Genomic DNA, 60,948 nt, shown 5'->3' with positions numbered 1-60,948 from the left:
TTTTTTTTGGAAAGCTTGAATGTTACATACTGGACCTTTAAGTTTTTGTGTTGAATTGCAATGACATGGTGGCGTAGGTCTGTGTTTGAGCAGAGGCCAGAGCAGGCTTATTTCAGTCAGTTTCAAGACCCCCCCCCCCCCCTTAAAGCCACCTTCCCCCTCCTCTCCTCTCCCCTTCCCTCCACTCCCCTACCCTTCCCTCCACTGGCTGGAATGTGTTGTGATTGGCCAAGAGGAGGTCCTCAGTCACAGGTGATTGGCTCAAGAGACACAAGACTGTTTGGTGTGAACCCTGTGCACTTAGGACGTGTGACGCCATTTAAGGAATACCCCTGCTGATAGGAGGAAGTCCTTGTTGTTCTGTGCTTGTGTGAAGATCTGGATAGCAGGCATGGTCAGTAAGAATTTCATTAGAATTCACATTTAATTGATTCCTATTAACCTGGCTATATATTCATTGCTCTTGCCTTGTGGTAGAAATTGCAGTCATAGAGTTCTGATTGCATTACTGAATTAACAAATCACAGATTCGTTATTTTTTTAATAATATAATATTAATAATAATATATTTTTTAACATTACAGTTAGAAGACTGAATAAGCTTTTTTTTGCTTTTAACTTGCCATAATGTTGGTAAATTTGATTGTTTGCATGGTTACCAATGGTGAAAGGGATGAGTATTGGCAATTTTCTTTTGTATTCCAGTTGTTTTTTTACTACTTTGGTTCTTAGTGATGGATCATTTGCTATGAGTGAAAGGAATGGGTATAGATGGTGTTTATGTTGTATCATCTCTGCTGTTGATCATTAGGTCCCAGCTAACAATTTGTTGCACATTTGGATCATTGATTCAGGAGAGTCTGCTCTGTGCCGTGAATGGTTCTTTTTACAATGTGAGGGGGTCTAGAATGATATTTTGATTATTCTGTGGATTTTGTGTGTGTGTGTGTGTGTGTGTGTGTGTGTGTGTGTGTGTTTGTGCGCTTGGATGTGATTGAAGTGCCTCTACTGCCATTTAGCAGACACCTTTATCCAAAAAAACATGTTTTGTGAGTGCATTTTTGTGAATATGGTCCCAGCGGGAATCAAACCACAATTGAAACATTACTAACATCATGATATACCAACTGAGAGACACAGAACCAGACACAGATCATACAGATATGAGTGATTGTAGCATCTCTATTGAGAATGTGTGTCATTTTAAAATCAGGTTGTCTGGCAAGACTGTATCCTTCAGGGGAGCGTGACCTTGCACTCAGACGTTGGCTCTCTTAGTCCCAGCCTCTGATTGGTGGCTCTGTTAGCCACAGCCTCTGATTGGTGGCTGGAGTCCCAGCCTCCCGGTGGTTATCCCTAGCATTGTTAGGGTTAGGGTGCTCAGCTGAGTCACTGTGGGGGTAAGGGGGGGGTGGAGGCAGTGGGACGAGCACCAAAGCCAGTGCATGCTCCACAGGCCATCCATAGCAGTACAAACAGCTGTTGATGCAATAATACCGGCTGTGTAGTCTTGGCCCCACACTTTTAGGAAGTCTGCGTGCATGCCCCCCCCCCCCTCTCTATTTCTGTCTATCTCTCATTGCCTTCCCTCTCTACCACGCTCTGTTTGTCTCTCTTGTCTCCTCCCTCACAGTCTCTCTTGTTGCTTTTTCCCTCCATCCCTCCCTCTCTCTCTCCCACCCCTCGTTGACGTAGGCATGGTGGAGGGGGTGGGGAAGGGGTTTGTCGGCCTCAGGCTCCCTCTGTGATTGGCCAGGGTGAGTCCTCCCTCTGCACTTTAAAAGCGTTCCTCTCACCTGGTCTACAAAAAAGCAGCAGCTCCCGTTCCTCTCGGCTGCTCTGTTAGCGCTGTCCTCATCCCCCCTAAAATAATACTTGAACAAATCTGAATCCCTTTGTGGAGTCATTGAGCCAGTGAGTACCTCTACTTTTTGTATCTTTTTCACTCAGTTCCTGGGAAACTACACTTGGTAGTGGCACTTATTTGCTTTTGGCATTGATGGGTAGAGAAAGGGGTGTTTTGAATTTGTCTTCATGCTTTTGGTGACTGCGTTTGCTGTCTTGTTGGTTGGCGTATTCTCAGCCTAGAGGGAGAGTTGTGTTAGGGTTAGGGTAAGGGTTTGGGTCGTAAAGAGAAGCATGACATTAATGAAGTTGGGCTCGCATTCCATGAGAATGCATTCCTTAGAATGAGTTAGAGTTAGACACTCATCTTTAAGCTAATGTTGTATCTTTCCATTTAAAAATCAAACTCACATGTTGTGATTTTTTTCCTTCTGCACTCAAACCTGTCTGAAAGAGTGGTATCTTTGTTTATTAAAGGAGCAGGGCGTAAATTTGTTGGAAATCTGCCACCTCTGGCCAGTGCAGCGAAATTCAGTTCAGTGTTCCAAACAACAAGATCCTCCATAATAATAATATAACCCACCGAAATGGACTTGCAGTGTCGGACATTAGCTGTTGTCTTTTTGCATACCCGCACAATTCGAAGAGGCAGCTACCAGAGACACACACACACACACACACACAGTTTTTACATTCACATGATTGCTCTATTTTGGTGGATTATTGTTTTTTCATGAGCAGGTTCTACATTCTATTTAAAAGTATACACAATTAGCATTTCAATAGGGGTTTTCAGTTAATCTATTTGGATACAAAAACAAAAGCAGGGTATCTACACACTGAACAATGCATGAAAATGTGATTGAGTCCCTGACAATGTCCTTCCTTAAGTCATCCAGTGAAAATTTACCATCTCATTCTATCTGTGATTTGACGGCACTGTAAAGCCCGTATTTCATTTCAAGATTGGACTGGGCTTGGTCTCCAAAATGGCATAGCTGCAAGAGACACGCATATTTGCATGTGAATAGACATGAGAAAAGCACACATCCAAATGTAAATAGCATTGCCCCTGTGTGAATGAGCAACACTAGGTGTGAAGGCTGGTTGAGCAGGTTCCTGTTCATTTGGAATCGAAGCAAAGGGTAGCACACACACACACACAAACTCTCTCACTCCCCCCCACACACATACACACACATGGGAGACAAGAGGTACAGTTGTAGCTCAATAATGATGATACAGATAATAATAATAATGCATTTTATTTGTGTAGCACAGTTTGAAGACAGAGATCTATTAACACACACAACAAAAAAGGTGTTATGATGTAGGCCCACCATGCCTGTTCACATAGAGCCTCTCCACAGTAGAGACTGTAGAGCTATGCTATTCCCAGACAATACCTCTGACCGTCCTCAAAGCCATTGGTTTCAACTTATGTTTTCTGTGTGTCGTCAGTGGTTACAAAACTAAGGGCATAGCTGTTCAGTGGCTTGTTGACTGTAAACATGGCTGCCCTGCTTTACCAGTCATGTGAGGATGATGGAAGAACTGGCCTAATTTCTCTCTCAACCACTTCCTCTGTTGGAGGTTTGAGTGTCACATATAGATGTACATTTACAGTACTTCTGAAGAGTTTATGCTGACCATTCATGATTATGTTGTTGCTTTGCCCACATATTCTGGTTCCAGTCAAAACTGTATGCTAGAGTGTAAATATGTAGACTCAAATCAGAGTGTGGATTTGCACTTCATAGTTGTTGTACTTTATAACTTTGTCACAGTTGTGTGCTATGGTTGTTGCGTTACTGTTGTGTTTTTCCTATGGGGTGTGGTGGTTCCAGTGGGGAGTGGGGGGGGACCTTGTTGGAGAATAGCCCTGGAGAACTGTTTTGACCCAATCCCGTCAAAGAGTCCTTTGTGTGAGGGAAGAACAGCATTGTAGGTAATTGGCTGTTAAAATCATTTTAGCAGAACTCTGTGCACTGCCCATAGTGCCTCATCTTGTTGTTACGTAATTGCCTTTAATCAAATGTTCAAATCAAATAGGATGGAAATAAGGATGTATGCCCCCTGTTGGTCAACCTAAATAACATTGGTTCCTTCAATTAAATTGGGTTAAACCTGGAGTACAGAACAGCCATTGTAACTTGCTTTAACTCTCAGAGGGGAGGCAACATTGGTAGACCTGTCTCATGGTCCCACATCTTTGATCTGAATTTAGGAATGGTTTTTGACTTCAGACTTGTTGTTGGAATAATGTTGAAATGTAATAAGATTTCTTTCTTACTGTATTTTCTTTGCTCCTACCATGATTTTTTAGAGTGCTTTTAGCGCAATGTGTGAAAAGCACCTTATAAATAATGTTATGCTAATCATTGTTGCCTGAAATTTGCACACACATTAGTATCATACGGATTTACACGTGGTTGCAACAGCAGGCTTTTTAGCCTTTCAGGGAAATCAAATTTAGGCTTACAAGGTTTACAAATAGGGTGGACGGGGGACGAGATGTAAACAATATAGGATTATACTGTCTGTCAAGCAAACAATTAGCAGAATGACTATGCTGACGACAGACACTACATGAGCAAACAGTGATACAGTTGGAGGTTGATTCATTATCTCTCTGAGATATCTCTCGCACAGCAGTGTCAATAGTGTCCAAACAAATCTGCCTGGAACATTGAGATTCCAAAATGTGATGCAGAGATATTGTTTATAAGAGAAGCCATTGTTAGATAACAACTAAAATGCGTGTTCTTCCAGTATGTATCCAATAGTGTATCTAAATATAAGTTCTTAGTCTTGTGTAGAATGACACCTCTTCCTCCCTTTGAAGAAGCCTTTGCCAAGGCCATCATGTGTCCTCTAAGAATAACAGTAGCAAATTCTTTGTTCAAGCCTAGCAGATTGGTACATAGTTAAATAAGTGAATACTTGTGGCCATGACCCTTTCGTGGGACTGTAAACTTTGTAATCTTACACCAGATGTTCCTCTTGGGCACATTGTCATGAGTTTGGTCATTGGGTATTTCTGAAATCAACAACTGTCTGAAATACAGCGTAAACAGTGACAGTGGCTTTTATCTGCACTTAATTGAATAGGGACCTTAGATCCATCATAGGATCCCTCATCGCCATAGTATTAATACTGTACAGTTGATCTGATCCAGTTTTAGTTCGTTCATTGATCCATTTCAAGTGAAACATTTCAATATGTTGTATCTGTTTCAAATTGATGGCTGCCCAACACTTCAGCTCTCATTATGCTCTCTTAACGTTTGTCTAACCTAACTATGTCCTCTTCTCTTTGCTGTGATTGCAGGTAGTTGTCCCTGCTTGAGGCCAATAAAGCGCATACAACATAGTGAGGACCACTCTGCTTTGAACTGTGACCTTCGTTCCCTCCAAAGGACCACTATTAGCCAGGAGCGATGGACCGCATGGAGCTAAAGAAAGTCAGCACAGAGGCTGACGATGACAGCACAGACAGCCTGGATGATCGCTTCTCAGAACCTATAGACTCTGAAAAGGCCACCATCAACAGGTCAGACATTTAATTTCCTTTTTTATTGTATATTTGAGAGGGGCAGACGAAATGTATTCCGTGACATTGAAGTCATGAGTCGAGGCATTCCACCCTCATACAACTTACATCTGTTGAAGACCTTTGCATAATAAAGTGAATGGTATTGTATTTTACAGTATTTCTGATGGCTGGTTGTAATGAATGGATCTGGATTTTTTTTTAAAAAGGTTAACAAACACAAACTGTGCTGTAAATGAATAATAGTATCTAAACATGCATTTAAGACTATACCTTCCACCACCACAAAACTGCTGTAGGGTCACAGAATATAAAAAACTAGCCCTACACTACCTCCCTTTAAAGGGGCAATCTGGGATTCAAACAATAACAAAGCATCTCAGCCACTTTTTTTGGTAAAAAAAGATGAGATGGGGCTGGCGAAATGTAACCACTTTCAAATCCATAGACAGATCTATGGATGCAATGACTGACCGTCCATAAGACCAATATTGTAGTTTTAACCATGTTTTGAAGCTGTACAGTGTTTGTTTACAATTACGTTGTTTACAAACAATGGAATAAAACAATCTTATATTTTGGGTTTTGATGGGGTAAGACAGTTGAACTAAGCTTGTGAAGCTTTTATAAGTTATATTCTTCAAGAATCAATGGCTATATATAATTTATTTGAAAGTTAAAAAAAAATAGATGTACCAGATTGCCTCTTTAAGGAGTCTAGGACTAAATGAGTCAGTCCAAATTAGATATTGTCATATAAAATATATTAATTCTCATACATTCTGCTTTGATATATAAAATTATATGTCAAATTACTTATTCCAATACATTTAATCAGAGGTGTAGGTTTCACTAGAGATGGGGAGGACATGCCTCCCTCACATATGTGAAGTTAGCCTTTTTGATTTATTATTATTTCGCAAAAAGCTGTTGAAACTAAGTTTGAATAGTATGAATAGTATAGTATAGTATGTGAATAGTACGAATAGAAAGATTTGCGCTCACAGAAGGCCACATTTTCCTGGAAGAGGACTTCCACACCCTCCAACCAAAGTTGGATTCTGCATTTCAGCATTATTGCCTCCCCCCCACCCCCTAGATGTTTATAAGCAATCTCTCGTCTTTCCCTTCGAATACACACCTTTCCATTACACTCACAGTTCAGACAAACTCAGCGCAAGAGTGTTTCTTTGAAAAACTGTCCAAGGCTACAGCAGTGATGACACCTATGAACGTGTTTCATTTTGTAGCCAACTATGTGACATGATCCACTGGACACTGGCGAGATAGAATGGCAAAAATACTGATAGAATAGCCTATTACAAATGACTCTGGAGACTGGCGATAAGACAGCAAAATGCAGTTGGTTTACAGATTGACATTTGTGATATTTATATGTATATACTGTATATAATACATAATAATAATAATGACATCATGTCAAAACCTTGTGCTTGGAGCTTTGAATGTTTGATAATCGGGGGATCAATCTTTAGGGGAGACACATATCTAGTTGAGTTGCTACGGACATGTTTAATCCACCACTGGTTGTGTCTCTCTATATGGCGATTTTCCTCATGAGAAGACACTATAGACTCTAATACAGTACTGTATTTGTTTAATAAGCACTGTGTTGTTGTATAAGGGATTTCTTTTCGTTATCAAATTGTACTTGTATCCTTAGATGTTTTCATTTGTTAATGTACCAAGGTACTCAATGATGTAGGCTACACAACCAGGAGAATTAAATATAACCACTACCACTCACAAGTCTCACACAATGTAGCTGAAAAGAACACAGATTTCAGTTTGATGACTTTGTCCCTGCAGTCAATTCCTTGACGAGGAGGACGCAGAGAGCCAGAAGTTCCTTACTAACGGGATAATGAAGAAAAAGAAGTACGAGGAGTACCATGAAGAATATGTAAGTAAAAAAACACATGATAACTGAACGATGACACTACTGTGTGGTAGCTGTACTGTCTCTTGCCCAGAGACATATATCTGAAGTTTTACGGAAATGGTCAAGGTTGAAGTTAATGCATAGGGCTGACTTTAATAGATTTTTGCCTTCTGAGTGAAGGAAGCAATTGTGTATCTGTGTGTGTGAGGAGAGAGAAAGAGTGTGTGTTTGTGTATGTGCGCGGGCATGTGTTCATGTGCAGCTGTACTACTCTCTCTCTCTCTCTCTCTGTCTCTCGGAGCAGCACCCTGGACACACCTCCTTTGGGATGTCCGTCTTCAACCTGAGCAATGCCATCATGGGCAGCGGCATCCTGGGTTTGTCCTATGCCATGGCCAACACGGGCATCATCCTTTTTATGTAAGCGTGCTAACCATTGCCATAGAGACAATAGGGAATAGGTTCCATGTTTGGTTACAGCTACAGTCAGGTGATTGAAGTCTGCTGCCATAACAAGGTTTCGGTCTGTTGCTTCTCATATAGAAGAAGGTTTTTTATGGCCTGTAGAATAATCTTTGTGTATGCATGCTGTCATGATCTTGAGGTCCAATTCTGTGTGCACAAGGGTTCAAGTAGTATTTGAATTCATTTCAAATAATTAATCATTTCAAATTATTTTAAATACTCATCAGTGCTTGATTTTGTTTGCCTGGTGGTCCCAGAACTGCTATCCTAGGCCACCTGGCACTCAAAGTAAGCTCAAGCCAATGCTTAAAGTATTTGAAAGGATTTTAAATACTATTTGAGTCAGGTCTGATATGTACTTGCTCATTCGCCTCAAGCATTCGATTGGGGTTAGCACAAGTTTAGTCAGCTAAGTCAGGCCTGACGGTGCACCCATTGCTAAGTGGGGCTGGAAGACGCTTGCATCCATTGAATTTCACCAGTAACACAGATTCTACCCAAGAATAGAGAGGAGTGCTTCAAATGGATGCGGGATTTCAACCGGATCTAGAAATAGATAATGGAATGCACACTGCTCACCTGCCAAATGCTGGAATCAAATGCTGACTCCTTTGCCCCCAGAATCTCAATCAAGTGCAGATCCTGAGATTATTTTAAATCCATGAGGGGATGATGGCATACTTGGTGGAGAGGGGAGGCAATCTGATGGCAGCCATGTCTTATTATCCTGTAGGGCTCTATTATTGATTGGCACTCAATTAAATAAAATATGCAATGCAGTATTAAGACAGTTGTACATAAATATATCCCATTTTCCCATCATCAAATTAAATCGTACAATGGTGTTGTGGTGCAAAAATAGCAGGGTGACCCACATGTCAAAACTGATAGGCACCCCCCGCAATTTCCAATTAATTCTACTCAATAGTTAAAAAATGTAGGAGCAGACCTGGGTCAAAATTGTTTGTTTTCTTTCAATTTCTTTGAGTGCTTGATTTAGCTTGTCTGGTGCAAAGAAATGGAAGACAAACAGTATTTGTCACCTGGTCTACCACTCAATTAATTTGCATACAGGGTTTGAATGAGTAAATCATTATGCTACTCTTATGCAGCCAAGCTTTTTTCAGTGTTTGCATCATTGGTAACACGTAATTCAAACATACTTTATATTCTTACAGAGCAAAAATATTTAGGCTTTTTTCATTAACTCACTATCTGCCAAAGAATTCCGGAACACTCACCACTTATAGTGCCATGTGTTTTATGTGGTATTTACCGATCAACAATATTTTGATTGACTACAAAATGAAGCACCATAAATTATGTATTTTTGATTAATAAAGTCACACTTGGCACTCTAGAATCTTTACAATTTTGGCGACTTTATAAACCCTCTGCACTAAATGAGTTAAACTTCTCACTGCTTTCTATTGACTCCTTGAACCACATCACACACTCCCACAGCCTCCTTGTCTCCTCTACTGGATGACTAAACTATGGAGGGATTTACTGGTGAGGAAAGGAAAGGAAACTACTGTAAGAGAAAAGGTACACAGACGGTCCCATGTCCTTAGGAGCTTATAGGAAGGAAGTCTGTCTCACTATATGCTGCTCGACTTCCTCTCCATGCCATCCAGCTATTCTGGGCTCCCCTGACATTCAGGAATGTGGCATCAAATAACATCCCTTCTACTTCCCCACATTTGTCGTCAGCTGCACTTCGATTCAAGATACATGAACTGTAAATGGATGGGACCAGTATAAGCAATAATCCACAGCTGGATGAAGTATTAGTGCAGGCTTGTCCTTGAGAGCTACTGGGTGTGCAGGCATTTGTTCCAACTTCTCACTAACACACTTGTTTCAAACAATCAAAACTATAAAGCATTATCTTCACTGAGGTGTGCTAGAGTTAGGCTTGAACTAGCCGACCAGGACTGGAGATGGAGACCCCTGGGTTTGTGGCACCTTGGTGACTCCTGTGTGGTCCTGTGTGGCCCCTGGGACAGATTGCGTGCCTCTCGTATTCGTCTGATGCAGGAAATACATACACCCCCCCACCTCCCCGAAATAACTCCCACATACTGATGTCCTTGAACATGTTCTACCTCTGAGTTATAAGAGCCCTGGCATGTACTCTGGTAAACTGATGTACTGTTCCTTCCTGTATACACCATTTTGGTTTCTAGGCGGTGGCAAGCATTGGTCTCCACTTAATTTAGTCTGAGCAGGCACCCAGTAGATGATATTCTCATATGACGTGGCAATATATAGATGTTAGGACAGGCCTCTTATGAAGAGAAACATTAAGCTTCTTTTCAAAAGTCGTACATAGGTACGATTAATTCGGCTCAAGCGATGTTCATTTGTTTTGCTGTGACACAGTCAAAAGTTATGATTTTATTTCTGTACAATTTGTGTATGATTTTACAGCAAAATGTTAATATCTGACTGGTTTCTATTTTACTTCAGGATTCTTCTCCTGGGCGTGGCCATCTTGTCTCTGTATTCTGTTCACCTGCTGCTGGTGACTGCTAAAGAAGGAGGTATGTGTACTTTTAGGGCAGGACGGCCTAATCTCTGTCTTGTCTGTTATTATACTTTATTCGATGTTGTTTGTTTCACCATTGAGGACCACATTGGAAGTTTGTTTTTTTGTCATGATTTGATGTGCTGTGGACCAGGTATATCTTGCATACAGGGTTTGAATGAGTAACATTTTTTAAATAAAGTCAATCAAGTCACCAGCATCTCATAATCTCCTTCCTTCCTCTCTTTTTCAGACTGCTCTCTATCTATCCCTTTATTTCCTGTTTCTCTACCACCTTTGTCTTTCTCTCTCTCCAGCAGGGATTGCATTCTCTTTCACTGTTCTCATGACATTGTATTTTATTTTATTTTTTATTAGTATTTAAAAAGGTTGCAGGTAGAATTCATGAATTTGTCCACACTGTTGTCCACTCAATCAACTGATTCACCATCAATCATCAACGCCATCATTGATCAAACAAACTGAATAAATACATTATTTTACAACAAAAGAAAAACAGTAATTACATTGTTGTACATGTTGTACCTGCCATCCCTCAACCTGTGTCCCCTAACCCTCCCTGGCCAGCCCCCACCCAAGCCAAGTTTTCCCCCTCATCATATTGTGATTGTTTTTGCAGGCTCACTCATCTATGAGAAGTTGGGAGAGCGAGCTTTTGGTTGGCCGGGGAAAGTGGCTGCATTCGGGTCAATAACCCTTCAGAATATCGGAGGTAAGTAAAGTAACTGCAAAACAGTTACATTTTAGTCATATTGTTATTTGCATTGGCACAGAGGAGCATGACTTAAACAATAACTCTGTGTAAGTGTGTGTGTATGTTTGTATGGAGGATGTGCTCTAGTTGGTTTCAGCATGGTAACAGCTTGTTGTGTTCTGTTGTCTTTGTTTGTACACAGCGATGTCCAGCTACCTCTTCATAGTAAAGTACGAGCTGCCGGAAGTCATCCGGGCATTCATGGGGCTAGAAACGAGCAATGGGTATGTATGTGTGTGAGTGTGTGTGTGAGTGCGTGCGTGCGTGTGTATGTCCTAAATTTCTTAATATCTTAATTGATGGATGGATTGATGGGTGTATGATCTGGGAGTGACGTCTTCTCTCTGCTCTCTGTACAGTGAATGGTACCTCAACGGAAACTACCTGGTAGTGTTTGTGTCCATCGGGATCATCCTGCCCCTGTCCCTCCTCAAAAACCTGGGTATGGTGTGTGTGTGTGTGTGAGTATGAGCGTGTGTCTGTGTGTGTGTGAGTGTGTGAGTGAGTCAGTGTGCATGCATGCATGAGAAAGAGAGAGAGAGCTAGTGTGTGTGCGGGGGGGTGTTTCCTCCTCTGATCTGTACTTGTGTGTCTCTCTAGGCTATCTAGGCTACACCAGTGGGTTCTCCCTGGCCTGCATGGTGTTTTTCCTGGGAGTGGTAAGTTTAATTTGCCTCCTTTATACTAAGACTGCTCAGTTAGCATGGTGGTGTTCTCCATTTCAGCCCCTAGGGGAATACGAAATGATCCGCTGACAACAGTAGCTAAATAAAACAATAATGAAATGTACATGTAAGTCATCTTAAGTAATCACAAGTGTGTCTCAAAATACCGCACATACTTCAATATGAGATATTAATCACACATTTCTCATTAACCTACCTGGTACAATAAATTAAATTAAATTTAAAACAAAATCTGTGATGTTACATTCTGGCTGTATCATTCATTATCTAATATTAAAAAATCAATCAATCAATCAATCAATGTCTTGCTTGCTAATCTACCCCACTCCTCCCTCCCTCCCTCCCTCCCTCCCTCCCAGCTGATCTATAAGAAGACCCACCTGCCTTGCCCCCTCCCGTTCTTCTTCGACCACTCCTCCAACCTCAGTATGAATGGCTCCGAGGCGCTCGGGCCCTACTCTTTACACAACACCACCCTCATGGATTTCTCCCGCGCCGACATGTCCCCTGCGTCTGCTGGCCACACCGGCCCTCACACCACAGGAGTCCACTACGAGCCTCACCCGGACGAAGAGGAGATGTGCACGCCCAAGTACTTTGTGTTCAACTCACAGGTGGGTTTGAAGAGGTGTGTGTGTGTGTGTGTGTGTGTGTGTGTGTGTGTGTGTGTGTGTGTGTGTGTGTGTGTGTGTGTGTGTGTGTGTGTGTGTGTGTGTGTGTGTGTTTGGTTGGGTGGGTGGTTAAGGAGAGGGTGTGTGGGACTTGGGTCCAATCCCTGCTGGAAACACATGGTCGGAGTTAAAAGGTGTGTTTGTGTGCACCTGTGTGTCTTGTGTGTGCACATGTGTTTGTTTATCCATCTCTTATCCTTTTCCTCTCATTTCAGACTGCGTATACAGTTCCCATCCTGGCGTTTGCCTTTGTGTGCCATCCTGAAGTCTTACCCATTTACAGTGAGCTCAAAGAGTGAGTCAATACAACCACAATAATATCGATATAAGAAGCAACATACGCACACACAGCTACGCTTTCCTGTCTCACTGTGATTCTCATGTCTCATGTCTCTACACGTGTGTGTCTCCTCAGTCGCTCTCGGAAGAAGATGCAGAACGTGTCCAACCTGTCTATCTTGGCCATGCTGCTCATGTACTCACTCTCAGCGCTGTTTGGCTACCTCACCTTCTATAGTAAGAAAACAACATTGAAAGCATTTGAAACCAGATTGACGCAGGTTACATCTTGCAATCACAGCTCACAACCATGTAGTAGGCGAGTTCAGCGGTTTTATGTTATTACACAAGTCAAATAAGCTATCGCTGGTTTAATAACGAAACAAAAACAAATGTTCTCCTCCATTGTATAATATCACAGCACTGTTCCTAACCCTAATTTGTAAAGTACTATGTCACAACATGTTGATACAAAGTTGTTACTTGAGTAATTACAGCGTAACTACACAGGTATAGAACAACTGAATGTAAAGTGTTAGCCAGTTGGATAAAATGAAGGTGGAGGTGTGTGTGACTGAGCATGTCCTCTCTTTCTCCCACACCACAGACAACGTTGAGGCGGAGTTGCTCCACACATTCACTAAGGTGTATAAGTTTGACACCATGCTGCTGCTGGTGCGTCTGGCTGTCCTGACCGCTGTCACACTAACTGTGCCCATCGTTCTGTTCCCTGTAAGTACAACCACTCATATCAATACAAATACCCTCGAGACATGTTAAAACCAGGTTTATTGACATTAAAACAACTCCTCTCTCTCTCCATTCCTCTTACACACACGAACACTTCTGCACAATGCTCACATATGGAATGGTATCAGAATTACACATCGCCCCTTATGTCATTCTACCCAGATTAGCCAAGACTTTGTGAATAACATGAGTATGCAATAGACAGTCTGTGTTTTGTGTTTTTGCTGAGCCTGTGTCTGTGTTGATTTGGTCAAGTACACTTAGTTCTGCAGTAAAGCCACTTGACTCATTATTGGAGCTTTACTACAGTAGTGCCGTCGGTCCAAATCCCTAAGCCCCAAATAAAAACAGACCTAGGTTTTTAGCTACCCCACCCCTATCATAATCATACTGTTTAACAAACACATACACACACACAAAACCACACCACATACAGGTTCTGAACAGTTACACCTCGAAGCATTCCCCTTATGATGTCACCATCTATTGGTGGCCATATTCTGGCTCTTTAACCTGACACACACACAGCCACTACATATGAGAAGCAGTGTTAAATTAGACTGCAGTGAATAATCTCTTTTTTAGCTAGGGCGGCAAAGGATACAGTATTAAGCATTTAATTCCCCTCCACCTCTCCTGCCCTCACTTTTCCCACTCAGCTCTTCATACTGCATTCCCCTCTGTCTCTTTCCTTCTTCCCTCTTTCTCACCCATGTCCTGACCCTCTGTGGTAATTTAAGATCCCATGGCACTTTGCAAGAGTAGTCATGTTAATGCAGATGTCCTGGCTAAATACTATGATGGCCACCTCATCATCCCCAGCCTTCAGTTGGCTCATCGATCCCCTTTGCTCTCTCCTGCAACTCTTCCCCCAGGCCGTTGTCACTAACCTGGTAAAGTAAGGGTTTAATAAGCCAAGGCCTCTTAGTCACAGAGTGAGAGTGTGTCGTGGGACATCCATGGCCGTCCCCCTATATGGCCGTGCGCTATATTTAGGTTGGCCCTCTCCTGACACAGTGAGCCCATAAGCAGCCCGGGGTCGCAGGAAGTGTCATGCTCTCCTATGTATGCACTGGTTTGTGGTTGTGATTAAAAGGAACAGTGTTGATGGGCATGGGGCAGAGGTGAGAAAGGGATGTGGTTTTGTCATGCAAGAGAGAGTTTAGGGTGGATAAGGGACTGGGGTTCATGGTGAAGAGTCTCTCAAGAGTCAAGGGAAGAGAGATAGGTGAACATAGTTCCACCTCTTTTGAAGTGGGTAGCGTTGTTACACTAAACCACCAGCAGAGGGCAGCAGAGGACAGGGAAGAGCACTGTGAAATGAGAGCGAGAAAGTACTAGGGATGTGGGTCAGGGTGGGGGATGCGGATGTGTCTAAAGGCTGGTGTGGTGTGGTACTCTCACACACACACACGCACAATGCTTTGTCTGCTGGTTGGAGTGATACTCCCACACACACAGCAAGCCACGCACACACACACACACGCACATAAACACATGCACGCGCACAGACACACACACATACACACACACACACACACACACACACACACTCTCAGCCCTCACTGTGGGAGTGAGCTTTTTTTTGGTCAAGGGAATGCGAGAGAGAATCCCACACTCCCCCAGTGGAAGTTTACAGGAGATAAGCCCTGAGCAGACGGTGGAAAAACACTCACCCTGACCTCCCCTTCAGAGGGAGAGAGAGAAAGAGATAGAGATGGAGGGAGAGAGTGACAGTGCACTTCCATTGACTACTCAAGTGGGGGGGACATGAGGGGGGGCACAGTGCATCATTACCACATAATTCTGATTATTATCAATGTTAGGCAGGGATGGGGGGAGGGGGTATATGATGGAATTCCAATATGTACTGTATGTCATTTTTATGTATATTAAAGAGTGGCACAGAATTGTTACTAGACATATGCGACAACATGTCCATGTTAGTCTAACGCTAGATCAAGCACCCTCACCATTCTCATATCTAACCTTTGGTAAAAAAAAAAAGAACAGCTACTTATGCCTCCACAAAGCAACATGATGTTATTTGGATTGTATTTAGTGCTTTTCCAGTTCTCAAAACTCTTTCCATTGTGGGTTGGAAGTAACATCACACACTACCAATGTGTAGCGCTCACATGGGTGCTACCTTGACATTTACAATTAGTTGAGGTAAGGTCACATGAGCTTTGAGACAATGGTTATGGAGATATACAGTAGGAGAGGTTAGATGAAAGCAATCTGAGTCACATTGGCTTTGCCAACTGTCCCAGTCCTGAATTTATGGAGACATGACATTTGAGAAAATCTACCCTTGAGTGCTTTGCCCTTAATTTAGCAGAAATGCCAGAAACCGTCAGTACAAGATTAATGTTTGCTTTGTCTCTCAAGCCCGTTGTCCTTGGCACCAGAAGGGAGCAGCGATGTGTTTGTATGTGTGGGTGGGTGGGTGGGTGTGAGAGAGAGAGAGAGCTAGAGAGAGAAAGAAATTGTCTAAAGCATTATGGTGCATTGCATCTGACCCTTGTTAATTCAATGTGTCAATATTTTAATCTGTCCCAATCAAGTAAACATTTCAGATCAGAAGAATTGTTGTTTTGTTTAAATGGCATGTTTTGTGAATTCAGGTCCATACTGAAGGCTATCTGTCAAATATAATATAAAATAGTCTAAAATACAGACAAAAAGTGAAAGTAGTTACAAGTGGTGCTAGTCTGGTTGTGGTAGCCAGTAGCGAAAATGGTCTCCACTGTCAGAGCTTCCTCTCCAATGTGGTTGTTGTCTTGCTGCAGTTTGTTGTGTCTGCCACAAGCTCTGAGAAGGTGAATCCTGTGGCCTCTATGTACAAGGCAGGCAATTATTATTGTTATTTTTTTAGCATACAGTTCAGATGTGGTTATTTTTCTTCACCCTAGTTTACCTTTTCACTCTATCACCTTAATGATACTACAGAGCTGAACATAAATCACGCCCATCTGTCTAGCCAAAGGCATGTCTAGGCCTCCAGCACTAGCCGGTCAGTCCCAGATAGACCCAGGCAGGTCTAGGCTGATAGACCCAGACAGGTCTAGGCCTCCAGCACTAACCGGTTGGTCCCAGATAGACCCAGGTAGGTTTAGGCTGCCAGCTAGTGGAGGCACTCTGCCACATGTCTCACCCCAGTGGGAGCTGTCAGACGAGGAACGACAGGGGGGGGCAAATATCACACGGTCCCACTCCAAAGGCTACGTCCGGAGTCTCTGTTTGGCGTTGAATAGTTTGGAGCCTTGGCGGCCGGGTGGGAGAAATGTCGCGCTGAGGCGGAAGGTTTCCACCGAACCAAATTACACAATGGCCGCCAAAAGAGGAGCACAAATATTATCAGGTTGGGCAGAGTGGATAGTGGATAGTGACACTTTTTTGGCACTTTTTTTAGTAGCAGGTCTACCTCTACATCTATGTCATCTTAATCAAGGCCAACCATGGAGAAAATCTAGTCTAGCTACCTACTTTTTCACTGTCTCCAAGTTATCTGGATGCAAATCTCTTCCATCGCTTGTGCTATCTTTTTCTTAATGATTTGATTCTTTATTTAGTTCCCCAATAACTTCCACCTTGGGGTCAACATAAAAAAAAAAAAAAGACATTAACAAACAATAACAGACAATCACATTACAAAACTACAAAAGGACTACAACAACATAAAGTCAAATCAAAAAGAGCTCAGTTTAAAAGCTCTCTCAGTTGTTAAGAGGCAATGGTATCTCACCATCTAACAGAGCAAACGGTAAGATTTGAACTGCACCCCCCGGATGCCGTTGCAGTTAATCCTCCTTCCTTTTTGAATGGGTGCCTCATGCCCCTCCCTTTTTAAACCTTTCCCCTCATGGCCATCCTCCTTTTCACCTCATACTCAGCGACCTTTCACCCAGTGAGGTTTTAACTGGGTGCCTTGAGCTGGGAGAATGCTCAGCCTCTTAGCTGGTGGCCTTACTGACTGACTCTCACTGTGGTCTCACCCATTGCAGTTGACACACTTGAGTCTGCAGCCATCTGTGTGAATTAGGCTAGCTAGCAGACATGACTGACTCTATTGTTGTCGACTCTTGTTTGACCGTGCGTGCGTGCGTGATGGAGTGACAAAGTGAGTGCGTGCGCGTGAAAGAGAATTTCTATAAGGTTTATAACTGACATTGTATTGCCATAAATTCCATAAAACTTCATAGGTCACATGTAAACTATAATCCTGCTGAGGGTTAGGGTTAGTATAAACCTTTAAGAAATCCAGATTTATTTGAACAGTTTGTGTTCCAAGTTACTTTTACTCACTTTGCAAAAAATTTTTCATTTTGTTTTATGTTTTATGTACACTTTTTAATTTCTGCTCACAAATTGCCCACCGGGGTCAGTCAAGACCTTTTTGAATGTTGCTTGTGGCAAGAAGAGGTTGTGAAGAGGTTTGCGTTGTGTTTTAGATCCGTTCCTCCATCAACACGCTGATGTTCAGCGGACGAGAGTTCAGCTGGGTGCGCCACCTCCTCATCGCCGCCTTTATCCTCTTCTTTAACAACATGCTGGTCATCTTCGTCCCCACCATCCGAGACATCTTCGGCTTCATTGGTGAGTCCGCCTCATCCTCCACATGCATGCACACACACACACACACACACACACACACACACAAATGCTAGTGAGTCCCATCTTTCCACCCTTTTCTTGAAGCGTGGACTTCTGAATGTCTCCACATGGATTTAAAAGAAATGGTGTGAAAGATTTAGTGGAAACTGCTTTTTAGGTCCACTTGGGGTCATTCACAAGTGTTCACTTCACAAAATGGCTGGAGAATTAGGACGCAGCAAAAAAGAAGAGGCTTGCCCTATGGCTCAATTATGGTCGGGGGACACTTCCCCCCTGTCTTAAAGGGCCTTGGTCAAATCTAAAAAAAGAACTCATATGTAGCACGCTTCCAGAGCCACATAAGGAATAGGGTGCCATTTGATACATAACCTTAGTTAACATGCTTGTCCTCCCTCCTCCTCCTCTTCCAACAGGCTCATCTGCAGCCACCATGCTCATCTTCATCCTGCCTGCTGCCTTCTATCTAAGGCTGGTCAAGTCTGTGCCGCTTCGCTCCCCACAGAAGATCTCAGTAAGTGTGGAGAGGAACAAGGGCACGCACACACACACACACACACACACACACACCATTACTCGAACAAGCCCTGACTTGCACAGATAAAGACAATGCAACCTGTAATTTGCATAAAAACACTCTCCCACTGCCTTTTCCCTAGGAGACGACAATGTTGAAATGTAGCATTACACATCCATGTAACACATCCATATAATCCATGTTTGCCATAAAACATTATTGAAAGCATTGACAATATGTACTTAATGTCACCTCCTGTCATGTTGCTTTTTTGTCTCTGATTGTCTCCCAGGCGGCTATCTTCCTGGTGGTAGGGGTCGTGTTCATGATTGGCAGTCTGTCGCTCATCGTGCTGGACTGGATCCACAACCCCGGCTCCGGTGGTCACTAAGCCTCCCTCCAGCATAGACCCAGAGGACCGCTCCCCCCACCCCCAAACACTGACCTCCAACTCCCCAGCCATCCCCCCCCACCACCCCCAAGCTTCTGGGGTCGGGCTACTGTGCCCGAGGGGTTCCCCCACAAAAAAAGAACCCACAGACTGAGCCTATCAGTGCACCACGAGAGGACGGTCTCCGCTTCTCAAACCCCACCCCTTTCCACAAAGTATTATCTAGGGGACTCCATTCTATGAGTGAAACAGACAATTTTATTCTCATTAGTTTTCTTTTAGGGTTTTTTTGTTTTAGTTCTAAAGAATCAGCCATGCCGCGTTGGTTGTCAAACGTGGATGCAAAAAGTAGTGCAGGTTACAGGGTCAGAAACTGGAGACAAACTGGCAGAGACTGGAGGCGCATGCTGCAGTCAACCATATAACACCATCACCTGCCCTATTTTATATTAGAAAAACCATGAAAATGTACTGAGAACCCATGAACCCAAAGAGAAGAGAGAGTATCTGGGAGCTGCTGGTGACAAACATCATGGCATCATGTCAAGGGTGGATAACCCTGCGCACTTGAAGGGACGGGGTTCTCCATGGACGAAGAGCACTTCTAGCATATGTTTCAAGTTTTAATGTATTTTAACACATACGACTCATACTTTGGTCATTCAGACTATTAATTAGTGCCTCTTTGCTAACTTCCAGTGTGTCCTAGGCTGTTTTTGTACACCCATGCAGAATAGCTGTCACTTTTCTACAAATACTTGAGAAATGGGCTTGAAGAAAAGACAATGTCACTATATGTTTTCATATCAGCAGTTGAACCTGTCTGATCACAGGAAAAAATATTTTGAAAAGTAGATTTTGGTTTAATTTCTATTTTATACTCTCACAATATGGCCTGTGACATACATTGCAAGACACTCATAAGGCAACGTTCTTAGCCATACCAATCAAAAAGACTGACACTGAACATGGGACTGCATTTAGTATTATTGTCACAGAGACATGTGAATGTTAGGGAGGTTTTCTTCCTTTGCTTGCCTTCTTATTGACTTGTGTCTTGCTATAACGACTTTGATTCCAAATGTGTCACATAGAAAAAGATGCGGCCGTTCACCTCCTAGGTCTATTGCAACAAACGTTATCAACAGTTGATATCATGATTTTTGATCGGCTACATCAGATTTTTACTCCAGCCCATATCTTACAGAAATTCAAGTTCAAGTTTTAGTAAACCTGGCTGTCAAATGCAACTACAGTGATGTGGCTGTTTAAGTATTGTCTTCCTTTCATGATGGAACTACAGGTATTACAGAGGTGATCATCGACAAAATACTATATTATTTCCCATTTAACTTTGTTGCAATTGACACCGAAGTCCACCAGCACTGTTTGCTTCTTCTATTTTTTTTTACTTGGCACAGACATCTCATAATATTCCATGGGAGTGTTTTTCTTCCATCCCAATATGTGAAAGAATTTCTCAGAACACAATTTCATTTTACAAAAACAACATGTCAATTTGATAGGCAAAAGACCTCTTGGCTGTAATGTTCCTTGAACTTACTTGTTGTAAGTCGCTTTGGATGAAAGCGTCTGCTAAATGTAAAAAACAAAAAAGAGTAAAATGTAGGCCCAGATAAGTGGTGTTTGTGGTCGGTTTCAGTCATTATGTTAAACATAACATTAAACAGAAGATTCTAGAAATGAAATAGACCTACTGTTACATAGAAGGTCTGGGCCTCATTTCATCATTAGAAGCTACGTAACTGAACCATAGGTGCATCATAACAATGTTTAACAAGAGCCTCAGACCGCTAGTACAGCAGCAACGTCCATTGTAAGGTTTTATTTTGCCCTCCCGAGTCACTTTACACCCACAACATGCCAGTCAAAAATATAATTCATAGGGTTTTTTTCTTTACTTTGATGAAGTCTGCAGATGCCTTTCTGTTGTGAAACGTACATATATGGTTATGTTATGAGGATGTTTGGTTTCATGGACTTAATGAATGTGTTCATAACTTTCATAACGTGATGCCATCACATTGATCTTGTGAGCATCAAAGTAACCCAAATCTGTTTAATATTCTAATCTATAACAGGCCCGGGCGCCAGAACCAACACCTTGGGAGGGCCATTGATTTTGTATGGGTGAGTGGTGGTGGTGGCCGGCAGTGGCTATGGGCAGCGCTAAATAAAAGCGCTAAACTTTTGATTGGGTGGGCAAGACGCACGTTTGGGTGGGCTGAGCCCACCCCTGCCCATAGCCACCGCCGGCCTTGATCTATAATAATTTAGCCTATAGGCTTAACATTCAGATGGGTTCACGCAAGAATTGAGAAAGCCAACATTTGCCGCTGTTGTGTTTAGATGCCCTGCCGTTGGTGGAAATAATATCTCCCAGGCTGCTCTAGTATTGGGGATAACTCCTCATGTGAAAATAAGAACTGGAACAGAGAAAGCTGATCTGAGTGCAGCGTTTCCAGCCTATCAATGACTGATATTCATTATATGTCCCTCTGCCCTTATGATGCTCTTTAAGATGCATTTTACAAACATTTTCTCTATGAGATGTTTTTAGGGAAAAAATGTTACTTTGTCATTCTCAAGGAAAGATGAATTGTTAAAACTCTTCAAAAGCTTAAGTTCCATCGCTATGGAGAAACGAGGCCTTGGTCATCAGCTTGTTGTTATGTTTGTCAGAATCTAATTGGTGCTTAAACTGCAGGATGTGTTTATTCTTATTATTACAACCTCCCACAAAATGCAGCCTCTCTCAAAATGTCATTTTTGTAAAGATTAATAAGTTCCCTGCAAAATATTCAATTTGTGCCTTGTTGAAAGAAGTCCATTGGGTTAGCGTCGTCTTGGGCAGAGCAGATGACAACATTGATAGTTTGCATTTAGAGCCTAGAATGTTGTGCCTGTTTTTAAAAAGGTGTTCAAGCGTAACTAAGCAGATGCGTGTTAAGATGGATCCAGCCAAAGTGGACAACATTTATGTATATTATGTGCATGTTTTGGATGACAAACATGGTCTTTTTTGACAATTGTATATGCTTTGTAAATAATCTATTATATGGTACACTCACTGAATTGTTTGTGTGGGGGTTGTAAGGGATTTAACTGAAACCTTCTGCAACGGTTATTTTACTATTAAGTGTTTTAGATTTTGCTGTATGATGATATGGAAGCTTTATGGAAGCTTGTACATTTGTACAAAAATTGGGCTCTATCCCTCTTCATGTCTTTATATTGACCTATTTGGAGTACCCAGTCGGTATTGGATGAATTTATGAACAGTTTGTTTTAATGTTTGATTCATGGGCCTCCAGTCGCTGCATGGTACATGCTAGTAGTAGAACCTTAGCATTGAGGTCTTGCATGACTTAGATGTTTATTGTCTAGTACTTGATGCTTGCCATGTGGGTGGGTATGCCAATTTGAAGTCAATGAAATTCAAGCCACATGTCATATTCTACATGTGCTATACACAGAATAGGAGCGGTTTTGTGAAATTCCCTGCAGAGCCTTAAGAATGTGATGTCAAGCTACAGTGCATTGGAGAAAAGAAAACACCATTGCATGAGAAATTCTGTGGCATACTGTACACAATCTGAAAACAAACTTTTAACAGCATCTACCCTATAAAATGGCATTAGATTCAACACTTTTGATTACATTGTAATTTTTAGAAGATCTTCTGGGTGTACTGTTTTTCCAGTTTGTTTTTTGAACATTCAAAAGGACTCATTTTCCAATGAAGGACCAGAGACAGGATACAAGACATTAGGGGCTCAGACACTTTAAGGAGCAGATTTTATAACTATACCCTCAAAGCTATAACTTTATGCCCCCAGTATCTCTCAGGTACAAAGTCAGGAAAAGCTTTACCTCACCCCTGTTATAACGCTTAGTTTACATTGTCATAAGAATGACAGGCAAGACTACGGAGGTTGTGTGTCATGCTTATGACAGAGTAAAGTAGGCGTTGTGGAAGTGGGTTTAAGACATGTATTCCTTAAAAGCATCTGCCTTATTTGTGTGTAACCTCGCCCTAGAGAAGCACTGGCTCGGTGCCCTACCAAGTGTCTGTGTCCTGTGGATCAACTAATATTCAAATTGTATATTTTCCTGAACAAAGGGGATTTTTTTATCAGTGAAGAACTTTGTTTCAATATCACGTAACATGAACAATAAACATGTAAAATGAACTGCTCCTTGTATTGTTTTGTGAAGTTAGATGAAATCACATGTAAAAGTTGCCTCAACAAGCAGAAGTTCTGCTCTGCTCTCAACCTCCAAGAAAAACACACAGACACACACCACAGGGTCAGCCGAAGTGTAGCTTGCCTTGCTAACAGTGGGCACAATGGCAGGAGATGGTACTGTACTTGGGATCTGAAACTAGTGGTTAGTAGTAGCTATTGCCTGTTATTATAACTAATTGAAGAAAAATGTATATATATTCATTGACTATGGGCCCCAGTTTGCTTCCGCTAAAGAGCGCTGTACACCACTAAACCACGTGCAAAGACTGTTTTGGTAATTTGGTGTCACCGCAAAATGCATCTGTCACGACCAACACACATATTGGAAGGGGAGATGATGTAGACGAGCATACAATAGGCCTATGTAAGGCTACCCCCCATGCATGATAGCCCCAACTGATAATTGGAACTGTGCATCTTAACAGGCACTATACAATGATCCCGCGTCCTGACTTTCCTGTGTATTTCTTTTTATATTAAATAGTGTCCACTATTGCCAGGGACCTTAAGTAGGCCTACAACTCTAATAACCATACAGTCATGACAGTGTTTACAAGGAGGAAACAAAAACATAAATTAAATGATGTAATGATAATTAAATGCATGAAGGCAACTGAAGTAAGAGAAAACCAAAGTGGCAGTTTTTATGGTTGTGACTGGGGGTCGCGAGTAATACCGGAGGATATAACTGATGCAAATTATACAGTACTGTATGAGAAATGTCACAACAGGTTAATTAAACTGTTCTACAGTGCTTGGAGACTCGCAGGTTGAATTTGGCACTCACTCGGCTTGCTGTGTGATTACTGTAGATTATGATATTATAGACACTTAAATTAAATGCGTTGCCTACAACTACAACTATGGTAATTGTTGTGATAAAAACATTAATTATTATGATCCTTGATTAGAGTCATGATACGTGCGACAATGGTGAAATCCTGCTTGGTGAGGACAATGGATATCTTCATCTCATATTCAATTATACCCACCCACTCATTGCTGGAGACCTGCCCTCCGCCTCTATGTTAACTGAAACTTTGCTGAACGAAATTACCAATTTAGCAGCCGTTGCCATTAAAAACTTAGTCGCACAGTGCTCTTTAGCGGAAGCAAATTGGGGACCTATGAGTAATATGAAAGGTGTAATACCTTTATGAGAGTACAAGTGTTGTGCCTTTTCATAACCAAAGGAATCAGGACTTTTTACTTATTACCTACTTATTTACTTACTGTATTGTTAATGTTCTGTTGACATAACAGATGGTATACAGTGTCCTGCGTAAGTAATGGTACATTGAATCTTTTTTTCTTCTTGTGGCTCTATACTCCAAAACCTTTTGGATTTGAAATCAAACAATTACTATGAGGTTAAGGTATAGATTTTATTTAAGGGTATTTTAATACATGTTGGTTTCACCATTCAGAAATTACTATTTATTTATACATAGACCCCTATTTCAGGGCACCAAAAGTAATGAGACAGATTAATATAATGTCCAAATTAAACACTCATGTTTAGTATTTGGTCGACAATCCTTTGCATGCAATAACTGCCTGAAGTCTGCCACCCATTGACCTCACCAGACGCCGGGTATCTTCTCTTCCAAGCCTGTACTGCAGTCACTTTCAGTTGTTTGTTTTGAGATCTTTTTGCCTAAAATCTTATTATCAGGAAATTAAATGGGGAACACTACATTAAGGTCCCCTTTGTAAAAGGTGTATAAATGGTTTATAATTAGTTCATAAATCACTTATAACCAGTTTACTACTCAATTATAAACCATTTACAAACAGTCATAACTCATTAGTTTAGATTGTTCCATATTCACTTGGTGCTTGCCAAATAGGGAGCTTGCAATCAGGAGCCAGTTATTAATGCTTTATAAATGCACTTATAAATGCACTTATAAATGCTTCGAAAACTAACCCTGATGTGAAATCATCCAACATTATTTGTGACGTGGTTGCACAGTTGGGAAATTGTATTTGCTAGTTTTTACACTGGATTTGTGTAATTATTGGTGTAAATACTCATTAATGTATCTATCTATGCCTCTATTCTACAATTACCATCATGACTACCCTCATTGAATATGGTAGAAACTGAGACCCTCCACTTATTGATTAATTCCTGGTATGGCAAGACCTCATTGGACAACAGTGATAGCAAACCAGTTTTCTCTTCATTGCTTTTCAATAGGAGCACCACTAAGTTTGCCCAAATATGATTGCCATGAATAGGACAGTGTAGGTTCTTCAAGCCTATCTGGGTAGACTTTTATAATAATTGAAAACATTTTGAAAATGTATTAATTATTCATTCATTTCTACAGTCATATTTCATGATAATTGTCTAATACTGTAATAACTGAAAAAATATAATGGGTCCTTGAGGAACCCCACATGCTATGCTAGTGTTAGCCAAGGAGTGGTCACCAGTAGAGACAAAATAATCTCCGGACAGATAAGTCCTAAACCAATCTAAAACTGAGCCAGAGAGGCCAACACACTTCTGTAGTCTGTTAATAAGGATGTCATGATCGACTGTATCAAAATCAGCGCTTAAGTCTAAAAGTACTAATATTGAGTTTCTTGTCATCCATGTTCATTCTCAGGTAATTTACAACTTTAACTAGCGCTGTCTCAGTGCTGTGTTGAGGATGAAAGCCAAATTGAAACGTCTCAAATATACAGGTGAAATTTAGGTAATCATTTAGCTGTTTAAATACTAATTTCTCACGAATTTTACTTAAAAAAGAAAAGTTTGAAATTGTCCTGAAATTGTTTAGCACTGAAGGATCCAGGTTACTTTTCTTTAGGAGAGGTTTCACAACAGCAGTTTTCAGTGCCAGGGGGAAAATACCAGTCAGCAAGGTGTGATTTACAATCACTAGCACTTCATCCTGTAGACAATTAAACACAGTCTTAAAAAAGGTGGTGGGGTCAAATGAGCAGGTGGAGGGTTTTAATTGCATCACTTCGTTCCTGAGCATTTCATTATCAACAGCAGCAAAAACATTCATAGCAATCTTAGGCAGAGTGATAGTGTCCAAAGACAGGGGCTTACGTACATTCAGTATAACATGTTTTAGATCCAACCTGATTTTTGTTATCTTGTCTCTGATAAATGCTGCAAACTCTTCACATTTTGATGTTAAGGTGATGAAAGAGTGACTTTGTGGAGCTGGATTTATGAGGCTGTTAGTTGAGAAAAGCATTCTGGGATTATTATGATTTTTAGAAATCAGCTTTGAGAAATGAGCTTGTCTTGCATTTCTAATTGCTTTATTGAAGATAGTGAGGTGTTTTTTAAAAACGTCATAATGGACTTGCAGCTTAGTTTTTCTCCATTGATGCTCAGCTTTTCTACAGTTTTTCTTTAAGTTAATAATATCCCCAGTTCTCCATGGTGGTTTCTGTTTAGATTGAATCTTCTTAAGTTTGGCTGGTGCTGTAGTGTCAATGATAGTCTTCAGTTTATGTTGACTAAATCATCACAAGAGGAAGGGGGTATGTTATTAATATGATTTATGAAATTTTCAGCAACTTCAGAGGTAACGTTTCCTTATAACCTGCTCAGTAACAAAGCTAGGTGATGATATGAATGCAGAGAAAAAAATACAGTAATGGTCCTGAGATTGCCAAGACAATTACAGAAGATACATCAATCCTTAGACCATGAGTGATAATTAGATCCAACATATGTTGTGAGTCGGCCTATTAACATGTTGAATAAAATCCATAGAGCTCAACACATTTAGGAACTCAGCGGCTTTAGAGTCAGCGGCATTATCCACATGTAAATTCAAATCACCTATGACCATAATGTTGTCATAATTGGTACTGACAATTGACAACATTTCGGTGAAGTCATCTAAAAAGATAGGACACTGTTTGGGGGGGTCTATATATTGTTATAACAAGTACAGTGGGTTGGGATTTTAACAGTATAGCATGACGTTCAAAGGAGCAAAAATCACCAATTGGGATATTTCTACAGTTTAGGGCGTCAGCAAATATAGAGGCAGTCCCACCGCCTTTTTTACCATGCCTTGTAGAATGTTCAAAACTATAGCACGTCTCAATAGGAACAGCAAGTCCGTCACTATTTAACCAGGTTTCTGCAGTAAATTTTATGTTCAGATACGAGTTTGTTAATAACAAAAGTGTTATTGGTTAGTGATCAGACATTGAGAAGTAAAATTTTTCCCCATCCAGTCTTTCTTAGTGCAGGACGTGGAACATTTAACGTGATGAGATCAGATTACTTGCAGTTATACCACGAGTAGTACAATGTAACTGACGTTTAGGGGATCTCACATGTTGCCATTTGCGACTGTTAACTGGGATGAAATTAGACTGAAAACAGACTGCCCGACTGGGAGAGTTTAGGGAGTATTTGTTTAGTAGTCCAGGCCCCTTGTAGTGACCATGACAAACTGTAGTAACCATACAAGGTAACTGATTTAATTGACTTTGTTCTATTTGCATGGGTGATGTGTGGGGACCATGTGGGGGCATGGACTTTCTCAGTCAACTATGACAGTGTGTAGGATGGCAAAGTCCATGTTTGCAGAGACAAAATGTGCACCAGTGCGGTTGGGATGGAGTCCATCTCTATTATAGTATTCACTACAATAAGAGACTCCAGAAGAGGTCGAAATTGTCAATGAAGTGGATTCCAAGGGTTGCACACTCTACCTTGAGACAGTTGTGGAGAGAGAGAAGCCTGGTGAAGCGGCCGTAGCCACATCCAAGAGTTGGAATTGGACCAGAAATCAGGATTCTTTTACCTGTGGACAGGAGTGTAACCAGGAGATTTCTGAAATCCCCCTTTAACATATCAGACTGCTGTTTCCTGGTGTCATTCGATCCAATGAGCCTGGTGCACTCCGGGTGGTGTTGTAGTGCTGTGGGTAGCTGTTCCAGGATGTCTGACACACAGGCTCCAGGAAAACAGTAGGTGTGGCCCCCCCTCACTCTAATATCCCTCACGATGGAACTCCCGAGGACAATGGTCGATGGGGGAGGGTGGTCTGGCTGAGATGAACCAGGTGGATTGCGAGATCTGTAGGATCTGCTAGACTGAGGATGCTGGGATCTGGTTGTGTATGGGCTGGATGTAGACGCAGCTGGAGCAACAGAAACAGGGACAATAGACACCGGGGCAGGAGCAGGAACGACAGGGGCCACAGTAGTGGGGCTGGGCACTGGAGGGGCAGCTGAGGCATCAGGAAAACCAGCAGGAGATGCAGGCTGGGTGGGTTGGAATGTATGTGACCAGTGCATGGAACTTATTGCTGAGGTGAAGGACTACAGAAGTGAGCGGCAGGAGAGAGAGTGACTGTCTGCCTTTCCACTGTCCTCGTGAGGTGGTGGTCCAGGCCCCAGAGGAACGCCTTCTGCAATGTTTATTTCCCCGAGCAACAATCCAGGGCTCTGGGGCAGAGGGAGTAGTGCAGTGCAGGTTCTTTGGTTTAGCCCCCAGGCTGGGCCAGGGATCTTCCAGGGGGACTGGTGGAGCTTTCACTATATCTGGCTCTTCGATGATGGTAGTGCCAAGCCAGGGGAGAGTGATGTCATTTTCAGCCAGCCTGGATGTTGCTAAAGGCAACCATCGAGTCAATGTGCTGCTCATCTTCCTTGATCAGGTGCAGGGTTGAAATTCGCCCCTCCAGCTCAGCGATCCTCTGATTCAGGTGGAGGCAGCTGTTGCATCCGGGTGGAGAGGTGAGCGGAGGCATGGTGCAGACTTGTTTCCAAACCACGTATACGCAGCAAGCCAGAGCCCCACCACAGACTTGAAGCCCGACCACAGGCTTGTCATAAGCTTGAAACAGCTTGTCGTTTAAACAGTTAGAGGGACAAGTTAGCCACATGCTGTGTGGGGCCACTTGTGTTGCTCACTAGCTAGCTAGAACAAGCCTGTAAGTTGATGTCAATATGAAACGCACCTTTCAAACTTTTTACTTATTTATCTATTTTCATTCTGCAGCTGGCTGGTAGCCTTGCTGTAGTTTTGTTATTAGGTTATGTTTTGTTAAAAGTGAATGCCATCTCTGTCATTACTATTGTATAGACAAGCATGAATAAACAATTGATGTGAATTATTCATTTATGACTACCTATTATGAATAATAACTGTTCATAACTGCTTATGAAAGGTGAGGCTGCTTTACTTGGAGTGCCTTATTTTAGATGTTATACTGTAGGTGCACATTAATTATGTTTGGTTACAAATGTTGTTAACTCATTAATTAACAGTTAACAGTGTTACACTTTAAATTAAGGTGAAATTTCGTCAGTTACAAATATTGCTAATCCATTAATAAATATTGGTAAGTCATTCATAAATTATCATTGGTGTTACACTTTACATTAAGGTCACATTTTATCAGTTACAAATGTTGATAACTCATTAACTCATATTGTTAACTCATAACTAATTAATAACTAACAAATTAATTAACTAATTAATGGTTAACAGTGTTACAATTTACATTAAGGTCACATTTCATCATATTGGTAACCCATTAATAAATGTTGGTAACTCATTAATAAATGTGACTTGCTGCATCATTTTCAGTCGCTAGTCCCCATAAACATGTTTAGTTCTAATCTCAGCTTTCTAACCCAAGTTTGTGTCTCAAGTCCCAATATTGAGCAAGAAAGAGCCAGTTACACGATGGACTTGATTAAATGAAGAACATGTTGACAAGGACATCAAGAGAAAAAAACATGGTGACAACTATACTGTACTTTGGGAGATCTTCTCATTGTACTGTATGTAAGGATGTGTTGAATCTGTTTGGTGCCAGCTGAATCAACCCCACAAATCAGGCAAATCATAATAATATCAGAGTTAGTTTTCAGATCATTTCGAACAATCAAACAATAAAAACTTATGAGTTATAACTGTTGGTTGTTAGAAATGGTTTATAACTGAATAATAAACTGGTTATAAGTGATTTATTAACTAATTATAAACCACAAAGGGGACCTTATGTAAAGTGTTACCATTAAATGCATGTTCAATTGGAATTAAATCCAAAGATTGACTTGGCCAGTCAAGAACTTTTTGGCCAAATTAAGCAATGTTTAAATATCAACAATCTTTTGCATGCAATAACTGTCTGAAGTCTGAGACCCATTTACCCCACCAGACACTGGGTATCTTCTCTGGTGATACTCTGCTATGCCTGTTCTTCAGCCATCTTCAGTTGTTGTTTGTTTTGAGAACTTGTTGCCTCATGTCTCCCCTTCAGCAAATTAAATGCATGTTCAATAGGATTTAAATCTAGAGACTGACTTGACCAGTCAACAACTTTCCACTTTTTGGCCCTAAAAACTCCCTAGTTGCTATGGCAGTATGTTTTGGGTCATTGTCTTACTGTATGATGAAACGCCATCCAATGTTGTAATTTCTTCAATGGTGAAACCAATATCTACACTGTCCCATTACTTACGCAGGGCACGGTATATGGGCACTGCACTCATTTACCGCAAATGTATTTTTTTTCTTTGTTCAAACTCGAATATGCACTATCCGTAATGGGTCTGTCTGTCTGTCTGTGTGTGTGTGTGTGTGTGTGTGTGTGTGTGTGTGTGTGTGTGTGTGTGTGTGTGTGTGTGTGTGTGTGTGTGTGTGTACACACTGTGCGCTCACCAAATCCCCTCTTTCTCCAGCAGCCCACGGCGATTCACAGGGCATAACTCTGGATTCAAGAGCCATTTTGCTGTGAGGTCTCTCTCAAAATATACCTCAATCCCGTCTGCCTAACATCCAACACTGACATGTAACACCCACTTGTCATGTTCCAGGACATGTCACACACTAGTGCTCAGGTAGGAGTGTTACATAACCTCTCCTCTTTACCAAAAACATCTAGGGGAAATTGCTGTGTCACCTAGCATTAGGCTAGCATAGCTCCGCTTTAGAAAGCTTCAGAACACGTTCCCCAAAAACTGTCAATTGACTCATTTACGCTGCTGCTGTGAGTGAATAAAAAATGCTGTGTCAATTCAATCATATGTTTAGCTGATTCGCACAGTTGAAGTTTCTACCGTTTAGCTCTTCTTCATTTTCCTGTTGTGATTGCCTCTATGCACGTGACCGTGTGTCTGCTGCCGCCTGCAGAGTCATACATGACTCCTGACATGGTTTAAGCAAGAATACAACTCATGACTCCTAGTGGAAGAGTCATGGTTTCTAGAGTACATTGCATGTTCAGGGTAAATCACAGGTGAGGCCACAGCAGTTATGATGATGCAGCTGTCTAAACTTGTGCATTGCACGCATCTAAGCTAGCAGGCTAAGCTAGCAGGCACAGCAATAGGTCTAGACTCTTAAAGTCTTAAAAGATATATACTGTAGCTATTTGTGTGTTACCCAGAGACTTGTGGGTCCCGAGCTTGAGTGCATACTGCTCGTGGTGTTTAAGGTGCAGGATGTAACAATCAAGCATGGTTTCTAATGGTTCTAAATGACAATGTTTAATTGGTAGTGATCAGGGAATAAGATAGAAATAAAATACATATTTTATTGAAGAATGCTGTTTTGGTCCTGAAGAGCGCTTTCTAAAATCAGTGGTATGACACAGGTTTGTATACAATTCAACACAACCTCATGAATGTAACCTGCAATTCACACATATAGTCAGACCATAAATGCAGACATGCAGGTTTCAAAAACCTGCTTTAAAGGCTCTATATGCAAGGTTGCGCCCTTTTGACTGCAATGGGAATTGCAATGACAATTCAGAATAGTGTCTCCTCTCTCCTTCACCTTGCTCAATGCTGAAGTTTCAAACAAATCCCCTCATTCCCCAAACAAAACTCAGACAAGGCTGTATTGTCAAACAGGAGGTTTACTATGAAAAATCATCAGAATACATGTTTACAAACATGCACACAAGCGCACAAACGCGCACACACACACACACACACACACACACACACACACACACACACACACACACACACACACACGTAGCAGGTTACACACCCTCAGACAGTGGTAGACGTCCAGAAATGTCCCAAACGTTTTGGAAAAGTAAATTCAGGCAGAAGGGAAAGGTCTTGGCAGATGCACGCACTGTCACAGACTGCCAATTCATCTTAAGAAATGATTTAAGATGGTTATTTAGTGACATTTTCAAGAGGAAAAAGCTACCTTTAAGCACCTTTAAATATTTATGTTTTGTTGAATATTTATTTCAAAACAGATTTAAGATTTTTAATTAAATGTTTTAAAACATGTGCTTAATCTGATATATAAATTAAATGTGGTAACAAGGTTTAACTATTTATTGTTTCAAGATTTAGAAATATTTGTTCTACAGATTTAGACATCTTTTTAAGAGATATGGATGACACATTTTTACCAGGTTTAATTAATAAATGAGCAAAGTCATGGTTAATAAATATTTGTATTTAAATCTGAAATATAGGTTTTCAACTAAATATTTAGAAAAACATTGCATATTTAAATCAAATCTAAATATTTGACTCCAAAATAAATATTAACAAATTATATATTTGACTTGCGCTATCATTTTCAGCCACTTGTGCCCCTATACATATTTTGAGTTTTGATGACTGTTGAAAAGCCGAGAATTTCATCTTTCTAACCATGTCAAATGTGTGTCCCAATAATGAACGAGAAAGAGCCAGCTACAGTCGGAGTATTACTGAACATTTATTTGGAGAAATCCACTCCCGAAGTTGACTCTACTTTTAAGGTAACAGCTATTGCATTCCACTCGCGGCACCGCGGACACTCGCACCACGACTCAAATGAAGACTTTTTGTCTGACGTTAAGCAAATCACATAGCTAACCAGCTAGCTGTCTGGCTGTGATAACAGTTCAGCTCATGAGTTTGTCAGCTTGACTTGAGCTAAACTGTAATGCAAGACACCAAGTTAGCTAGCCAGTGAGTTTACAGTTGGTGCAGTTGTAAGGAGCTAGCAACACATCTCAAAGTGAAAACTCTATCCACCTTATCATTTGAGGCATGACAGTATATGCATAATGATTTCGGCTTTAAAACACAGTGAAAAGGAGAGAAAACATGTTGTTCCTGCGAAATCTGTTAAAATCCTTAAATAGCCCATGTATGGGTTGTCAAAATTGTCAATATATGGGGGTTAGGGATGGTGACATGTGACAGGAAATTATATAACACATCACATATTTAATCTAAATCTTAAATATGGATGATAGATTTAAATGTTTACCTCAAACATTTAGATTAAATCGTCAATCTGGGTTTTGAAATTAAGTAATTTAAATAATTTAATTTCAATCTAAATCTGAAAGTTACACTACTGACTTGCTATGGAACCATCAAATCTCAAAGTTAAATATTTAATTTCAAAACCCCAAGTTAAGATTTAATATACATATTTGTATTTGCGTTAAACTGGTGATTGTACTTTATATCAATCTGTTGGAGAGCCATCCCTGTCTTGTAGAAGGGCCCAACGTACCAAACCAGGTCCCAAGATTGGCTAATCCTCGAAGTTCCATGTGTTTAGTCTAGTCGTTTTAACTAGTTAAATCTGCTTTAGTTTCTGTGCCCCGAATACCTGGAATGACCTTCAAAACTTACCTGTCATCTGAGGAATGTACATGTTTTATTTGATTGGTACTATATATATATATATATATATATATATATATATATATATATATATAGATAGATAGATAGATAGATAGATAGATAGATAGATAGATAGATAGATATTCAAAAGTTTGGACACACCTTGCCAAGAGTGTGCAAAGCTGTCATCAAAGCAAAAGGTGGCTACTTTGAAGAATCTAAAATATAAAACATATTCTGGTTTGTTTAACACTTTTTTGTTTACTACATAATTCCTAACCCTAACCCCAACCCCATAAGAAAAATGCAAAGCTAGAGTTATTCAGCTGTTACCAAGTCTTTGTGTAGATAATGATGGCTGCTGCGTTCACACGTACAGTGCATTCGGAAAGTATTCAGACCCCTTCACTTTTTCCACATTTTGTTATGTTACAGCCTTATTCTCAAATGGATAAAATTCATGGAGAAATGTTTTGTAAATGCTAATTTATTAAAAATAAAAAAATATCACATTTACATAAGTATTCAGATCCCTTACCCAGTACTTTGTTGAAGCACCTTTGGCAGTGATTACAGCCTCAAGTCTTCTTGGATATGACGCTAAAAGCGTGGCACACCCGTATTTGGGGAGTTTCTCCATTTCTTCTCTGCAGATCCTCTCAAGCTCTGTCAGGTTGGATGGGGAGCGTCGGTGCACAGCTATTTTCAGGTCTCTCCAAAGATGTTCGATCGGGTTTAAGTCCAGGCTCTGGCTGGGCCACTCAAGGACATTCAGAGACTTGTCCCGAAGCCACTCCTGCTGTGTCTTGGCTGTGTGCTTAGGGTCGTTGTCCTGTTGGAAGGCGAGCCTTCGCCCCAGTGAGCAGGTTTTCATCAAGGATCTCTCTGTACTTTGCTCCGTTAATCTTTCCCTCGATCCTGACTAGTCTCCCAGTCCCTGCCACTGAAAAACATCCCCACAGCATGATGCTGCCACCACCATGCTTCCTCCAGACATGAAGCTTGGCATTCAGGCCAAAGAGTTCAATCTTGGTTTCATCAGACCAGAGAATCTTGTTTCTCATGGTCTGAGAGTCCTTTAGGTTCCTTTTGGCAAACTCCAAGCGGGCTGTCATGTGCTTTTTACTGAGGATTGGCTTCCGTCTGGCCGCTCTACCATAAAGGCCTGATTGGTGGAGTGCTGCAGAGACAGTTGTCCTTCTGGAAGGTTCTCCCATCTCCACAGAGGAACTCTGGAGCTCTGTCAGAGTGACCATTGGATTCTTGGTCACCTCCCTGACGGTGGCCCTTCTCCCCCTATTGCTCAGTTTGGCTGGGCGGCCGGCTCTAGGAAGAGTCTTGGTGGTTCCAAACTTCTTCCATTTAAGAATGATGGAGGCTACTGTGTTTTGGGGACCTTCAATACTGCAGACATTTTTTTGTACCCTTCCCCAGATCTGTGCCTCGACACAATCCTGTCTCTGGTCTATGGACAATTCCTTTGACCTCACGGCCTGGTTTTTGCTCTGACATGCACTGTCAAGTGTGGGACCTTATATAGACAGGTGTGTGTCGTTCCAAATCATGTCTAATCAATTGAATTTACCACAGGTGGTGTTACTGGAGAACGTCAGAAGAACCAGAATGACGGCACACAGAGAGGGTAGGGTTTATCCCGAAGGCTTATTTAATAGTAAATAATGGGGAGAGGGGTGGGGGAGAGAGAGAGATAATCCAAGGGAGTGTAGTCGAGGGTCGATCCAGGGTTCGGCAGGCGGGGAGTCAGACAGGCAGGGGTCGGGCAGGCAGACAGGTAGTCAGACAGGCAGGAGTCGGGCAGGCAGACGGGTAGTCAGACAGGCAGGGGTCGGGCAGGCAGGCAGGCGGGTAGTCAGACAGGCAGGGGTCGGGCAGGCAGGCGGGTAGTCAGACAGGAAAGGGCTAGGTCCATGGAAGGTAGACGAGGGGAATCCGAGGAAGACGAGGGTTCTGGAGGGGCACAGGAGAACCCGATGAAACACAAACAAACACAAGGAACACGAGAGGATATCAATGGCTCAAATCATAATGCGGATTACTGGGAAGGTTACTATGGACACAGTACGTTCTGGCACTGGAGCGAAGACTGGCCAGGGTTCTTATAGGAGGGTGATTGGGAATGGGTCGCAGGTGTGCAGATTGGAGATAGGGAACAGGTGCATTGTCGACTGGGAGGTGGACGCTCCAGCGATGATCGCCGGGGCCTCAAGGTGGTGCTAGAAGGCAATCAAGTCAAGTCGTAGAAACATCTCAAGGATGATCAATGGAAACAAGGTGCACCTGAGCTCAATTTCGAGTGTCATAGCAAAGGGTCAGCTCTAGCCATTTTGGTGCCCTAGGTGAGATGAGGATTTGGCGCCCCCCACCCGCATCACCACCACCACCACCACATTACCCCACCAATACTGCCTCATCACCACCCACTCATTCCACAGTAAAAATATGGACAACAAACATCAGACACAACAATGGTTTCAAGACAAAAAATATTTGTATAAATTAAAATTACTTCTCAAACAAACCAATCACGTATCAAAGAATGAATAAATTGTTAAATATTACCAACTACCTTTACCTGTTAGTAACATCTAAGACACTGGCACTTGGTTATGGATAGATTACACCCTTTCTCAAACCCAGGCTCTTGGGATGTTGCTAATTGGTCCCTGAGAATGTTGGCTAATCAGTTTTACTACAATGTAGTAAAACTGTTATTAACAAATATGTAAACAAAAGTACTATTAAAGTTGCATGACGTAACTTTTGCGATGAACAAGGAGGATAAGAGAAAACGGTGAGAAAAAAAAACACATTTCTTCAAACAAGACAACTTTGTGCACTGTGTGCTATGTTCAATAGTCACGAAAAATTGTGAGGAACAGGGTGCAAAGTGTATTTATTTATTTATTTATTTATTTATTTGTTCATTTGTTACCTCAAAGCAGAAAATGTTTTTTGCGATTTTTTATTTTATTTTTTCCTTTGAGGGCGACCAGCGGCCACCAGAAGGTGGCGCCCTAGGCAACCGCCTATATGGCCTATGCCTTTAGCCGGCCCTGTGTAAAAGTAATATTTCAGTTGTTTTCGCTTTGTCATTATAGGGTATTGTGTGTAGATTGATGAGGAAAAAAATGAATTGAATCCATTTTAGAATAAGGCTGTAAGATAACAAAATGTGGAAAAAGTTAAGGGGTCTGGATACTTTCCGAATGCTCTGTAACTCCACCCAGTGTGCACATATAATAACTCAGCCTGGATCAGGTTTGTTATGTTACACAGGGGTGTGACTGCCATGGTTAGCTTTGGTAAATAAAGGCTTGGCTGAGGTCAGTGTGCTCCAGCCTCTTTTCTTTCTCTTTCTCACTCTAATTTTTTCTACCTCTTCCTCCTCTATTTAACTCATTCCTCACCAATTTTCTCTCAATTACTACTTTCCCCAATCTACCAGTCCCCTACCATAGCCTTCTGTTTATGTATTTTTACGCATCTTTTCATCACATTTCCAGCTCCCTTCCTCTCCTCCACCTCTCCCCTTTAAGCTTACATATTGTTCATTTTCTTTGCCTCTACTCTCTTTTTTCCTTTCCCATTCCTTCCTTTTCCACCTCTCTCATTCCGTCCCGCACTCTGTCTCCCTCTATCATACCCCCTGCTCTCTCACTCTCAATCTTTCATGGGGATTAACTGTACTGTTCTGTACCATGGGGAGAATTCCAAGAAAACTGTCATTGTTAATAATCCACTGTCCGTGTGGAAGATGACCCAAGTCACATCACACATCTGGCACACGTCTGGTTTGAAGTAATAAAAACTGCATTTGGTCGTGTTTATGTTGCCTAAACATCTGGGAGGTATACTTTTCATATAGCTACATTCACACCCTCCTTCATTACAGTAAGTCTTGTAGTGGAATTTACACTTTTGAATGTGAGGACAGGTTCTCCAGCTGCCCTGTCACCTGACAGACAGCTGCAAGGTTGACTTAGAGTGCCCCACCTGAATCAACACTATGCTCTAATTATATATCCTTATACTTAGAGACAAGACAATTACATCCAATTGTTTCCTGCACATAGATCCGGTCATTTACTGTTGTATGCCATTTGCATTTATTACCTATAAGCACCATTTGTGGTAATACCTACGTCAAACGCTAGGTGGCGGATTCATCGGACACACACACAGGTGCTCTCACAGGAAAGGAATTCAGGTGTTGGCAAATTGGGGAAGCACACGGTTTTCGACCATGTTAGGTGGCAAACCATTCTGGTGGTAGTTGTTGGTGCTATTTGTTTGTTTGTATCGTGGAAACAAGCATCAAAGAGCTATGGTGAGCACTAGAACACCAGACCATCCCAGTCAGCCAGCCCCTCTGTGGCTTAATTTGTTGTTCGATGCAAGACATTGCAGCTGTAAAGATAGCGCCCAGAAAAAGCCCCAAAAACATAAAAGGAGAATTGGACACGATAGCCGGCGCAGACAGCAGGGGCTGTCTATTCTTAAAAAATTATTGGAATTTGTAACAATCATGATCACATATAAAAAAGGCACTGGTCCTGACAGAAATGTTTTTTCTTACATTTCATGGTTACAAACCTATAATTGATTATGTAGCATATTCTTTTCTTTAAGTATCTTTAAGGCCTATTCTATAACTGTTCTAGTTCTATGGGCCCAAGCCAACTTGCACATTACCATTGTTAAAAGCATCCTGGATTCCCATTGGCTGACATTTTCAAATCATGTGAGCAGAGCCCTCACATGCGGCTTGCGGCGATCCAGCTGAAGTTTACATATATATTAGTCTATTTTTATGTACTATGCATACAGATGAAAACAAAACAAGTTGAGTCTGACAAAAGCCTTTCTCTGGTCTGCCACCACCATGGTTAAACAGTGTTTTCACCACTGGCTATGCAAATAACATTTGATGGTCGTCCCACCCACCGCCCCAGCTTCCACCTGCAGGTTCGCTTTGTGTTTACCTACCTACGGGGGGGTTTGAAAAGTTTAATTTGGGGGTCACACTGTATGAGTAAAGGCATCAGGGTTACCGCAGATGACCCGCGTTTACAGCTGATATGTACATTTTGTCATGAAAACGTGGCTTGTGTCCGGCTTTAAATACACGTAAATGTTTCTTTTTCATACAATTAAAGACGCCCTCCAGAGGGGTGAGAAGTGTTGTTTATCATGTGGTTTACCTGGCAGAATGAGCTTTTCAGGTAACTCGACACTCTAATGAAAATGCAAGACCATCCCTGGTCAGTGGAACAATGGTGAACAGATTAGCTCCAACAACGTTGATGTAGACAGAGCAGCTCCAACAGCGTTGATGTAGACAGAGCAGCTCCAATAGCGTTGATGTAGACAGAGCAGCTCCAATAGTGTTGATGTAGACAGAGCAGCTCCAATAGCGTTGATGTAGACTCCAATTAATAAACCTTCCCTCCTTGGCTATCCTGCCTGATAGTTTTTTCTATATTTTAGCATTGTTAGAATTTTGTAATTACAAAAAGAATAGATCGCCAACTGCCAAAAAATAAAACAAGCTTGGTCAGAACCATAAATAAAAATATTTCCATCTGTGCGCACAACAAGACAGAATAGCAAGGAGTGAATGTTTGTTTTATGTGAGCCCGGCCTGGAATTGCAGTCCTACTAATGCTATTTAGGAGGACATAGGGAGATAGAGGTGTGTGTACAGTGGGCCAGTGGTTAATAGGTTCAGCCCGACATTGCTGCGGTGGTCTACCTCAATGCCGCTGCTGCATCAGACACAAGGTGTGAAGTGCTCCTGAAAGCCACCACAAGGTGGTGACAAGAGGAGAAGGATGTTTGAAAAGAGAATGGTTTGCCTTATCAGCTTGCCTTATCAGATAGATTGGCAAAATTAAGTTTATTATAGCAGCTCATGAATTACAGAGATGAAGAGTGGAAATGGTTTAAATATCAGGTTAATTTAACGAGGACCAAGCAATGGGACCAACTCCTATCTACTCTCATTGAGACGGGATAGAAAAGTAGCCTACAGTTGTTATCAGAGACATAGGAAGTATATTTCTAAAATGTTGTGAGGGGGGTGATGATGTCCTTGGATTAACCTTAATGTAGAACAAATCATGTCTTCATGAACACTTCATAAAATTATGTCAGACATGGATCTTATATAGCAGTGTGTCCGTGAAATTGCATATGAATTAACTCAGTGATGTAATGTTTGTCAGTTGATTCTGTGCATTTCAGCAGTAGGCTATATGGACAAAGCGCGCTCACAAAGCAAAGAGCGCAGTTCGTGTCATAAATTTTCCGCTCTGGCACCAACAGTTCACGTCGAATGTTATTTTACATGCCATGTGCAGTGACCAGAATAAAACAAATGATATTTTCACTGTTTTACTGCTCCTATCTAACAAGTAATTTGTAGTTGCCTACTGTCTGTATTTCACTGTTCTTTTTCACCCCTGTCCATCATATCATGTATCATAGTTGGCTACAAATGAAGTACTTTCAGACGGATGTTTCATTGTTGCTTAAATGTATTGTCTCTCCTACGACGCTGTAGCATTTTCTCTTAGTCAAAGAATAATTGGGCAACATTTTAAGATATATATATATATATATAGCACTGTTCCCCTAATCTAATTAATTTCTTGTTACCCTATTGACAATGCCATTTGACAACGTGAATGTAGTTCTTTTGATCAATGCCTTTCACAAAATCATTCAGTTGGCATCATAAAAATGTACTGTGCTGCAACAAAATCACCTTGGCTGATTGTTAAAATATGGAACAAATGAAGCAGGCTATAATATAACACATAACGGTGCCTCTGCTCTGACCTTACAGGCTCGCAACACTACAAACTTCTATTTGAGGGGGGTGTTACCTGTTACCAAAAAGGGTCTTGGGTCGGGGCAGAGAACTCATTTGGATGATGTCACGCTTGCTATGTGTCTTCAAAAGTACATATTTTGACTTTGGGTCTAAAGATAAAAAATGTTTAACAAAATTGCTATTTCGGACCGAAATGGTTGTTTATTGATATACTTATACTTAACACATGGATTTTAAGCTTAAAATGTTGGGGTTTTACTGGAGGACATCTTTAAAGAGAAATACTCACTCTAATATAGTATATTTGAGCCATTTTCTATTTCATTATGTATATTTAGCATATTCAAAAAGTCAATTTGCCACCAATGCAGCAAGCTTAGTTAAGACAAGACACTAAGTCAGTGCTGTGTCTCTCTGATTTGTCTTTTACTGAAAGGTGCTGTGTTACACTCAAGTGGTGGAAATGACGACATGGTGAGAGAAGCAGCAGCTTCTCAAAGGGAGTGCCCTTTGACCACCTCCCAGAACACCCTCCCCTCAGCATGGCCATGATCCTAACCTTCCAAGAACCTTTGGAACCCGGTTACCCGTATGATTGACAGACAGGTCAGTCACAGAGAAGCAAGCAAAGGCAGAATAAGAGGCCACCTAGGGCGTTTTCTCTCCCTTTTAAACTACGATCCATAATTCGTAGATGTTTTTAGTTACATTTATGAATGATATCCGTCGATTCTTATAGATGGCTCATAAGTTTAGTACAAGGTTCTTAACCCTTTGTAACACAAATATGAGGTTGTTTTACTTTTAATGTTCTTATTGTTGTATTTACAAACAATAAGAACATAAACAAACCATGTATAGCTTCAAATATGTTTAAAACTCACATTCTAATGTCACAGACTGTCAGTCCTTGCGTCCAGAGCTCTGTCTATGAATTTAAGATTCCAACCCCATTTCTCAGCTTTATGTGGTGGGGCTGATGTTTTATTGTTTTTCGAATTATGGATTTTACTGGACTAACCAACCTAAACACTGTTCTCTAACACTGTTGCCTACAATTGGAATTTAGTATTGTTTTACTGTGTTATACAGTAGTTAAGCAATAAGATGAATAATCATGAATAAAGTTACAGCTGCGGGGCATTGTTAGGCCCAACGGGAAGCAGACTTTATTGACAAAAAAGCATACTTAAGTGGCTTATTGCTTTTATATAACAGTTACAAAACAAAACAGAGAATTGTGACATGAAAACACTGCCTTGAGTATTTTTTAGTTGTAGACCGTGGTGGTTTCTGGCCTGTACTTAGAAATATAGTTCTCAAAATGACCACTGTTGTCAAAGTAACGTGATAAACAAATCTTCATAATTCTAGTGTTTGCGCAGGGATATTACTGCAATCTATGGTAAACAGGAAAAACGAATCATAGCTGTTACTTCATCAGGGAACGCCTCTAGGCTTGTTCTGATCAACTCAACTCATTGGATAATTGTTCATGATTTGCCAATATTTTGTAGTCCACTGGTATTGAGATAACATGTTTCTGTTACTGCAACTTTTTAGAGACATTCTAATGTCATAGATGGTCAGTCCTTGCATCCAGAGCTCTGTCTACGAATTTGAGACAGAGCCTAAAACAATGCTTACAAGCTAAATATTTAGTCAATATTTGGTCATTTAGTCGTATTTATGGGTAAAGAGCAACTTCGAGACTCTCCTAGCAATCATATTGTTTATGCCTATCCCAAAAAAATTACTACAGTTTATGACATATGGACTTTCATAGTGTATATCACCCTTTTTTGTTAAAGGATAAGTTTGGATTTTGTTTTACCAAATCTCTATTTTAGATTTCAATGGCATGTTGTAGAAGGGTACAGACACGTTTTTGTGACTTTGCTTGGTTTTGATCAATTTAACGGCACCAGCGATACCCTCATCAGTCTAAAATGAAAGAAATGGGGGCACACATGCAATTGGGAACAAAGGCTCCAAAAGCGCTCAAATACAGTGCCCTCCATACATATTGGAAGAAGGAAGCATTTTGTCTTCTTTTAGCTATGTACTCCAACAGTTTGGATTTCGAAATCAAACAATTACAGCTTTAATTCAGTGTTTTCTTTTTTCAGATCAGTTTAACCATTTAGAAATTACAATCCTTTTTATACATAGTCCCCCTGTTTCAGGTTACTGCTCCTAGGCTTTGCATTTTCCTTTGGAGTCTGCTGTTGGTGTCTGTCAACATGAGGACCAAAGAGACATCAATAAAAGTCAATTATGAGGGAAGGAAGCCATTATGAGGGTGAAATATCAACAGTTTGTCACATTGTTAAAAAAGAAAGAAATCACTGGTGAGCTCAGCAATCGCAAACGTGCTGGTAGGTCAAGGAAGACTTCTACAGTGGATGACCGTAGAATGCTCACCATAATTAAGAAAAAACCCCAAACAACTGTCCCACAGATCAGAAACACTCTCTAGGAGGTAGGCGGGAATGTGTCAGAGACTACCATATGCAAAATACGCCACTAGCCAAACTACAGTCTTCATTGCAAGGTGCAAACCACTCATTATCCTCAAAAAGGATGGTCATCTTACTGTTTGCTAAAAGCTGCAGATGTCTGGAAAACAGTCTTGTGGACAGATAAGATGAATATTATCATGTACCAGAGTTATTTCAAGAGGAAAGTTTGGAGAAAAAAGGATCTACCGAAGATTGACAGCATACCACCTCATCTGACTCAAAACGACTATGTTTGAGAATGTTGATTAGCAAGAGAGATGTCTTCACACACCTTACCACAGGATTTGGCAAGAGTGTAATTTAACAAGCCTGGCCAATAGTGTTGACAGTGCAGCTGGTGCAACTAACCATTGGCCAGTTACTGCCTCCATTTGAACCTCAAAAGTCATATGTTTAGCCAAGTTCAAATCATGATGACTGCGTTCCTCAGTAAATTCACTCCCTCCAATCCCAGAATTGAGTTTTTGTAAGACCAGGCGTGTACAGTATATACGCAGCAATACAGGGAAAGAGGTTACATGACAAATGTACATGTTCAACGTTTAAATATGCTTTGTCAACTTGAGACAACCATGTTTAGTTGTGTCAAATGTGTTGTCCTACTGTATCTGTTACTGTATATCTCATTTTTTAATTTAAGAAAAAAGGTGAAAATTATGACAACATAAATAAGTCCTTAATGTTTTGGTTAGATGGTTGTATTGATCTCATTGAGGTTTTCATCATTCATATTAATCAACATTAAGGGGTATGTACGATCATTTAGACAATTTGAAATCTTAGACTTAAGGGGCTGTCTCCTTATGAAGTTAGGTGTGCCGTGTGAAGTGAAAGGCATTGATCACTTCCTCAAGCCCTGATTCATGGACTATTTCACTAGGCAATACAGTGGATGGGTTAACACAGTCCTATTTTTTGTGGAAGACAGTTCATAGATGCAATATGACACACAGATGCACGTTTAGTCATTGTAAACCACTTAAATTATTCAACTTGTTTTCTGATGATTACAGAATGTCAAATATTTAAAACAAGGTAAAAATGCATTACAAAGAATAACTGAGACAGACAAAAGGACTGTAAATAAAAGAAAATAAGAACTGTTCTAAGCCTCAGCATAAACAACTGAGGTCAAATAGCAGAACAGAACTTAAAACCAGACCATCTGACTGAAAAGGGGTGAATCTCTTAATGGACCTGATGAGAAGATATATAAAGGATTGGCAGGATCCAGTTATCCAATCAAGGGACATTTCACAGATACACATAATTTCTTAGGTATCAAATAGCAAACATGATGATCATATATAAGTCTTAAACAATACATAACATTGACACCATTGTATTAAGTTAACATTTTAAATAACAATAATTTAGAATACATCTCCTTCTACATTATTCAAAGAGGTGTTATCATCGAACACTTCTTAGACTGGATAAAGGGTGCACTCAACTTAGGAAACTATGTAAGAAATGTCAGTCAATAAAGGTATGTTTGGGATATTTGAAACAAACACAATGCGTCTTGTCCTTACTTGTAGATTGTTTGGTGTATCGTGCAAAGTGAATGTGAATGTGCATAAAGGGGAAGAGGATATTTTAATGTGCGGCCCATAGCACGGCAGTTTTCTCAAGATCTTTTAGCATTTCCGAGTCACTGGTGTTTTTGCAGGGAAAGAACTTCGACATTCCTGAACAGCATTCTGATAAGCCATCTCGTGTTGCAGATTGCCACCACCTAAATCAATTGTTCAGTCCAAAGGTCGTTCTGTGACACTGAAAGAGATCCTTGAGCAACGAAAAAAAATCAACTCACTATTATTGTGTTCTTATTTTGTGATGTGGCAAGAACATCTTATGACAGGCTATTGTTCTGTCTCTCCTAAATGAGCCAACCATATAACATTTCAATCCAGATTATGAAAATATCTGAAATCTACACCACCTGGTTTTATAAAGTGTTGTGTGATGTGTCATCATTAATCCTCATAAAGCATCTAAATTTATCCCTGTCCCAGTCTGTAATCCCCACCTGTTTTGAGGCGAACACAATCATCCTAGCTCCCAAGAAGACCAAGGTAACCTGCCTAAATGACTTCCACGACAGCAACAGATCATGGCCATATACATTTTAATGGAGTGTTACCCGCAAGACAGACTAGTATGCATTTTAGATTGATAATTATGATTGTGACCAGATATTGAATCCTGTTCACAGTCAAGGGGGTTATGAAAAATGTTGCTCTCAATACAAGGCAGGGACTAAATAAGATGTGATAGCAACACCTTGGGTATAGACTGGGATAACATGATTAGTAGACTTAACATCAAATTGCCTATTACTGCAGTCAATGACCATTACATAGTCCAGGAAATGTGTAAATAAAGAACAGAATCAGGTGGACTGATGGAATCACTCTTAAAACAAGTCAGACAACCGAGGAACATCTAGCCTCATCAAAAACAATGGATATTGTTTATAAAGACATTGGACATTGTGTGGATACATCAGATTTAATATTCTGTTTTAAAACCGGATTCACCATTTAAGGAGATATGAAATGAACACTACTGTTGCACAACATTAAACCTCTGAAGGAGAATCCACAGCCTTAAACTTGAAGGATTTTCTTACATATTTTCTCAGATTATTTTCTGAAACTGGAGGTTTCAGAACTCAGACTACTATTTGGAGACTATGAACACTGTTCTGTTGCACAACATCCTTCAAGTGTAAAGCTGGAACATTACACTTGAAGGACTCCTAGATGACCAGAACAAACATGGATTACTAGCAAAAAGAGACAATACAAGGTTTTGGATTTGGACGGAACCAGTGAGGAAACCTTTTACACAATTAATTTCACATTTCCTTGTATCAAATTGTTATCAGTCTACCTATCTTTGTGAATACTTTGTAAATGTTTTGTTTTAGTTTTTTGCCCAATTCTGATTTACCATTCACTTTTGTTTGAGGCAGACATATTATAAGTGTAACATAAGTGTTTGATATTTTCTGTCAAAAATATATAGTATAACCATATTTTAAATGTGCTGGCTCTTGGAGCAAAAGGGAATTAACTCCAGGGAAAAATACAAATTCAGAGACAAGTAACATTTCTCTAGCAAGAGAGAGGCAACATTAAGCAGAATGTTATATTCACTAAATCTGATGTATTTCAATTAAGTGAAAAAGCATAAAAGGGTGGAATGTAACATTTAGACTGTTAGGAGACATGCTAATCAGACATGCACCATTTGGAACTATCAAACCAATTAACATACAGGTTGGTAGGACATGAATATGTTAATGCTTTGTATACTGCTGTGTGCGCAGAAATACCACATTCCAAACAGTGATTGATTGATTGGCAAATAAAACATGGTTTGTCATGGTTTGTTTGCTTCAGGCGGGGTGATAGATCAAATGGTAACACACAAGAGCTGATGGAAAACTCAGTTCTCAGCTCAGACCACAAGGCTGGACCAAGAGGACTTCCTCTGCTGCCTGATACACCAAGTAAAAGATCATTTTACATAATTAATATAATATAATTATATAAATATAATTAAATACAGAAGTTGTTACTGTAATTTATTTTCTTACAACTGTATTAACGTAAATAGGCAACATTTTAAAACTATTATTTTGAACTGTGAGATGGTCTGATGCTGACCGTCAACTGCCAATGTTTAGAAAACGTTCATTTTCAACCCATGGATATTCAATCCATGTGGAATCATATAGCAACGTTAGATGATGAGCATCAAATTACAACCTTAAAGCTAGACTCTGGGATATGACATCGTGCCAAGTCACAGCAACTTTTACCAAAGATATTTGGAGTAAGTAAAGATGTGAATAACGGTAGGCACTCATTAGACGTTGAACATGCGCACCGTCGCAACATGCTGTGAGGAATCCTCCTCACTTCTGCTGCTTCCCCCGCTGGCCACCAGAGACTCCTTTTAGTATTTTCCTTATCCATCTCTTTTAGTTAATTGACCACACCTGTGCCTTGTTATTCGTCCAGCTTATAAACCTGTTTTTTTTTGCTACACAAAAAAAGTTCAGTCTTGAATCGTTCAATGGATGTACCTGTGTTTTCCTGTGAAATTATAGTAAAGCTTACATTAGATTTTTGCAACTCTGAGTCTCTGCCTCCTCTCTGCACTTGGGTCCACTTTAAAACCACCCATTACACATGCATGCCGGAGTTGATCGTCTCCTTGTTTTCTTGATCGTCTCAGTTTTGAAATTATCTCGGGTAGTGTTGCCTCTCTCTTTTCCCATTGAGTCTACGTTGAAATCAAGATTGAAAAATAACCATCACATTGCATTGTTTAATTAATTCCAACCATTGTGACTAACCAACAACCATCAAATAACAATGTCAATCCAACATTGCAAAAGCTACAGAGCTCCAGCATTTGTATTATGGTTATAATAGTCTCACAACTGTTGTACAATGTCAGTTTGGTTAGTTTTTGACCATTGCACTGATGCTTTTCCACTGTCACTTTTAGCACCGGGGCTTGGCCCAAAGCCTCAGACTTCTGTGTGTCCACCTCCGAGGAATGGCCCAAAAAAGCCCAGGACCATGACACCAAGATCCTACCCTGAATCTGGGACCTTGGGATGATTTTTTGGTCTTCTTGAGGACTTGGGCGGTGTTTGGGGCTAAGGATGCCTCCCATTGTTTGGCTAGGCTAGTCTATGGAACTGCTACTTGATATGTTACAAAAGCATGAAAACGCAATACAAACTGTTAGTTGTTTTGGTTCGGAGTCAGGTTTTGGAAGCACTTATATGCACTATTAAGTTTGCTCAGCTGCGGGTAAGTGTTGCAAACAGGGTTTATCTAATGATGAATACTATGACAAACACAACCACAGACAGGTAGGTACAATCAAGAAGGTTTTTTATTACAATTACTGCTTAAAAGCATTAATTGGATTCTTCCTGTCTAAAAACTTTACTCAGTAGCTCTCGGGTCGAATGACGTCCAGAAATGTGACATCAGAACCCGTTTCATTTCATGGGAAATGTGACTGGCTCACCTGGCTGGCTAACTGAACAATATGCAATTTCATTGTGTACATTTCCAAACTAATTCAAATTCAACCACACAACTCCTTTGCTAGTTTCAAACTAATTTTACTAAGAAATTCACTGGAGAAAACGTGAAAATTGTGGACAGATTTATTGTTTCAGTCACGAGGGGTCATGCTGGTTTGAGGTTGAAACTCTTTGGGAAACGTATTTCTGACAACGTTGATAGTCTGCTCCTCTCTGCTCTCCCCAAGTTCTCAGAATCACCCTGGGAGGTGGAAACAGTTCAGTTAATCTCAAAGATCAGAATCTCGGACTCACTGAATCGTTCAGTGCTTCTAAATCACTAAACTGCTCCGAAAAGCAAAACAGACTAGAAAGAACAACACAACATATACTAGTAGAGTAACTTGAAGCAGGTTTTTATTGAGCAGATTTTAGTGGATATGTTATTGTAGTCTCTGCTGGGGAACCTTTCTCTCGACCCTGTTTACTTTGAGGAGGGTCTACTGGCTAGGGATGAGAACTCTCCCACCAAGCAGCCTGTAGCCAGGATCATACCGGTATGCTGATCTAAGCTTACAGAAAGGTCATTTTTAAGCCTCACTCTTATTACTAGACTGCATTAACTATACTGTACATTACATTTACAGGTCTTCATTTGAATGAAATACAGTACAATACAGTGGTTGTTGATTCTTATTGATTTAAGCAAGATATTATAGACAGCTCTACCGTAGCAACATTTGGACAACTGTTCAGTAGTTTTCTTATTAAAATGGTTGCTATCCATTTCAGAGAATGTCCTGCCTCAAGGAGGACAAGTAAAGCTTTTCAAGGGCGAGCCCTACTGCAGATCACTCTGACCTTCAAGCACTTATTAGCAGCGAAAGTAACAAAGAGCTGAAGGAGCGTGGTTGAGTGGAATTAAGTGATTCTCTGGAGGGGTGAGAAAGTAGAGCTGGGTTACCAGGTGGCAAGGGAGCCTTCAGCATTGTTATGTAAGAGACTGGCGAGGCCATGGAATCTGACAGGGACTCATGAAGACCTGGAGCTCCCTCAGTCACTCTGCTCTCATCCCTGTGTCTGTCTGTTCTGTCTGTCTGTCTGTATCTGTGCCCTCTCACCCACCTACTGAGAGACTGAGACGTAGACTGAGACTGAGAGTGTGAGACGCTGTAAAATGTTTCTAAATGATTGATAGAAAGCTTATTGCACTATCTTTGTGTAGGTGGAAGTTCTCTTTCAGACGACTCGGTTTGACACCTCACTATGGGATATGCCCTCATGCGGGTCATTTGCTGAAGCTTAAAGGGACACTTCACCCATTTGTGGGCATGTGGAAATGTGAATGGCTTCCAAATGTGTTCTGTAGATAGGTATCGCTGTTTGAGGATTTTACCCTGAGTGATGTATTTGGGGGTAATCACATGGTTTGGATAAATGTGTTGGATGTAATGTGCATTTTTCTGTTTTTGGCTCTACACTCCAAAAGTTTGGATTTGAAATCAAACAATTACTATGAGGTTAAAGTACAGATTCTCAGCTTTTATTTGATGGTATTTGTGTACATATTGGTTTCACCATTTAGTCGACCTATTTCAGGGTACCAAAACTAATGGGCCAATTGGCTTGACAGGGGTTTCTGGATAGGAAGGTGTGTTCCATCAAATCATTTGTGCAGACCTAAGAGAGCTGTCAATATCTAGTATTGATTCTAGGCTTTGCATTTGCCTTTGGAGTCTGCTATTGGTGTCTGTCAACATGAGGACCAAAGAGATATCAATGAAAGTCAGGAAAGCAGTTATGACACTGAAATATCAGAAAAAGAAACAGAGCTAAAACCTTAGACTTACCAAAAACAACAGTTTGGAACATCATTAAAAACAACACAAAAAGCACTGGTGAGCTCAGCAATCGCAAATGGCCTGGTAGGCCAAGGAAGCCTTCTACAGTGGATGACCAAATAAAGCTCACAATAATTGTAAAAAATCCCAAAACAAGTGTTGCACAGATCAGGAACACTCTGAAGGAGGTAGGTGTGACTGTGTCAGAGACTACATCCTCAGAACACATCACTAGCCGAACTACAGAGACTTCACTGCAAGGTGCAAACCACTAGTTATCTGCAAAAAGAATGGTCCGGTTACAGTTTGCTGAAAAATACAGAAAAAGCCTGCAGAGGTCTGGAAAAAGGTCTTGTGGACAGATAAGATGAATAGTATCCATGTACCAGAGTGATTGCAAGTAGAAAGTTTGGAGAAAAAAAGATCTGCCCAAGATTTACAATATACCACCTCATGTATGAAACATGGTGGAGGAGGTGTTATGGTTTGGGCATGTATAGCTGCCACAAGAACTTGCTAACTTGTCTTAATTGATGATGTAACTGCTGACTGCAGCAGCAGAATGTATTCTGAGGTGTACAGAAACATCTTGTCTGCTCGAGTATAAGCAAATGCCTCCAAATTCATCATCATTTTGTAAGACAATGACCCAAAGCATACTGCAATAGCAACTAGGAAGTTTTTCAGTGCCAAGTGGAAAGTTCTTCACTGGCAAAGTCAATCTTCAGACTTAAATCTAATTGAACATGCATTTCCTGATGGTAAGATTTTAGGCAAAAAGACCTCAAGACAAAGAACAAATGAAGATGGCTGCAGGCCAGGCAGAGCATGACCAGAGAAGATACTGTGGGGGTCAATGGGTATAGTGGGGTCAATGGGTTGCAGACTTCAGGCAGTTAATGCATGCAAAGGATTGTCAACCAAATACTAAACATGAGTGCTTAATTTGGACATTTGATAAATCTGTCCCATCACTTTTTAGTAACCTTATGCATAGGGGGACCATGCATAAAATGTGTTGTAATTTCTGAATGGTGAAACCAATATGTACACAAATATCATTGAATAAAAGCAGAAAAGATTTACTTTAATCTCATAGTAATTTTTTTATTTCAAATCCAAGTTGTGTAGAGCCAAAATAAGAAAAAATGCTTCACTGTCCCATTACGTATGCAGGGCACTGTGTTTCTTCAATGTCAAAGTGTTGCTGGGTCTCAGAGTGTCTCACTGCCTAGGACATGAGGACATTGTGTCCCAGTGCTATGCCCAGCCCGTCCTGATTACCACAAGTGGGTGTGTCTGTCTGTCTGTCTGCCGATCCCTCTCCTGTCTGTCTATCTGCCCCTTTCCTGTCTGTCTGTCTATCTGATCTCTCTCCTGTCTGTCTGTCTGGCTGTCTGTCTGGCTGTCTGTCTGGCCCACTCCTGTCTGTCTGTCTGTCTACCGATCCCTCTCCTGTCTGTCTGTCTGTTTGGCCCTCTCCTGTCTGTCTGATCCCGATCCCTCTCCTTTTTTTTTTAAATATGTTTTTAGGGCATTTCTCCTTTATTGGGATAGAGACAGTAGAGGTTGACAGGACGGATGGGTGAGAGAGAGGAGGGATGACATGCAAGATATGTCAAGGGTCGGAATCGAACCAGGAACCTTGCGATTATGTGGTATGTGCATTAGTGTGCTACGCCACTAAGCGCCCCCGATCCCTTTCCTGTCTGTCTGTCTGTCTACAGATCCCTCTCCAGTCTGTCTGTTTGTCTGTCTGATCCCTCTCCTGTCTGTCTGTCTGTCTGTCTGTCTGTCTGTCTGTCTGTCTGTCTGTCTGTCTGTCTGTCTGTCTGTCTGATCCCTCTCCTGTCTGTCTGTCCCCCATTCCCTCTCCTGTCTGTCTACTGCTCCCTCTCCTGTCTGGCCACCGTTCCCTCTCTTGTCTGTCTGTCTGTCTGGCCACTGATCCCTCTCCTGTCTGTCTGGCCACCCATCCCTCTCTTGTCTGTCTGTCTGTCTGTCTGTCTGGCCATCGTTCCCTCTCTTGTTTGTCTGTCTGTCTGTCCCTCTCCTGTCTCTCTGTATGTCTGACCACCATTCCCTCTCCTGATCCCTCTAATCCTCTCAGCCTTTGCAGCTGAACCAGCCTGTGTTCCTACGGCAACACCATTTCCCCAACTCTCCTGTCTGTAGTGAACCCAAATAACCTCTCCTCCCTACCCAACACACACATGCATACACACATGTACCCCCCCACCCCCCACCCCACCCACACAAACGCATGGATATAGACACCACCACACACTGTCTCTGCACAGTGCACTCTGTCAGGAGTCAGTGGGTTCATTGGGACGGTAGGCAATCCCAGGGAAATGTGGATGGAAAGTTTTGGAGGGCCTGAGAGGGGAGTGGCCTCCACCCCCCAGGGCCCCTCTGGGCTTTGTGATCCTCATGTCATAAAGAATGCGCTGCTAAACCACTTTCCCACCACTAAGAGGATTACCAAGGTAATGCTTAATATCAAAAAGATGCTCCAGCAGATCCAGGAGGGCTGAATTTAATTATTCATTTAGAAAGTGGATGTCAGACTTTATAGACTGGACACCCTGGCCCTGTGCTGTAACCCCGGCAACAGGAACCTAGGCCTACTTCTTGGACATTGATGAATGCAGTTGGAACGCGTGCAACTCTGCTTTCTTCAAACTTTTACCATAGAACATATGAGAAAGGGCCAGCATTCACTACATCAAGTTTCAAATACATTTCATAATAATCTTAGTTTAATGTAAAGATATGTAGGGCAATGCACAGCTGAGTGCTAGCCATTTCTCATAGTCCACTACCTGGAAAACCACGGACCAGTGTCCACTTCATCCGAGACAAAACGGCAAAATATGCTAACAGACTACAAAGATAAATATTTAGCAGAAATGTATTTTACAGTAATCATATCATAAACTGGTTTAATCCAGGCTATGGACTGACATGAATGTTCCGCACTCCCTCCTAACTGGTGGCAAATGACGGGTTCTTTTTCAATTTTACCTCGAGCCACTTGAAATAGGAAAGAGCCATTTGAGTATCATTGAATAAAATAATGCGCTTTGAACATGTTTTATTTAGACAAGTCTTTACCAGACCAGGAAGTGGCCAGACCCTCCCCAACTAAGAGGACAAACAGGGTAAATATTTGTTGAACCTTTTCAAATACAGAAAGGCATCTTCTGCAGCAATTATATATACATGAAATAAGGATCAATTGTGAACTAGTGGCCCAAACTCACCAACCTTTGTCAGCACATAAACTTATCCTGTTCTCTCCCTACAGACAAACAATCAAGGTCACTTCACACTCAAATACTTCTCATTGTAATTAATAAACAGATTAAATAATATTGTTGCCATTTAACGTTACACAATTCTTCTGATATATTTGCTTTATGTTCAATAAGCAATAGGCTCTTGGCCATATTAATCTACAGTTGGTCAATCAGTTCCTTAATTGTCATTTTAACATCCACAATGTTATGGAAAAGTTATATTGGGCCAGTGTATAGTGTTGTGAGTCCAGTCAGCTCATTGGTTTTTCCCAGTCTTTGTGTAGTCTTTGTTTATGCAAGGAATGTTTACGCTGTGTCCCCTGGCCTGACACAGACCTCATGTCCGATCAGGATCAACTGTGTCAGTGTGTGTGTGTGTGTGTGTGTGTGTGTGTGTGTGTGTGTGTGTGTGTGTGTGTGTGTGTGTGTGTGTGTGTGTGTGTGTGTGTGTGTGTGTGTGTGTGTGTGTGTGTGTGTGTGTGTGTGTGTGTGTGTGTGTGTGTGTGTGTGTGAGCCTGGGAGTTTTGGGAAACACTAGAAGGGCTCCAAAACAAAACTCACTTCCTCATCGGTGGCATGTTTGCCTTTCAGTCTGATGGCTGCTAGCCCTTTTGTGTCTCCAGCATGGAATGGCAGTCACTTTTTACGTACTCATGCCCCCATAAACAAAACACACACACACACACACACACACGTTAGAGGTCACAGCTAACTTCTACCGCATAGCTGCAACATTGTGACAGAAGGGCTGATGGGAGGGCACTTCTAAACAATAACAGTAACCTTTAAACTCTAACTGTGCCTTTTACATAGTTAACCCTAACTGTGCCAGTGGCATAGTAAATGGATTACTCATCTACAACGTACATCACAGTAGATGAAAGAAAACATGCAACTAATCCAAACAAAGCCTACTTCCTAGCATGAGATCTAAATAAAGATGACTAAATAAACTCAGTGCTCAGAATGTCAGTCTAAAATTCTTTTTGATTCATGATTCATACCAAAGTACCCAAGACTAATCACGTGACCTCTCGTGAACTATGTTTGTTGAGGTTTGGATTCCCACATGGGCCTTATACACCGGAATAAAGCCTCTTCTTTATCGTCGTTCTTATAATGTGCTTCTGCCCGCTGTTTCTCCAGCTAGGATATTCGTCAATCAGTTCCCCTGACTGACGTTCAGAGGGCTTGTTATGTGATGTAAGCCATTTCCACATCCTTGTCACTAGAGCGCTTGCCAAACACTCCAGAAATTAGACAATTCACTGCAGTGTCTCCTTGCAGCTTTGAGTCATGCCATTCAGACTTAGTACACATTGTTCCTCAAGGTAGAATCTAAGAGTCACTTTGTTGCTGTTGATACAGTAAATACCTGTGTTGTGGAAAAGACACAGTACATTCTGACTGTCTTAATTTCTCAGGTTCCTGTACTGTATGTTGCAAAGTATAGTGTAGCTTTCATTGAAAGCTTAGATTACTAAATTGATTAATAAATACTTGGTCTCTTTGAGCAGATGCAGAATGTGCTTTGCATCTCCAGGTTGTACTGTCATCTCAGTGCAAACTAAAGTTTAAAAAACCTTCATACATCATCATGGATGCCTCCCTCACCCCACTTTGATACGTCATTTAGTCTCCACAGACAGCTGTAGGAGCCTGCAAAAGAATAGGCATATGATTATATCAGCTGACGGCTTGTGATGGTGGTGCTCAGCCTGCTGTACAAGGGTGATGGAGACATCATTGATAACTTTCTCTGTCCTGGTGTTAATACTCCTTCTTAGAGGTGAATGTGGACAAGACCAAAGATATGGTCATTGACTACCTCAGACACCTGTTACGCAAGGCCAACTCCTTCCTCCTTCCAAAGCCAGTTCTGCAGGTCTGAAATAGTGGCGCACACTTTTTAACTTACTCCACATGTCCCTGTGTAATTCTAATGTTTAAAGTTAAAACGTCACATACTTGACTCTTTAAAGCTGTCACGTCTTATACATAATGTTTAATGTTAGAACGTCAAGGAGCGTCATTTTATGACTGAACATCTGACAATTGAAGAACATGTATGTCATTAAATTATGAATTTATTTTTAAATAATGTCAGTATACTTCAAATATCAACAGCATGATAAAAGGTCACTGTCTAACTTCAGATATGTGTACTTTTCAAATGAACTGAAGAGGAAGAAGAATACGTTGTTTATGCATTTTCTTTCAGTGTGGAAAAGGCCACTCCCACTCACATTTAGTAGTTATTTAGCAGACGCTTTTATGCGAAGCGACAATAAGTACATTTGTCTAAGTAAGTGAATCAACTATACAAGTAATCGTAAGTAAAACCTACGATAAGAACAAGTGCCATTGGCAGTCAGAGTGCTAGAGAAAGGAAGAAACTTTATTATTTTTTATTACAACTTCCTTGTTTGATGAAAGAGAGGGAAGGTAACCAAGCACTGTTCAGGTTTAAAAAAGAATGCATTAGTAACAACACTCAATGTGCACAACTACGTTTTTACAGGGACGTTGTTGATTCATATACAGTACCCATTCCCTATATCTCCATACCCAGCAGCATTGATGCAGTCAATCTAAATCTTATAGACATACATTGACTAGATTTCAGATTTCAAAATCTTGTATCAGTCAAAAGTAGGGCTGTATATATTAATCAAACATATTAATCAACTAATGCTTTAGTTGACAGCATTTTTTTTAAATGTATCAGACCAAGGACAAGAAGTTAAAGCTAGAGTGAGTCACATGTAGCCAAGTAAACACATGTAGCAAAGAGTGTTGTACCTAGGAAGATCGGTTTGAGCAATGGGAATGGGAATTCACACCTTTGATTTGGAGGCCATAATGACTAAGTGCCGTATTAAGCAAGTTTCACATGGGAGTGGCAGCCACAAGGAGGTCCATTCACTATCAATAACAGCTAGGCGGTGGACACAAGCCAGGGTTCCTTCATGCTCGTTCACATGAACACCGCCCACTTCTCCACCGCAAATCACCAAAAGGTGCTATAGAATGTCTTCCTTCTTTCCTGCCAAACAGGATCATAGCATGAAGGAGAAACTCACCTGAAACCCCTCCTCGGCTGAGTTAACCCTGCGTAGGTGTCATTGCTACAGCTTGCTCGTCTGTAAAGGCCTTTATTCCCTCACTCATTGTTCAGGCAACACTTTGGGTTTCTTGTGTAGACTTTTTTTTTTATTATTATTATTTATTTTTTTAAATCTATTACCCCCATTTCCACATGAGATTAAATGAGCAGATTAATCAATTCATAGGAAAAGATTAATCAACACATTTTTTATCGACTGACAGCTCTAGCAAAAGCTACCCCATGGGCATTTTAGAAAAAACGACGTTGTATTAACATTGTTTTTTTGTTGTATCGTTGTATGTCGGTCATGAAAAATGGTAAGGTGCAGCAATGTCAAAATCCCAAAATGTTATAAACATATGTAAAATGATGTTTAATCACTGTCTTAAGAGATGATGGAAAATAACTGCAGGACAACGTTTAAAGCCAAATGTTACACAGTAGAATGTGATAACACCATCATACCATGTTGGTTTATGATTGTCATTTGATGGTCATCATCCAATGTTGCTACGTTGTTTATTATGGGGTGAAAGTTCTCTTAACATTGGCAGTTGACGGTCAGCATCAGACCATCTCGCACTTGAAAATAATAGTTTTTAAAATGTTGCCTATTCATGTAAATACAAGTTTTCTGAAAATCAACATTTGACGGTCATCGCACAACATTGTGACAAGGTTGCATGTAAAGGGAATTTTTCTACATGTCATTATTTGATGGCCATGATCCAACATTGTAACAAGATTGCCCATTGATTTTTTTAAACATTTCTTTACATTAATAGAACTTGAATGCTTAACATTGACATAAGCTTCAACAGTACAATGCACTACAATCCCAAAATGTAGTCATGAGGGTGTTATTTGAAATCTGTACTGAACTGGTGGGCCACAAAGTAAGGCAACACAATGTCTTACAAGAGGTTCAAATGCATATGCGTGCCCTGAGAGTATAACTTTTTCTTGTATAACTGACAAACATGTTTACTTTTTCCTGTTATTTCTTTCAAATTTGAGTTGGATTTGGTCAATCGACCACAGAGAGATGAGAGCCCTGCTCTCATTCTTACTCCAAACCCTCCCTATGATTCCCGCATTTGCCATTATTGTCACGATTCAGATGTAGCAACACAAAGCACAGGAATGGTAGCAACGAACCTAGCTATAGCTAAGCTGTTAGCATTTCTTTACAACAGGGAGGAAGTACCGGAAATACTCACCCTCGACCTCTGATGTCACAGCCCATGTGATTGGATAGATATTTTGGCGAGACATTTGCATTTACATGAAGGGAGACAGTTAGGGGTAACATTCGCAGATCTTGTCGTACACTATCTCCCACACATTTGGCAAGAGACTTTCTGTTTACATACAGAAAAAAAACTGGCGGTCCAAAACATTTTACTGTCCACAACTGATTTCCTATCTAAACAGGGCCATAGACACACACCAACCAGCACCTCCCTGGGGACACGGTCACTCCAGGGTACCCCAGCCCCTGTGTCTGGGCGCGTCGAAGCAGATGATGTGTTAAAGTAGCGTGGGGCCGAAGAAAGGCTGGGGCATCGGGCCAAACACTGCCCAAATCCAACCCCTGCTCCAGTTTCCTGATCCGTCTTAGTTCAGCAGGGTCGCGCTAAAGCCCCAAACAATGGCTTGCACAGACCTATACACAAACATACTCATGTGTGACTGAAAGGGGAAGAATGTGTGCCTGTGTGTTTAGGCCTATATGTGTGTGTGAGTGTGTCTGTGTGTTCATGCTTGTTGTGTATGTGTCTGTGTTCATGATGATTTTTCGGCCTACAGGCTAATATACCGTTCATTTCTATACAAGGTCAGTAAGATAAAGGAGAGCATAATTGTTATATTGTTTAGTGTCTAATAATAGTTTTGAAAAGAATCGCTGTTATTTCCACTGCCTCTGAAATTGCTAGATACAGTAGAAGATACAGTAAATTATAGTGGAGACTGGAGTGCCTTGTGTGAGCACCGATTTTCTATGCCATTTCGTATATGAATGTAAACATTTATTTTTCTAATGTAAACATTTATTTTTCTATCATTGTGACTGGTAATGGCACCTGGTCCTAGCATAGATTTTTGCTTATGATGACTGATGTGTTGATGATTCACTTACTTTAGACAAATGTACTTGTTGCTTGCTTTGAATGAAAGCGTCTGCTAAATGTCAAAAATATAAATGTAATGTAAATGTGTGTCTGCTCACCGTGCCAATGTCTACACATCCCCAGAATATTTTAACAATAAGTTCAGGTGTTTTTGTTTACCAGTTACCTTTAAAAAAGTCTGACGTACAGCAATTTCTACACAACCAATCATGATGTGGCTTTCAGGCCCTAGAGCAGTGCATTGAGACCGAGTTAAGTTCGTAGGTAATATTGTTTTTATTAAATGTATAAAATATTGCATTCAAGTGCCCATAGGCGATATATGGTGAAGACCAAAATGAGAACTGTTTTGATGAATGCTAGTCTAACATGAACATTCTAAGCTGCAGTTACAGCAACAACAAGCACTGCTGCTGGCTGTTGAATGTGCTGCCCCACCACTAGTAGGCTAGTAGTAGTTTCAAGACTAAGTGAATGGATCAGGGCTTGGCTATGATATCCGCTGAGGTAAAATCAATAAACTAAAAGGTTTAGCAAAGACTGTCTTTTGGGTGTGATTACAACTATTTTCGTTTTACCCATAGCTAACAACGTTATCATCACAGCTAGCCTCATGCATAGCTTTTGCCTGGACTAGCTATAGCTAGCTAGCCAAGTTATGTGAAAGCTAGGCAGATAATCATAGTGACATTGCTGAAAGGGGTGCCTTTGCTAGGATAACATTACATTTTACATTTATGGCATTTAGCAGACGCCTTTATCCAAAGCGACAACAATACATTTGTTTAAGTAAGTGAATCATCTATCCAACAGTCATCATAAGACAAAGTAATCAATGCTCACACCAGGGGCCATTGGCATTTTTAACAATGTATGTCCTAACATTCATTTATGCCTGATAAACCAGAAGATTTGCTTGCTATCCACAGTAGTCTGTAACTGGAGGTAATTTGCCACATCGGGCCGGGGCTCCTCCAAACAGGAGATGTGGTGTTTTAATAATGGCTAGCTATGCCATAGCCGAGATCACTGCTGTTCCGTTCAAACGTTGATGCTCCTCTACGACAATCATGTAAATAATCAATACAATCAATGGCAATAGCATAATATATCCTCCAAATGTCTAATGACGATGCCGGTGATGTAGTAGCTAGGTTCAGGTAATTAACTAAAACTCAAAACGTTTGCACTGGTCCGGACCTGCTTAGCCTTGGCAAGGAGAAGATCATTTTTCTGGTCGTCAGTACTGTCCAAACTTCGAGCCTGGCAGTGTAGTTTTCAGACGATTGTAGCTGCTAGCTATCAAGAAAAGTCAATGCATTTCATAAAAGAGAATTACATTGCAAAACAACAAGTCAGCCATGTCACATCCGTGTTCCCATCGTAGTTTTACTTTTCGTGTTTACATATGGAGATCGGTCCAGCCCCCCAGCTTACAAGGTGACATTTCAGAGTGTCATTACATTATTCATGCTGTCCAAACTTCGAGCCTGGCTGATCAACTGGTCAATAGCTGATGCACTGCGACATTTATGCAATTTGTGTTGGTCATAAAAATCCATAATATTATGTCGCCATCTCACTACCGGCCTATTGTTGCATGCCCAGGGTGGCTGATACTATGGCTACACAGGCATAATTATTTGACACAGAAGTGATGTGGACTGTCCAATGATCTGAAAAAGTACTTGGGTATTTTTTTTTAAGGAAATAATTACAGACCATCTTTCTTGTTTGTTACACAGTGATTAATAGAACAGGTCCAGGAAAATCTTTACACAATCTATAGATAATTAGGGTTGGTAATGAACTTGATATCACACAGGAAATGTTTACAGACAGGAAAACATATTTAAAGCTTCTACAACCACAAAGGCATGTGTCTGTACCCAAAACCTTACACAACACGTAAAAGTGAACAATGACAGGAAATGCATCCTGTATTACATGGGCCGAGTGAAATCTACAGTGCTTTAGACTATATTGCATTGTCTGTTTTCTATTCATTGCAGTGTATGTCAGTGAATGTAGAGCACCATACTGTACTGACCACAAATTCCACCAATCGAGGTTGTGTGGCAATAAAAGGAACTGTATATAAAAATGTAAATCACTATCTTGGGATAAAACTCTGAGAGTATGAATTAGGCTGTTTGAGAGAAGCTTTGAATCCTAAGCAACCTGCCCAGTGGTGAACATGTTGTTTGAAGTATAGTAAACTAACATACAGGACTATATGTTATGGGTGGTGGATGTTGAATTTCCTGTCTTT

At 40.9% G+C, this 60,948-nt stretch overlaps 1 protein-coding gene across 1 annotated transcript; it reads left to right on the top strand.

Annotated features, from left to right (window-relative positions):
- Positions 1-1,822: 1,822 nt before the first annotated feature.
- On the top strand, positions 1,823-23,187 carry slc38a4 (solute carrier family 38 member 4). Its single transcript, XM_083691957.1, has 16 exons — positions 1,823-1,914; positions 5,177-5,398; positions 7,229-7,322; positions 7,606-7,721; positions 10,239-10,312; positions 10,937-11,029; positions 11,214-11,295; positions 11,431-11,513; positions 11,672-11,730; positions 12,117-12,371; positions 12,644-12,723; positions 12,844-12,944; positions 13,315-13,439; positions 17,912-18,056; positions 18,488-18,585; positions 18,881-23,187. The coding sequence occupies exons 2-16, from the start codon at positions 5,286-5,288 to the stop codon at positions 18,977-18,979; spliced, it is 1,617 nt and encodes a 538-aa protein (XP_083548083.1). The 5' UTR covers positions 1,823-1,914; positions 5,177-5,285; the 3' UTR covers positions 18,980-23,187.
- The last annotated feature ends 37,761 nt before the right edge of the window (positions 23,188-60,948 follow it).

Source organism: Argentina silus, assembly GCF_951799395.1.
Source record: "Argentina silus genome assembly, chromosome: 20".
NCBI classification, from domain to species: domain Eukaryota; kingdom Metazoa; phylum Chordata; class Actinopteri; order Argentiniformes; family Argentinidae; genus Argentina; species Argentina silus.
The sequence above is the reverse complement of the archived record's forward strand: the minus strand, read 5'-3'. Positions and strand labels throughout refer to the sequence as shown.

Bases quoted from the DNA above. Each gene is read 5' to 3' on its own strand.
- slc38a4 (XM_083691957.1), top strand. From the start codon at position 5,286: ATGGACCGCATGGAGCTAAAGAAAGTCAGCACAGAGGCTGACGATGAC. The intron at 11,514-11,671 runs GTATGGTGTGTG...GTGTCTCTCTAG, and splicing joins GTCCCTCCTCAAAAACCTGG to GCTATCTAGGCTACACCAGT. The intron at 18,057-18,487 runs GTGAGTCCGCCT...CTCTTCCAACAG, and splicing joins AGACATCTTCGGCTTCATTG to GCTCATCTGCAGCCACCATG.